Consider the following 72,089-nt stretch of genomic DNA (forward strand, 5'->3'; position numbering starts at 1 on the left):
ACAGTCCCGTCACACACTCCCGGGGTCAGACACTCAGTGAAGCTCCGTGCAGATCATCCCACCACTCACTTGCGGGGTCAGTCAAGCAATTAAGCTCCCTGAATATTTTGCCATCACGCTCCCGGAGTCAGAAATGTGATGTACCCCCTGCACTATTGCAACACACTGTACTGGAGTCAGAACAGTTGCGCAGCTCTCTCCCTCCTCCCATCTCCCCGCTCACCAATTCCCCGCACAACGGCTTTCCAGTTGTCTCGAATTGTGTGTCTCTCGGAGATGGTGTTTGTGTGTGGTGACGGGTGGTGTGCTGCGGGAAGAGGAGGGTAGGGGCGGAGAGAGGAGGCCAGGGAAAGGGTGGTGAGGTTGCAGCCACTATCAACTGGAGTAGAAGCACTCCACCAGCCAGTGCATGCAGCTTTGTGGAGAGACTCAGAACCTGGTGATAGATATCCGGGTGAAGGGCGGCCTACGTCAGAAGTCAAATCTCCCTCACACTCTCCACAATTGTCTGTGATCACAGAAAGGGAGACATGTGCAGTGGCGACTGAGTTGGGGAAGTCTCTAGAGGATGCAGCCGGTCACGGAGACGGGGTGTGCCGTAGGGAAGGTAGGGAATGACGGGGAGTAGTGCAGGAGAGTGAGAGGTTGTCGCAGAAGGGGAGGGGTTTTGAAAAGGGAGGGAGTTATGCATACAGGGAGGAGTATGTCCGTGCTACGGTGAACCGCCTAAATCTGTGTCGGTATCGTTGATATGGTGGATTCCTGTTATGGTGCAGGACGTGTCGGTGTGCCGAAGAGGGGCGTGTTCCTGTCACGGGGAGGGTTGTGTCGGTGTCACCGAAACACTGTAAAGAGACCTTGAGTGTCACGGTGAGTGTTGTTTGTCTCGTTCACAGCGTCTGAGCTCTTTTGTGGCTTTTCCCTGTGTACGTCAATAGATCGTCAAATTCCTTGATTTGCCAAACCTCCTGCTCCTCCCATAGAGGGCAATGGTAACCCCAGGTAATTTCTCAGGTAAGGTCATGTTCGAAACGGCCTTGTGCTCTGAAGGGCCTGTTTTCTACGATGGGTTGAAATCTCTTTCTGCTGTTTCGGCAGACCAAAAAACGTGGATCACAGAAGAGAACAGACCCTTCGGCTCATAAAGTCGTGATATTCCAATTAAACTTAATCCGTTCTGCCGACACAACGCCCGTCTCTCATAATTCCCTGCACACCCACGTGCCTGTTAAGAAGCCTCTTAAACGCCTTTATGACCCTCCCTCCACCACCAGCGCTGGCAGCACGTTTCAATCACAACCCACTCTCTGTGACAACAGAAACTTGCCAAACTCCTCTCCCTTGAAATTACCCGCTCTCACCTCTGTTATTCGACATTTCCATCCTCGGGCTAAAAATACCTGTTATCTGCTCTGTCTGTGTCTCTCGTAATTATATAAACAACTGTAGCTGCTCCCTCAGACTGACCCGCTACAGAGAAAAGAAACGGAAAAATTCCGAGCTCTACTTATAGGTTTTGCTCTCTATGTTGAAATACCATGCTCCTAGGCGTTGGTCCCTGCCATCAGCTCATCTGGCTTTAGGACGCTACTTTCTGTATTGAAATGTACGCAGCTCCGAACATGAGTCCCAACGGGCTCAGCCTTTTGCTTTCTGACTTTGTCCCATTAACCACTCCACTGCATGATATGCCATTCTGGTTTTCATTCCCCTGTAACTCTAGAATAAACCCCACCGCTCCCCATTTTAATAGCGAACTTCCCGTTTGGATAATAGTTCCATTCCAGTTCAGGCGCGCAGACTCCCCGGTGGGTGGTATCTGTCATCTGTCAAGTAGGGGACCGTACACAATTCTGATTTGATGGAGACATACGTGATAGTGCGGAGGAACATCTGGAGAAACTTCTGATATTCCCGCTTCGCTGTCGCTGCTACTGTGTGGTAACCGGAATCTCCGGAGCAGAAGGCCTGATCCACGGCTTTGCGTGTTTCAGCGGCCGGGGCGAGGTCGAAGGCGCTCGGCAGAGGATGGCGCTCGGGAGGTTGTATCGGAGAGGCTAGTCGGAGGCACGAAGTTTTCGGATGGACGGACTCCGTGTCGGCTGTGGTCGGCTGCTTCCAAGGCATCGGCAGTTGACGGTGCCTGGAGGTTTATAGCAGGGAGTTTCTCTATCGGGGAATCGGGAGTCGATCGACTCGTGGTCTTTGAGAATTTTTTTTAACCGTGCCCATGGTCTGTTCTTTATCAATTCATGGTTTTGCTTTGCACTGCAGTAACTATATGTTATAATTATGTGGTTCTGTCAGTGTTAGTGTTTGGTTTGTCCTGTTTTCTGTAATATCACTCTGGAGAAACTTTGTATCATTTCCTCATGTATGCATGCATTTCTAAATGACAATAAAAGAGGACTGAGTGCTCTCATAATCTAAAACTGAAAGAGGAAATGCTAGAGGAAATGAAGGAGCTGACACAATGGAGGCGGTGTTGCGCGGCCTCCAGGCAAGAGTCTGTGACGCCCCCTAGTGTTCGTTCGGCAGAACAAGCTTTATTGCCTTGGATTATAGATTTTGGTGGCATTCAAAGTCCCCTGGGTCTCAAGAAACTGCATAGATGCATATATACGAGTATGTGTGTTGGTATTGTGTTTTGCAGCTTTGTCCTGGCTGTATTCACGGGAGTTCATGTATGATGGAATTACAATTAAACTTAAATTGAAATCAATTGAACTGAAATGCAAACGTCTCGTCTGCAGAGGTCGCACCTTCCTTGAAATAGAGCCCAACGATCCACATATCGGAAGCCTTCGTTCCGACCCTAAGTCCATAATCCCGTGTTAATGTCAATGTTCTTTCTATTTCTAGCCACATTTGCGCATGAATAACTTCTCAGAACAGCCTCTCTGCTCCTACCGATAGTAGTGAGGAACGCTGAGGCTGTTTACAAGAAGGGTCAGAGCCGTTTCTATTTCCTGAGGAGACTGAGGTCCTTTAACATCTGCCGGACGATGCTGAGGATGTTCTGCGAGTCTGTGGTAGCCAGTGTGATCATGTTTGCTGTTTTGTGCTGGGGCAGCAGGCTGAGGGTAGCAGGCACCAACAGAATCAACAAACTCTTTCATAAGGCCAGTGATGTTGTGGGGATGGAACTGGACTTTCTGACCGTGGTGTCCGAAAAGCGGATGCTGTCCAAGTTGCATGCCATCTTGGACAATGTCTCCCATCCACTACATAATGTACTGGGTGTGCACAGGAGTACATTCAGCCAGAGACTCATTCCACCGAGATGCAACACAGAGCGTCATAGGAAGTCATTCCTGCCTGTGGCCATCAAACTTTACAACTCCTCCCTTGCAGGGCCAGACACCCTGAGCCAATAGGCTGGTCCTGGAATTATTTCCTGGCATAATTTACATATTACTATTTAACTATTTATGGTTTTATTACTATTTAATTATTCATAGTGCAACTGTAACGATAACCAAAGATGACTATATGACTACTGTCACCAATAACGGCAACATACCAACGAGGAATCTCGTCCTGGTCCTCAGAACCTCTTTTCGGTTCCGTAACCAAGAAAACCCTATCGCTACAGCTCGTCACATCTCCACCATCCCACAATCTATTCCCTTCTGAGCCACAGAACTACACTCAGTGTCAGAGACATGACCCGTGTGATTTTCCTCTGCTTGCTCCTCTCTCCTCCCATCCAGAAGTATCGAAGCTGTTATACCTGTCAAAGAAAGGGTTGGCCACAAGGAGCCTCTGCACAGGAAATGACAGTGGAGTGGTTATTGGGCCAGATGTTGTTATGACCTTAGACAACGTCAGGAAGCAAAAGGTTGAGCCTGTTGGGTCTCATGTTCTGAGCTGAGTGCGTTTCAATGCAGAAGTATTGTACGAAAGGCAGATGAGCTCAGGGCAGGGTCTGCGACGGGAATTATGATATTGTAGACCTTAGTGAGACGAGGTTGCAGAACCGGCGGAACACTCAACATTCCGTGTTACAGTTGTATTAGTTGTGATGAAGCGGAAACAATACAAGGGTGAGGGCTGTTTTTCTAGTCACATTCGCTTCATTGACAAAAACAGCGAGAGAAGGTTTCAAGTGGCTCTTTTACAGGGACGTGTGTGTACAGGGTATGCAGAGAGCTGGATGTTGTGCAGGCAGAAGTGATTTAGTTGAATTGGTATATCACAACGTTTCGGCCCGATGCGTCTGTTCTGTTCGGCAATTTACGTCCTCTGTTCTGTACGGGAGCAAAGAGTGATTTGAAGTCATTGCGTAGGAAGGGTAAAGGGTGGTGTAGCTCAAGAATTTTTACGATAGATTGTGAAAAAAGCGAACGGCCACTTCACAGGTTGCATAGGCAGTGAACGAGCCACACAGCCTTCACCGTGACGCGGACACAGCCCTCAACGGGATCCTGAGTGACCCATTATGGTTACAGTGACACGCACCTCACAGTGACACCGACATCCCTCGCAGTGAAAACAACGCGCCCCTCATCGTGACACGTTAATATCGACGCCATGCACCGTGATACGGACACACTCCTCCCCGTCTCCATAACCCCCTCCAGATACCTTCCCAGTTTCTGTCAAAATGTCACTCTGCTACTCTCCTCCCCGTCACTGTCACACACACCCTCGTCTCCGTCACCCTCTTCCCTTCCAAGCTGCCCCGTCTCCGTGACCCATTCCTCCCCTGCAGACTTCCAAGTCTCCTTCATCCCTTAACTCACCGTGGACCCTTCCGTCTCCGTGACCAACAACAATCCATGCAGGCCTCCACGTCTCAGTGGCTTTCCCCCACTGTCAAATCTCTCTCTTGATGTTCACAGTTAATTGCGGGGAGAATGGAATCTGCCAGAGGTTATCAAATCTTTCGCTTTTGAGCCCCTGCAGAGATCTAAATGCACAGCCAGGATAGGTCGAAGTCAGCATGGATTTACGAAGGGGAAATCGTGCTTGACTAATCTTCCGGATTTTTTTGAGAATGTAATTATGAAAATGGACAAGGCAGAGCCAGTGGATGCAGTGTACCTGGACTTTCAGAAAGCCTTTGATAAAGTCCCACATAGGAGATTAGTGGGCAAAATTAGGGCACGTGGTTTTGAGGGCAGAGCACTGACATGGAAATTGCCTGGCTGACAGAAACAAAGAGTAGCGATTAACGAGTCCCTTTCGGAATGGCAGGCCGTGACCAGTGGGGTACCGCAGGGTTCAGTGCTGGGACCGCAGCTGTTTACGATATATATTAATGATTTAGATGAGGGAATTAAAAGTAGCATTAGCACATTTGCCAATGACACAAAGCTGGGTGGCAGTGTGAAATGTGAGGAGGATATTATGAGAATGCAGGGTGACTTGGACAGGCTGAGTGAGTGGGCAGATGCATGGCAGATGCAGTTTAATGTGGATAAATGTGAGGTTATCCACTTCGGTGGTATGAACAGGAAGGCAGATTATTATTTAAATGGAGTCAAGTTAGGAAAAGGAGAAGTACAACGAGATCTAGGTGTTCTTGTACATCAGTCACTGAAAGCAAACATGAAAGTACAGCAGCTAATGGCATGCTGGCCTTCATAACAAGGGGAATTGAGTATAAGAGCAAAGAGGTCCTTCTGCAGCTGTACAGGGCCCTGGTGAGACCACACCAGGAGTACTGTGTGCAGTTTTGGTCTCCAAATTTGAGGAAGGACATTCTTGCTATTGAGGGAGTGCAGCGTAGATTCACAAGGTTTATTCCCGGGATGGCGGGACTGTCATATGTCGAAAGATTGGAGCGACTGGGCTTGTATACTCTGGAATTTAGAAGGCTGACAGGGGATCTTATTGAAACATATAAGATTATTAAGGGATTGGACACGCTGGAGATAGGACGCTTGTTCCCGTTAAACGATGAGTCCAGAACCAGAGGCCACAGTTTACGAATAAGGGGTAGGCCATTTAGAACGGAGTTGAGGAAAAACTTTTCACCCAGAGAGCAGTGGATATATGGAATGTTCTGGCCCAGAAGGCTGTGGAGACCAAGTGTCTGGATGCTTTCAAGAAAGAGATGGATAGAGTTCTTAAAGACAGCGGAATCAAAGGTGATGGGGATAAGGCAGGACCTGGATACAGATTGTGGATGATCAGCCATGATCACAGTGAATGGTGGTGCTGGCTCGAAAGGCCGAATGGCCTACTCCTGCATCTATTTTCTTTTGCCTATTGTCTATTGTCTATTGTCAAATTGTTTCTCTCTCTCTGCAGACTCTCAGTATCTTCTACACACTTAGTTTTTCCAATCAATTTAGTATCATCAGCAAACTCAGATTCACGACACTGGATCCCCTCTTCCAGATTATTAATGTATATCTTGAGCAGCCGCAAACCCAGCACCGACGCCTGCGCACAGTGCTCATCACTGATTGCGAAACAGAGTAACGCCCATGTATCCCATTCTCTGTTTTCTATTGGTTAATCAATCCGATACCCATGCGAATCTCTCCTGCAGCCATCATTCAATAATGCATGCAACATCATATTTCCCAATCAGCAACTGCGCTAAATTCATCTTCTTATCCCGTGTACCGTGTGCATTCAAATATAACACCTTCACGCCTGAAATCATCCTCGATTGTGTCCACCTCCTACATTGCAACTCATCCTACTGACTGCAAATTTGCCGTCAATAGCCTCTCCTCACGACACAAAGCCTCTGTTTGTAAACCAGTTGCCTCATCTTCAACACAATTATCCGCCTCTCCTGCGGACTTCATTTATTGAAATGTATGCAGTTCAGCACACTATTGAGAACATGTTTAACCTTCTGATTGCTAACTGTGTCTTAGTTTTGACCAACATGACCCCGTAAGCCTCTCTAATAAAGTCTCTTACATTTCCTGGGTGATAGCATCTCTCAGGATCTATATTGGGCAGCACATTGCTGAGGCGCAAAGGGATTTGTGGATCCTATTGCACAATTCCCTGCTGGTTCACTTACAGGTGGAGTCGGTGTTGAGAAAGGCAAATCAAACGTTCGCGCTCCTTTCCAGAGGGCGAGAATATAAATGCAAACATTTGACTGTAAGCTTTTAAAAGACACTGGTGAGGCCTAATTTGTGTGATCTATGAGTCGATTTGTCCCTCTTAGATAAAAAAGAAAAAGGATATGCGAACTTTCGGCTGGGTTCCATGCAGGTGAACCAAAATGTTTAGAATAACGGAAAACCTACAGCACAATACAGGCCCTTCAGCCCACTAAGTTGTGCCGAGCATGTCCCTACCTTAGAAATTACCAGGCTTACACATAGCACTCTATTTTTCAATGCTCCATGTACCTATCCAAAAGTCTCTTAAAAGATTGTATCGTATCCGACTCCACCACTGTTGCCTACAGCCGATTACACGCACTTACCACTGTCTGAGTAAAAAACTTCCCCCTGACATCTCCTCTTTACCTGCTCCCCAACAACTTAAACCCGTGTCCTCTTGTGGCAACAATTTCAGCCCTGGAAAGAAGCCTCTGACTATCCGGGAGAGCAAACCTCTTATCAACTGATACACCTTTATCAGGTCACCTCTCATCTCCATCGCTCCAAGGAGAAAAGGCCGAGTTCACTCAACCTATTCTCATTAGACATGGTCTCCAATCCAGGCAACATGCTTGTAAGTCTCCTATGCACCCTTTTAGACCATAAGATCATAAGACAAAGAGGCAGAAGACGGCCATTCGGCCCATCGAGTATGCTTCGCCATTTTATCATGAGCAGATCCATTCTTCCATTTAGTCCCACTCCCACGCCTACTCACCATAATCTTTGATGCCCTGGCTACTCAATTACCTATCAATCTCTGCCTTAAATACGCCCAATGACTTGGCCTGCACTGCTGCCCGTGGCAACAAAATTCCATAGATTCACCACCCTCTGACAAAAAAAAAGCAACTTCGCATTTCTGTTCTGAATGGGCGCCCTTTAATCCTTAAGTCATGCCCTCTAGGACTAGACTCCCCCATCATGGGAAACAACTTTGCCACATCCACTCTGCCCATGCCTTTCAATATTCGAAATCTTTCTATGAGGTCTCCGCTCAGTCTTCAAAACTCCAAGGAATACAGTCCAAGAGCGGACAAATTTTCCTCTTATGTTAACCCTCTCATTTCTGGAAGCATTCTAGTGAATCTTCTCTGTACCCTCTCGAACGTCAGCACATCTTTTCTTAAATAAGGAGACCAGAACTGCCCACAGAAATCCAAGTGAGATTTCACCAGCGCCTTATGGAGCCTCAACATTACATCCCTGCTCCTATACTCTATTCCTCTAGAAATGAATGCCAACATTGCATTCGCCTTCTTCACTACAGACTCAACTTGGAGGTTAACTTTAAGGGCATCCTGTACGAGGACTCCCAAGTCCCGTTGCATCTCCGAACTTTGAAGTCTTTCCCCATTTAAATAATAGATGCCCGTTCATTTTTTTTTTCTGCCAAAGTGCACAACCATTCGCTTTCCAACATTGTACTTCATTTGCCGCTTCTCTGCCCATTCATCCAATCTATTCAAGTCTCTCTGCAGACTCTCCGTTTCCTCAGCACTACCGACCCCTCGACCTATCTTCATATCGTCAGCAAAATTGGCCACAAAGCCATCTATTCCATAATCCAAATCGTTGATGTACAATGTAAATAGACGCGGCCCCAACACGGACCCCTGTGGAACACCACTGGTAACCGGCAGCCAACTAGAATAGGATCCCTTTATTCCCAGTCTCTGTTTCCTGCCAATCAGCCAACGCTCAATCCACGTATGTAACTTTCCCGTAATTCCATGGGCTCTTGTTAGGTAGCCTCATGTTTGGCACCTTGTCAAGGGCCTTCTGAAAATCCAAATATACAACACCCACAGCATCTCCCTTGTCTAGCCTACTGGTAATTTCCTCAAAAAATTGTAATGGGTTTGTCAGGCAGGATTTTCGTTTAAGGGTTCCATGCTGAGTTCTGCTTATCTTGGCATATGCCTCCAGGTACTCTGTAACCTCATCTTTGAGAATCGACTCCAAAAACTTCCCAACCACCGATGTCAAGCTAACAGATCTATAATTTCCTTTCTGCTTCCCTGCCCCTTCTTAAATAGCGGAGTGACATTTGCAATCTTCCAATCCTCCAGAACCATGCTAGAAGCTATCGACTTTTGAAAGATCTTCGCTAATGCCTCCGCAATCTCCACAGCTACTTCCTTCAGAACACGCGGGTGCATTCCATCTGGTCTCGGAGATTTACCTACTATTCAGCTTCCTGAGTGCGTTCTCTGTCGTAATTGTGACAGCGCAGACTTCTCCTGCCTGCCACCCTTGAGTGTCCGGTATACTGCTGATGTATTCCTCAGTGAAGACTGATGCAAAATACTCGTTCAGTTCCTTTGCCATCTCCTTATCTCCCATTATAATTTCTCCAGTATCATTTTCTATCAGTCCTATATCTACTCTCACCTGTTGTTTGCTCTTTATATACTTGAAAAAGCATTTAGTATCCTCCTTGATATTATTTGCCAGCTCCCTTTCATAGTTAATCGCTTCCCTCTTAATGACCTTTTTGGTTTCCTTTTGTAAGGTTTTAAAAATTTCCACAATCCTCTGTCTTCACACTATTTTTTGCTTCCTTGTATGCTCTCTCCTTTGCTTTAACTTTGGCTTTTACTTCTCTTGACAGCCGCCGTTGCATCCTTTTTCCACTCGAAAATTTCTTCTTTTTTGGAATATACCTGTCTTGCACCTTCCTCACCTCTCGCATAAACTCCAGCCACTGCTGCTCTGCTGTCTTTCCCACCAGTGTGTCTTTCCAGTCAACTTTGGCCAGTTCCTCTCTCATGCCACTGTAATTTCCTTTACTCCACTGAAATACCGACACATCAGATTTCGGCTGCTCTTTGTCAAATTTCACAGTGAACTCAATCATGTTATGATCACTGCCTCCAAAGGACTCCCTCACCTCAATCTCTCCAATCACCTCCGGTTCATTACACAATACCCAATCCAGTACAGCCGATCCCCTAGTGGGCTCAACAACAAGCTGTTCTGAAAAGCCATCTCGCAGACATTCTACAAATTCTCTCTCGTGAGATCCAGTGCCGACCTGATTTTCCCAATCCACTCGCATGTTAAAATCCCCCACAATTATCATAACACTGCCCTTCTGACAAGACTTTTCTATTTCCAGTTGTAATTTGTAGTCCACATCCCTGCAGCTGGTTTGGAGGCCTATAAATAACTGCCAACATGGTCCTTTCACCCCTGCTATTACTTAGCTCAACCCATAAACTGTCTGACCTCCCGATCCTATAGCACCTCTTTCTAATGATTTAATGTAATTTCTTATCAATAAAGCTACACCTCCCCTTCTGCCTCCCTGCCTATCCTTCCGATACACCGCGTATCCTTGGGCGTTCAGCTCCCAGAGACATGCATCCTTTAGCCAGGTTTCAGTCATGGCCACAGTATCATACCTGCCAATCTGTACCTGTACGACAATTTCATCCACCTTATTGCTTATGCTGCGTGCATTTAAGTATAACACCTTAAGACCAGTATTTGATACTTCTCGCTTTGATTTCACTGCAACTTTTTTGCACTGCAACTCATTCCAATGTCACACTGGTGGGGGCATTGGGAGCAAGAGTGGACCCAAATGCAAGACACATCTTGAGAGGCTACTTAGATTTAGTTTATTGTTCGATACCTGGAGAGCAAGGCAGGAGCGGGAAATACCGAACTGGACAGGGACTCAGGACTACGACTAGGCTGGGATCAAGGGTCTGGGCTAGGACTCGGAATCGGCTCCCAGAACTGGAGGAGACTTGAAGAGACTAGGGTATAGGCTCCGAGCCACAGACTCGGCAAGTGCTCAGTACCTGGGTCTTGCCATGGGCTCGGATCCCAGAACCAGTCAAGGACAGGACATGGGCTAGGGAGAGGAGGAACATAGTAACACAGATCCTCGGTCTCGGGGAGCAGATACAGGGAACCATGGGCACATACACAGAACACAGAGTCGGGACCCCTCCTTGCGTACAGGACATAGGGCCGGGACTCAAACACAGAACAGAGAGTCAGGACCCCTCCTTGGGTACAGGACATAGGGCCGGGATCGCACACAGAACAGAGAGTCGGGACCCCTCCTTGGGTACAGGACATAGGGCAGGGACTCATGACCCTCCGCTGGGTAACGGCAAGACGGCCTGACTTACCCCACGGAGGCAAGGACAAGACAAGACAAGACATGGCTCCCCGCGGGGCAACGGCAAGACGGCCTGATTACCCCACGGAGGCAGGACAAGACAAGACATGACTGCCCGCGGGGCAACGGCAAGTCGGCCTGACTTACCCCACCGAGGCGGGGACAAGACAAGACAAGACCAACACGAATGAACACCAGACAGTACCTATCTCGCTGCAGCGATGGTACTACACCGGAGTGCAGGCGGGGGCTGCAGACAAGGGCTAGAGGCGAGAGGGGCAGAGAAGGGATTCAGACAGGGGGGTTAGGACAGGAATCACAGACCACCAGGGCCAGGACCTGACTTAGAACTGGGAAGCCGCCAGGGTCAGGACTCGACTTGGTGCTTGAACGCCGCCAGGACTAGGACTTGAGTTGGTGCTTGCATGCCGCCAGGAACAGGACTCGACTTGGTGCTTGAATGCCGCCAGGACTAGGACTTGACTGGGTGCTTGCATGCCGCCGGAGACAGGACTTGACTAGGTGCTTGCATGCCGCCGGAGACAGGACATGACTTGGAGCCTCCGGGTAGTGGCGAGCTCTCGACTAGTCCCGGGTACTGGACAGCGTTTCTTGATTCCCTCCGGCAGGTTAACTGACGGACCCACCTCAGCGAGGAAACTTTGTAGGCTCGCTATGGCGAGGTAACTGGACAGGGTTGCTCCGGTGAGGAGAGGCGAATTTCCGGCACTCGCTTCGGCAGAGATTCGGCTTGTTCCTGCCTGGTGACATTGGCCGCCGTGACTTTGCAGACACTCCCGCGCCGAACGGGTGAAAGCAGGAAACTATAAACTACCGGTTCAGCCGTGCGTTAATTGCCTCTAAATATCAAAGTCGACGGACACGGGAAAACAGGGAATCAACCGTCCAGATCGTATCATAAACAAGGTAAATTTAAAGGCACCCCGATCCGGACCATGACACCCAATGGCTACAAATTTGCCCCATCACCTGCCTGTCTTTCCTGAAATCTTTACTGCTCATTATATTAGATTTATTTCTGTTTTCCCTTCCCTCCGCTCTGTCATTCCGGTTTCCACCCCTTTGCCAAATTGGTTTAAACTCTCCCTAACAGCTCTATTAAACTTTCCCGCCAGGATATTTGTCCCCTTCGGGTTTGGGGGTAACCTGGCCATTTTGAGCAGGTCATACTTCCCCCAGAAGAGATCCCAATGTTCCAAGAATCTGAAGCCCTGCCCCCTGCACCAGACTCTCAGCTACGCATTCATCTGCCTGATCCGACTATTCTTGCCTTCGCACAGCCCAGGATCTGCAGCTTGTTGATTCGAACTGAGGTAATAATTGTGCTGAACGCTGAGCTGTTGCCAGGTAACCGCAGCCTGACGTAAGTTCTGCTATTGTCCAGATGGTCCGGGGCCCAGAGGAGAGCAACTGAGATGACAACAGTAGTAGAACTATTGTGGAGACAGACACATTGCAGAGGGTCGATGTCCTTCTGCATGGAGGGCAGTGACCTGCTGTATAACAGAGGGATCTGTTCTGGGACTCCTGCTCGTTGTGAAAGCTGGAAGGTGGCTTAGTCTCTTTGTCAATGTCACAAAAGTTGCGGGTGTTGTGGATAGTGTGGAGGGCTGTCAGAGATCACTGCGCGATATGGATAGGATGCAGAACTGGGCTGACAACTGGCGAGAGGCGTTCAACCATATCAGTGTGAAGTGGTTCATTTCGGCAGGTCAAATATGAAGACAGGACTTAATATTATTGGCGAGACTCTTGGCAGTGTGGAGTATTATAGAGATCGTTGGGTCCGTGTTAAAAAGGCTTACGATGTATTGGCCTTCATCAACCGTGGGAGCTAATGTTAAAACTATAGAAAAACTTGGTCAGACCGCACTTGGAATAGTGTGTTCATTTCTGGTCACCTCACTACAAGAAATATGTGAATACTAGAGAGGGTGCAGAGGATATTTACAAGGCCGTTGCCTGGATTGGGGAACATGGCTTACGAGAATAGGTTCTGTGAACGCGGCCTTTTCTCCTTGGAGCTACGGAGGATGAGCTGTGACCTGATGGAGGTGTATCAGATGATGAGAGGCGTTGATCTTGTGGATAGGCAGAAGCTTTTATCCCCAGGGCTGAAATGGCTAACACGGGAACACACAGTTTTAAGGTGCTTGGAAGTAGGTACACAGGAGATGTCGGGGGTAAGGATTTCACACAGGGAGTGGTGAGTGCGGGGAACGCACTGACAGCGACGGTGGTGAAGGCTGATACAAACGGGTCTTTTAAAGACTCTTGGATAGGTCCATGGAGCTCAGTAAAATAGAGGGCTATGTGATAGGGAAATTCTTGGCAGCTTCTGGAGAAGGTTACTTGGACGGCACCACATTGTGGGCCGAATGGCCTGTAATGTGCTGTAGATTACTATGTTCCAGCCAATAAACACTAACGCGTTATTTTACACTCAATGGTCGCAGAAGCAGCTTAGCCCACCCTCCCTGAATACTGGTATGATCGTCGCCCTTTTGAAGCGGATGGGATGCTTCCAATGCAGAAGTGAGAGATTGAGGAAGAGCCTCGGGCAATCCGGTCTGCTGGTCGGCACAAGTCTGCAGGGCCCACTCCAGGTACATCATCGGGGCCCGACACCTGGTGAGCGTTCACCCACCTCAAGGGCGTTCTGGCCCTATGCCCCGAAACAGAGATCGCAGAAAATCTCTCACCCCTCACCACTGACCAGCTGCATGAGCTCCTGACAGCGCTGGAGTATCCGGCCCCTCCATAATCCCTTACACCGACTCTCTGTCACCGACTACCCCTTTCTACCTCAGAGTAATCCCCCGTCTCCATCACCCCCTCCTTTCCCTAAACCTCTATTAAATCCTTCACCTCCTTACTCGACTGTACCGATCTCCCTCATCCCCAAACTCCCTAAAGCTACTCCCTGTTTACGTAGACCACTCCATCCCCAGCAGACCTCCAGATCTCTGGGTCCAACCCAAGCCCCTCCTCTCCAATTCACCCTCTCTGTGTTCACCGGGATTTCTGAGTACGATAGGGGTTTACTCCCTTTATATCGGATACCGGTCTCTCGGTTCTGAGGCTCTCAACAGTTCTGTGTGGATAAAACTACCATGTGATTCCTCTCCTATGTGCAATCTCACCACCCGGTCCCCGCCCACTCCACGCCTCCGCTTCCTTCCTCTTTCCTCTGCTTCGCAACGGCTCTCAGACACACACACACACACACACGGAATCTTAGAAGCAGACACACAATTCAAGACTTCAGGAACGGCTGGAGGTAGGGAGGTGGTGGGGAAGGGTGGAATGGTGAGAGGGAGAAAAGGAGCGGGTGGGGGTGAGGGTGGGAGTGTGAGAGACAGGTGGGGGAGGGGCACGGAGGGACGAGTAGTGCAGGGGGAAAGAGGAACGGTGTGGGGGAGGGAAAGGGGAAGCGAAGGAGGGTGTGGACAGAAGGGACACAAACAGGAAGTAGCGAGACGGAGTGAACGAGGGGGTGAGGTGGGGAATTGCACTGCAGAATGTGAGAGAGGGATGGCTGTCCCGAGCCAAAAAAAACACCCAACGCCTTCCCCACCTTCGACAAGTCGGAAGCGATAAATATGGTGGGAGATGTGGAAGGAGACAGGGAGGGAATGCAAGAGAAATGAGGAATGGGACATAGGAGAAAGAAGGGGAAGGAGGGAGAAAGAGAAAGAGAGAGAGAGAGAGGGGGAATGAGAGGGAGAGATAGATAGAGAGAGCGAAAGAGAGAGAGAGAGAGAGAGAGAGAGAGAGAGAGAGAGAGAGAGAGACTGCTGTGCGATAAGGAAGGGAAGACAGAAAAGACAGAGGACGAGGAAGAGAGAGAGTGGGTTGGGTTTGTGTCCTGTGTCCAGTCACTCTCCATATCACTCTTCTCCCTCTATTTCACACTATCCTGCCCCCACCACATTCATCCCACACACACTCAATCACTCTCCTATCCCTTTCAGGAGATCAAGAACTCGATACGATGGATGAGAGCGAGACCTACGCGAACATGCGTTTCACAGGAGCGGACTCACAATCTCCTTCGAGAGGTGAGTGGTGCAGAGAGAGGGAGAGAGCTAAACACTGTGTCTGACACCCTGGAAATATGAGATGGGACAGCGTGTACGGAACTACACACTGTGCCTGACACCGGGGAGGAGGGTTGGTCGGTCAGTGCTGAGGGCGCTTTACTCGGTGCCTGACACCAGGAGCTTATGACGAGTCGCTGTGAAGGGAGATTTACTCAGTGACTGACTCGGGAATCGGTGAAGGGACAGTGTGGAGAGAGATTCACTGTGTTTCTCTCCAGGAAATAGGTGATTGGACTGCGTGGAGGAAGTTTTACTCTGTGCCTGCCCCAGGAGGGTGTTATGGGACGGTGTGGAGGGAGCTTCACTCTGTGTCTGAACCCGGGAGTATGTCATGTGAAGTTGTGGAGGGAGTTTTACTCTGTGTCTGAACCCGGGAGTGTATCATACGACGGTGCTGAGGGATCTTCAACCTGATTCTCACCCTTACTGTTGTGTTCCCAGCTGAACCTGATGTATCGTACGTGGAACTTAACGTCACGGCCCTCTCCGCTCCTCGGGTCCGGAGAGATGGAGGTCAGTATCATTTTTGTTGAATTGACTGTGTTTAGGTAACGTGTCCGCTCCTGTCGAGAGATCTCAGCGCATGCGCACAGTTGACCCTAATGATAAGCTGTTGTAGAATGAGAAGGAGGGAACCGGTGGCTTTGGCCATGATGTGGGAGGTCCGTGGGAGTGTCGGTGTGGAGGGTGCGCTCTGTGAGGTACGGTGGGTATTCAGCACCATGGCAGCAGGGAGCAGTGTTTGGTGGGGACGGTGCGGTCTGTGAGGGGATGTGTGGACGAAGCGTTGTGGGATCGGGAATGGGGCAGTGCTGTGGAAGGCGTCAGAAAGGAGGGGTGCTCTGGGAGGCGTGGAGTGGAGGGTGTGCCATGGAATTGGGTGAGGAGGGATTGCCGTGTGAATCATCGGTGAGGATAAAGAGAGATTGAGGACGGGGAGCTGTGTCGGGCACGGAGCAGAAGGAGCGCCGTTGGAGCGGTCGGTGAGGAAAGGAGGGACATCTGTGGGAGGGGTTGGTAGGCTGAGGACGGGGGGGGTGGCATGGAGGAGGCGGAGAGGAGACAGCGTTGTAGAATTTGAACGATCCTCCGCAAATTCTAACCATCTTTCTCTCTCTTCTGATCACCCTGTCTCCCTCTTTCTCTTCTCCTATACCTCCTCTCTTTCCCTACTTCCCCTCCCTTCTCCCCTCTCCTTTGCCCCCTTCTCCTCACACCTCATTCCCTCCACTCTCCCTTCCCTTCTAAACCGCTCCATCTTTTCTACCACTTTCTCCCACTACCCCTCTCTCCATTCCCCTTCTTTTGCCCACTCTCTCTAAACTCGCTTGTCTATCAACACCCCTCTCTCTCTCCCCATCCCTCTCTCCCTTCCCACTAAACTCTCCCCTCCTCTTTCCCGCCCTTCTTCCACCCACTCCCCCTTTTCCCCCAATATCAACCACTCTCCCTTCCCTCACTTGCCCGACTCTCCGTATTGGCCCCTCTATCACACTCCACCATTCTCCCTTCCTCACTCTCGCTCTCTCCTTCGCACTCTTTCCCTCATTCTGTGCTCATTCTCTGACCTTCTGCAATTTGCCCCGTTTCTCCTTCCTTCATTTTCTCCTTGCTCTCTCCCCTTCGCCCCATTTTACGCTTATCTCCCGCTCCACAACATCATCTCTTTGATGATCCCTTCCCCTTTTTCCCTCTCGCTCATGCTTTCCCTCCTCTCCCTTCCCCTCTCTCACATTCTCTCTCTTCTTCTGCCTCTTACCTCCTTGCGCTCCCAATTTTCTCCTTCCATCTGTCTCCTATCTTCCTCCGCTCTCTTTGCTTTCTCTCGCCCCTCTCCCTCTCCCTTCCGTTCTTCCCTCTGCCACTCTCTCCGTATCTCATACCCATACTCTCTCCCCATTCACTCACTCCCAATTCGTCGTCCATTGCCCCTATCGTTCATCATTGTCTCCTCTTTTCCATCCATCTCTCATCCTTTTTCTCCCCCGTCTTCACCCGTTTATTCAACTTCTTTCTCTTTGTCTTTCATCCTTTCTCCGCTTCACTTAACATACTCTCTCTCCCTGCTCTCCCTTCGCCTCTAACTGCTCGCTGTCGCTGTCCTCACTCCTCTTTCTCTTCCCTTCTCTCTCATCCTCCCTCGCTCGACGCCCCAGCTGGTCTGAGCTCCACCTACGCAGAGGTGAACTGTCCGAAAGACGAGCCCGTCATCGATGAGGACGAGGCCCCTCCCATTGCCGCAGGATCCCGCAAGCAGACAACCAATGCCCAAACAGGTCAGAGTTCACCATTATGACGTCATTATGTCATATGCGGAAGTGTGTGTATTTTAAGTGCTTAACATTTCTCTCCTTCAGCCACATTTCTGGCATCTCGTTCCACATACGGACCGCCAATTGGTTACAAACTTTTGTCACAAGGGTACCCAATTATTTTTTTACTCTCTCACTTTCTGCGTGTGCACTCTCTTCCGCGATTCTCCTTGATATGCGCATTCACCCTGTCTGTGCCCCTCGTGGTTTTATACACCTCTGTAAGGTCACCAGTGCACTCCAAGGAAGAATGTCCCTCTGTAAGGTCAGTCCTACGCTCCAAGGATTAAAGTTCAGAACTGCACGACATCTCCTAACTAGGTCCCTCGAGTCCCCGCAACATCCTCGTAAATTTCCCTCTGCACTTTTTCCAACTGAGTGACATTTTTCCTACAGCACGGCCAACAAAGCTAAACACCCAGCTCCGATTCCGGCCTCGCCGGCATCTTGTACAACTGCAAAGTGACCTCCCAACTCCCGAACTCAGTGTCCTGACTGGTGAACGCGAGCGTGCCAAACACCTTCTTCACCGCCCTGTCCACCTGTGACTCCTGTCCTTCTACGGCCTCCTTCCTTCCTCAAAGCTAACTCTCCTCCACCAATCTCCACACAGCGCATTAATTCAATCATCCAAGTCTTTGACATAAAATAAAAAGAATCGGTCACAACTCAGAAACCCTGTGGAACATCACAAGTCAGCGGCAGCCAACCAGGAAAGACACCTTTTATCCCCACACTTTGCCTCCTGTTCATTGCTGGTCGCCCCATTACAGAAAGGAGCCGAGGCTTTGGAGAGGCTGCAGAAGTGGTTCACCAGGATACTGCCTGGATGAGAGGGCACAAGCTGTGCGGAGAGGATGTACAGAATTGAGTTGTCATCACCGGCTCTGAGGATGACGAGAGGAGATCGGATAGAGTTTTGTTAGATTACGAGAGGAAGAGATAGACAGACAAACAGTATTTTTTTTTTCCCTGGGGCTGAAATATCAGATCCCAGAGTGCATGCAACCGAAGTGAATTGGTGAGGTTTGAATAGAGGTGTAAAGAGGCTGTTGTTTGGACACAGAGAGTGGTGCCTGGATTTGCACTTCCTGGGTTGGGGTTAGAGACAGACACAGTAGGGAGTTTCACGAGATATTTAGGTAAGCCAATGAATGTGAAGGAAACAGAGAGATATGGATATTGTGTAGGCAAAAGTGATGAGGATGGTTATCCATTTGATGAGGAATTCATGTATCGGGGGCAACTTTGTGGGCCGAGGGGCTGTGCTGGTCAGTCTGTGTTCTGTGTGTGCAAATACTTTACGGTATCTGCGAGGCAGCATGTCCTAAACGCACAAAGCCGTGTTGAACACGAAGCTTCCGTCCAAGTCTTTCCCACAGGCGGCACCGATCCGTGCGGAACACAACCAGTCACGGGCGGCCAACCTGCGACCGCCGCCCACTCTGTTCGGTGGGCAAGTCAATTTCGAATCCAAATGGCCCATTCACCGTGAATCCCATGCATCGCAATCTTGTGAATGAAACTCCCACCAGAAGATTTATATAAAAGGCCCGTCTGCAGTCAACTCTGTTACACCCCATTGACCTGCGTAATAAAGCCCAAATCTCTTTCGAATGCACAGTTAAGCGCCTTGTCGTTACAGGTGTCCTGTCCCTATACAACTGAATTTCCAGAGCGCAAAACCTCACACTAACCCAGGATAAACTCATTTACCATTATTGACTCAGATCTTTAACAGATCCAAACCCACTGAATGTATTGGCGATCTTCTACACTGTCCACCATACCACGAATTTTATGTCATCTGCAATTTTACCAACCCACTCATATTCAGTTTCTTTGAAGTCAGTCCTAATGCATCATATACAACCTTGAGATTCAGAGCTTTAAAATTGTCCTTGGATTTACATATTTATTAATAAACGGTGTGGAATCGGCTCTTCCGGCACTTCAAGCCGCGCTGCCCGGCAATTCCCCAAATTATTCCTAACCTAATGACGGGACAATTGACATTGATCGATGTATGTCCCAGCTGGAGCGTCTTTGGAATGTGGGAGGAAACCGGGGCACCCGGAAGAATCCTACTGGCTCACGGGATAAGGTGCAAACTCAATGCAAGCGGCAGCGGGAGCTGAACCCGGTTCGCTGGTAATGTAAAGCGTTTGCTGACCACTACGTTACCATACCCCCCACAACATGTTAATCCCTACAAGACTGTCATATATCCCACGTGTAAGAAAAGAACAAAGCTGGGTAACAGCAATTCAACTATGAAAAATAATAAACTCTGAATCCGGACGACCAATTCCCCGTGGATCCCAGGTTTCCTAATCGTCTGTATAAGCCTCCTCTGAGGGTCCCAGTCAAATGTCCAATTGAAGTTCACGAAGACAACGTCCTCGACTCTAACTTCACAGTTCAGCTCAGAAGCAGAAAGAGGAACAGCCAGACATTAGACAGCCTTTGCCCAGAACAGGATTTAGGACTGTCAGCGATGACGGATAAAAATAGATGGGATTGAGAGAGGGAGGGGATGACTTAACATAGAACATAGAATAGTTCTTCACAGTACAGGCCCTTCGGCCCACAATGTCGTGCCGACCCTTAAACCCTGCCTCCCATAAAATAAACATCTTAAACTCCACCATATACCTGTCTAGTAGTCTGTTAAACTTCTCTAGTGTATCTCCTTCCACCGCTGACTCAGGGAGTGCATTCCACGCACCAAACACTCTCTGAGTAAAACAAAACTTCCTCTAATATCCCCCTTGAATTTCGCATCCCTTCCCTTAAAGCCATGTCCTCTTATGTTGAGCAATGGTTTCCTGAGGAAGAGGCGCTGGCTGTTCACTCTATCTATTCCTCTTAATACCTTGAAGATCTATTGTGCCTCCTCTCATCGGCCTTCTCTCCAAAGAGGAAACCCCTAGCTCCCTTAATCTCTGATCATAATGCATACTCTCTAAACCTGGCAGCATCCTGGTAAATCTCCTCTCTATCCTTTCCGAAGCTTCCACATCCTTCCTATAGTGAGGTGGCCATATCCATCTTCTCGTGATCGTGGTGGAAGGAGAAAGCGTGAATGGTGGGTGGAAGGGGGTCGCAGTAGGGGACACGGCTGAACTCAGACAGACACACACTAAATGGGCTCTCTACAGGTGCGCATGAACAGGAGCCGAAACAGAACATCGAAAATAGACGATACATGAAGATCTGCCTACTCTGCCTATTTACGTCCGTCCTCATCGCCATAGTGGCCGGGCTCTCGATCTATGGTAAGTCTGGATGGAGTCAGAGAGTGGACAAACAGTGTGGAATGAAATGTTCGCGTGAAATCTCACAGTGATGACGGCACACCCCTGAACATGACACCAACACAACCCTCAGCGTAACACCGACCATATCTCTGGCCGTAACACTGACACATTTCCCACCATGCCAATGATACTGCCGGGCAGCTGTCGGAGCGGGCAGCGGTGTCAGCGGTAGCAGAGTGTAGGGCTTTGGCTGCAACGGGCTTCGGTGATAAACGGGAAGAGGCGAGAGCGAAGCGCCAACTCTTGTTTTCTCTCCCACCCCCCACCCCTTTCGCGAATCGGCCCGGACAGACAGGAACAGCAGGGCTCTCACAGCTAACGGTTTAAAAAGTTTGTCTGTTTGGCGAGGTAAGTGGGTGAGTAGAATTATTTTTCCTGTTTCATTCGTGTAGAATTAGATAGCATGCCTGCAGGGTTAGTGCTTTGTTCAGGGTGTCAGATGTGGGAATCCTGGGAGATTTCCAGACTCCCTGAAGGCCACATCTGCGCCAGGTGCACCGAGTTGCAGCTCCTCAGAGACCGTGTTAGAGATCTGGAGCTGCAGCTTGATGACCTAGTGCTTATCAGGGAAAGTGAAGAGGTGATAGACAGGAGCAATAGGGAGGTAGTCATCCCTAAGCTACAGGAATCAGTAGTCATCTCTAGGCTACAGGTGTCAGAACAGTGGGTCACTGTCAAGAGAGGGAAAGGAAATGCCCGGATAGTGGAGAACACCCCTGTGGCTGTCCCCCTCAGCAACAAATATCTTGTTCTGGATCCTGTTGAGGGGGATGACCTGACAGGGGACGCTCACGGTGACCGGGTCTCTAGTACTGAGACTGGCGCTGTTATGTAGGAGAGAAGGAGGGTGAAGAGAAATGCGATAGTCGTGGGGGATTCCATAGTCAGGGGAACAGACAGGAGATTCTGTGAGTCTGACAGAGATACCCGCATGGTGTGTTGCCTCCCAGGTGCCAGGGTACGGGATGTATCGGATATTCTAAAGGGGGATGTTGGTACCAATGACATAGATAGGACAAAGGAGGAGGTCCTGAAGAGAGATTTCCAGGAGTTAGGAAGGAAGCTGAGAAGCAGGACCTCCAGGGTAGTAATCTCGGGATTGCTACCTGTGCCACGTGCTAGCGAGGGCAAGAGTAGTCGGATCAGGCAGATGAATGCCTGGCTGAGAGGCTGGTGTAGGGGTCAGGGCTTCAGATTCTTGGATAATTGGAATCTTTTCTGGGGGAAGTATGACCTGTCCAAAAAGGACAGGTTACACATAAACCCGAAGGCGACCAATATCCTGGCGGGAAAGTTTAATAGAGATGTTAGGGAGGGTTTAAACTAATTTGGCAGGGGGATGGGAACCGGAATGATAGAGTGGAGGAAGGGGAAAACAGAAATAAATCTAAGATAGTGAGCAGTAAAGATGTCAGGAAACATAGGCACGTGATAGGGCAAATGTGTAGCCATTGGGATGAGTTGCAGTGCAATAAAGTTACAGTGAAATCAAAGCAAAAAGTATCAAATACTGGTATTAAGGTGTTGTACTTACATGCACGCAGCATAAGAAATAAAGTGGATGATCTTGTTGTACAGCTACAGATTGGCAGGTATGATATTGTGGCCATCACTGAGATCTGGCTAAAGGGTGCATGTCTCTGGGAGCTGAACGTCCAAGGATACACGATGTATCGGAAGGATAGGAAGGTAGGCAGAGGGGGAGGCGTAGCTTTATTGGTAAGAAATGGTATTAAGTCATAGAAAGAGGTAATATAGGATCGGAAGGTGCAGAAACTTTATGGGTTGAGCTAAGAAATCGCAGGAGTAACAGGACCCTGATGGCAGTTATTTATAGGCCTCCGAACAGCTGCAGGGATGTGGACTACAAATTACAACTGGAAATAGAAAAGGCTTGTCAGAAGGGCAGTGTTATGATAATTGTGGGGGATTTTAACATGCGAGTAGATTGGGAAAATCAGGTCAGCACTGGATCTCAAGAGAGAGAATTTGTAGAATGTCTGCGCGATGGCTTTTTAGAACAGCTTGTTGTTGAGCCTACTAGGGGATAGGCTGTACTGGATTGGGTATTGTGTAATGAACCAGAGGTGATTGGAGAGATTGACGTGAAGGAACCCTTAGGAGGCAGTGATCATAACATTATTGAGTTCACTGTGAAATTAGAAAAAGAGAAGCCGAAATCTGATGTGTCGTTATTTCAATGGAGTAAAGGAAATTACAGTGGCATGAGAGAGGAACTGGCCAAAGTTGACTGGAAAGGACAGTGGCGGGAAAGACAGCAGAGCAGCAGTGGCTGGAGTTTATGCGAGGAGTGATGAATGTGCAAGACAGGTATATTCCAAAAAAAGAAGAAATTTTCGAGTGGAAAAAGGATGCAACCGTGGTTGACAAGAGAAGTCAAAGCCAAAGTTAAAGCTAAGGAGAGGGCATACAAGGAAGCAAAAGAAGTGGGAGATAGAGGGTTGGGAAATTTTTAAATGCTTACAAAAGGAAACTAAGAAGGTCATTAAGAGGGAAACGATTAACTATGAGAGGAAACTAGCAAATAATATCAAAGAATATACTAAAAGGTTTTTCATGCATATAAAGAGTCAAATACAGGTGAGAGCAAGACATAGGACCGATAGAAAATGATGCTGGAGAAATTGTAATGGGAGATAAGGAGATGACGGAGGAAATGAAAGAGTATTTTGTATCACTGTTCACTGAGGAAGACATCAGCAGTATACCGGACACTCAAAGGTGGCAGGGAAGAGAAGTGTGCGCAGTCACAAAAACGACAGAAAAATTACTCAGGAAACTGAATAGTCTAAAGGTAGATAAATCTCCCGGAGCAGATGGAATGCACCCTCGTGTTTTGAAGGAAGCAGCTGTGGAGATTGCGGAGGTATTAGCGATGATCTTTCAAAAGTCGATAGATTCTGGCATGGTTCCGGAGGACTGGAAGATTGCAAATGTCACTCCGCTATCTAACAAGGGCACAAGGAAGCAAAAACGAAATTATAGACCTGTTAGCTTGACTTCGGTGGTTGGGAAGTTGTTGGAGTTGATTGTCAAGGCTGAGGTTACAGAGTACCTGGAGGCATCTGACAAGATAGGCAGAACTCAGCATAGATTCCTTGAAGGAAAATCCTGCCTCACAAACCTATTATAATTTTTTTGAGGAAATGACAAGTAAGCTAGACAAGGGAGATACAGTGGATGTTGTATATTTGGATTTTCAGAAGGCCTTTGACAAGGGGCCACACATGAGTCTAATTAACAAGATGAGCGGCCATTGAATTACAGGAAAGTTACATACGTGGATAGGGCGTTGGCTGATTGGCAGGAAACAGAGAGTGGGAATAAAGAGATCCTATTCTGGCTGGCTGCCGGTTACCAGTGGTGTTCCACAGTGGTCCGTGATGGGGCCGCTTCTTTTTACATTGTATATCAACGATTTGGATTATGCAATATATGCCTTTGTGGCTAAGTTTGCTGATGAAACTAAGATAGGTGGAGGGGCCGGTAGTGCTGAGGAAATGGAGTGTCTGCAGAGGGACTTGGATAGATTGGAAGAATGGGCAAAGAAGTGAAGAATGAATTACAATTTTGGAAAGAGTATGATCATGGACTTCGGCAGAAGAAATAAACGGGCAGACTATTATTTAAATAGGGAAAGAATTCAAAGTTCTGAGATGCAACGGGTATTGGGAATCGTCGTACAGGATACCCTTCAGCTTAACCTCCAGGTTGAGTCGGTGGTGCGAAAGGCGAATGCGATGTTGGCATTGATTTCTGGAGGAACAGTGTATAGGGGCAGGGATATGATGTTGAGGCTCTATAAGGCGCTGCTGAGACATCAATCTGAGTACTGTGGGCAGTTTTGGGCTCCTTATTTGGGAAAGGATATGCTGACGTTGGAGCAGGTGCAGAGAAGATTCGCTAGAATAACTCTGGGAATTAGAGGGTTAACATATGAGGAACGCTTGTCCGCCCTTGGACTGTATTCCTTGGAGTTTAGAAGAATGAGGGGAGACCTCATAGAAACGTTTCGAATGTTGAAAGGCATGGACAGAGTGGATGTGGCAAAGTTGTGTCCCATGTTGGGGGAGTCTAGTACGAGAGAGCATGACTTAAGGATTGAAGGGCGCCCATTCAGAACAGAGATGCGAAGATTTTTTTGTTTTTTTTTAGCATGAGGGTGGTGAATCTATGGAATTCGTTGCCACGGACGGCAGTGGAGGCCAAGTCATTGGATGTATTTAAGGCAGAGATTGATAGGTATCTGAGTAGCCAGGGCATCAAAGGTTATGGTGAGAAGGCGGGGGAGAGGGATTAAGTGGGGGAATGGATAAGCTCATCATAACATGGCGGAGCAGACTCGATGGGCCGAATGGCCGACTTCTGCTCCTTTGTCTTCTGGTCATATGGCTTATAACCATGATAAAGACACGGCATTCACCGTAACACAATCAAGACTCATCCTGACACCGGCACGCCATTCACCAGAACATGAACAATTCAGTCACTGTATCACGGCCACGACCTTCAACGAGACACAGATACACTCCTAACCGCAACACGGACACGGACCATGGCCGTTACACACCCGTGGCAGTCACACTGACCGCAACGTACCCCTCACTGTAACATCGACATTCCCACTGACCGTGTTACTGATAAACTCCTCAAGGCAGCAGCGAAACACACCTCAAAATGACCCCGACACGGTTTTCACTGTGACACTGTGGTACCGGACACTGTGACACCTTCACGCTCCTCGTCGTGATCTGCACCGCCTCGTGACAAAGATTCAGAAGTCACTGTAACACCCCTGACCGAGACAGTATCACCGCTCAACATAACGCCGATGCACCGTTTACTGAGGCAATTACCCACACATCATTCTGACACAGGCAAACCTTTTAGCGTGATACCAAAACACCTCAGCCTGACACTGTTACAACCACCGTGGCAATGACATGCCTCTCACCGTGACACAAACACATCCCTCTGTATGATACAAACACACCCCACACCATGACAGAGATACTCCACTCACCTTAACAGCACCAGGCCCCTTACTCTGACATTTCCCTCACCGTGACATCGAGGTACACTTCAATGCGACCCGGCACAACTCTCACCGGGGCACAGAATCACCTATCACGGTGACACCGCCACGTCCTTCACAAGAAATTGATCATGACCCACATGATATTGACGCAGACCCCATTGTGACAACAACATAACCTTCACCGACACATTAATATACCCCTCAGCGTGACACGACAGGCCGACACCTCTCACTGTGACGACCTTCACCGTGACACTGACACAACACTCTCTGTGGCCCGCTCGGTAGCGTGTTGCTGAATCACGTGTCACTGTAAACGTTAATCACTCTTCACTATCTCTCTCAGTGTCACAGATTCGTCAGTCCAAGTTCACCGTGGACCGAAATTACGATGAGTTAAACTCAACCCTTCAATCCAAGATCAACGAGATAGAAGCGAAGTACAAAGCTGTGAACGAAACCAAGGCTCAAATCTGTGAATTGTTGACCAGCAGAAGAGGTGAGGCATTATTCTCATCTTTAACCCGCTCCTCATCACAGGGCAGACACAGAGAGAGGAAGCGTCACTCTGTGTTTGACATCGGGAGTAGTGAAGAGACGGTATGGCGGGAGATTCCCTCTCTGTGTTTGACCTGTGAGTGTGTCATGGTGCTGCGTGCAGGAAGCTGCACTTTATCACTGAACCAACGAGAGTGTGACGGGACGTTGTGGAGGTGGATTCACTCTGCGCCTGCCCAGAGGATTGTGAGACGTATCTTTACAGCTTCACTCTATGTCTGAATCCGGAAATCTCTGATGGGACGGTATGGATCCACCTTCACTCTGTGTCTGACAGGCGGCTTGTGTGATCGGACAGGGCCCAGAGAGCTTCACCCAAGGTCTAAACCCTGAATGGTGTTATGACATGGCGGAGAGAGAGTTTCACTCTGAATCCGGGAGTGTGTGACGGGACGGTGCAGAGGGGGCTTCATCCTGTGTCTGAATCCAGGAGTGTGTGACGGGACGGTGCAGAGGGGGCTTCACTCTGTGACTGAATCCGCGACTGTGTGATGGGACGGTGTGGAGGGAGCATCACACTGTATCTGATTCCTGGAGTGTGTAATGGGAACATAGGGGGAGAGAACGTCTGTGTCTGACTCCGGGAGTGTGTGATGGGACAGTGCAGAAGGCGTTCACTCTATGTGACACCGGATTGTGTTACTGGATGTTGTGAAGGTAGTCTGACCCCGTGAGTGTGCCATGGGAGGGTAAGGGCGGAACTTCGCTTTGTGTGTGAACACAGTGGGTGTGATGGGACGGTTCAGACAGAGCTTCACTCTGTGAGTCGCCAGGGAGTGTATGATGAAACGTAAGGAGGGAGATTTACACTTTGTTAGACTCGGTGGTGTGCCATGTGGCCGTGTGGAGGGAGATGCATTCTGTGTCTGACCACGGGAGTGTGTGATGGGACGTGAGGAGAGAGATTCGCACTGTGTTATTCTCGGGAGTGTGTGATGGGACGGTGAGGAGGCAGGTTCCCTCTGTGTCACACAGTTTGCTCTGTGGTGTGTTGAGAAGACGAAGAGGAGAATCGGTCTCCCTCTGATATTTGTCGTGTGAGCGAAAGGAGTTTCTTTCCGTGTCTAACCGCTGGAGTGTGTGATGGGTTTGTGGAGAGAGAGATTCACAGTGTGTCTGACCAAGGCTCTGTGAGATTGGACTTTGGAGAAGGATCTAAATTCTGATCTCTTTCTCAGGGAGTGTATGAGGGGTGGTGTGGAGGTAGACTCACTCTGTGTCTGACCCCGAGAGTGTGTAATGAAACGGTGTGGAAGGAGTAACATTCAGAATCTAACACGGGAAGAGTGTAATTGGACGGTGTGCAGGAAACATCACTCCACGTCTGATCGCTGGAATGTGTGATGAGCCCATGGAGAGAGAGGTTCACTCTGTTTCTGACCCAGGCAGTACGTGACGAGGCTTTGTGGAGGGAGCTAAACTCGGTGTCTGACTCCGGGAGTGTATGATGGGACAATGTGGAAGGGAGCTTCACTACACGTCTGACGCCTGTAGTGTGTGATGAGACCGCGGAGAGAGAGATTCCATCTGCGTGTGACCATTTTATTGTGTGATCTGACCTTGTGCAGGAAGCTTAGATCTGTGTCTCATCCCGTGTGTGTATGATTGGACTCTGTTTGTGACACAGTGATGAGGGAAGGAATAGCCGAGGTGGGGAGTGGGTGAGTGCGTTTGGGAGGGGAGGCATGTGTCTGTCTGACATCGGGAACAGTGAAGCGTGCCTGGATGGTGTTCCGCTCTGTGTCTGTTACCAGGGATGAGTGATAGAACGGTGCGGTGGGAGCATCTCCAGTTTCCCGACCCTGTGTTGTGTGATGTGACGGGGTAGAAGGAGCATCATACTGTGTCTGACCACAGGAGTATGCGGTGGGATGGTGCCGACAGCGTTTCATTGCCTGTCTAATCACGGGCGGGAGTAATGGGGCAATATGGGCGGAGGTTGACTCTGTGTGTGCCCGCAGGACTGTGTGATGTGACAGTGTGCAGGGAGCTTCAGTCCATGTCTGACCCAAGGAGTGTGTGATAGTGTGGTGGACAGAAAGCTTCAGTCTGAGGCTGAACCCGGGACAGTGTGGAAGGAGCATAACTCTGTGTCTGACACCTGGGGGAGTATGATGGGCCCGTGAGACAAGAGCGTCATTCTTCGTCTGTTCCCGAGAGTGTGTGACGGGTCATTGTGGATGGAACGCAATGTGTGTCCGACCCATCAGGAAGTCTGCGACTGAATGGCGTGCGGAGACCAACGCTGTATAACTGACTCCGGGTGTCTGTGATGGGTCTGTTTCTGATCCTTCTCGTGTGTCACGGGAGAGTGGAAGAGAGCTTCACTCCATGTCTTTCACAAGGTGTCAGTAATCAGACGGTGCTGAAGCAGCTACACTGTGCCTGATCCCTGGAGTGTGCAAATGGAAACTGTGAGAGTCGCTTAATTCTATGCCTGACCGCTCGATTTTATGGTGGGAGGGTATGGAGCAGACGTCTCTCTGTTTTTCACCCGGGAGTATGCGATAGGATGGTGTGGAGGGAGCTTCTTGCGTATCTGACCTCTGTGTTGTGTGATCTGACGAGGAAGAAGAGCAGCAGACTGTGTCTGACCACGGTGAGATAGGGCTGAAAGTGTTTCGTTTTCTGTCTTATCACGGGAGAGTGGAATGGGGTAGAGTAGACGGAAATGTACCATGGACCTGTGGTAGATGTTTAGAGATCTCTTGCAGGATGTTAGGGATAAATTTGTCCCGGTGAGGAAGATAAAGAATGGTAGGGTGGAGGAACCATGGGTGACAAGTGAGGTGGAAAATCTTGTCAGGTGGACGAAGGCAGTATACATGTGGTTGAGGAAGCAAGGATCAGATGGGTCAATTGAGGAATATAGGGGAACAAGAAAGGAGCATAAGAAGGGGCTGAGAAGAGCAAGAAGGGGGCATGAGAAGGCCTTGGTGAGTAGGGTAAAGGAAAACCCCAATGCATTCTTCAATTATGTGAATAAAAAAAGGATGACAGGAGTGAAACATAGAAACATAGAAAATAGGTGCAGGAGAGGCCATTCGGCCCTTCGAGCCTGTACCGCCATTCAGTATGATCATGGCTGATCATCCAACACAGAACCCTGTACCTGCCTTCTCTCCATACCCCCTGATCACTTTAGCCACAAGGGCCATATCTAACTCCCTCTTAAATAGAGCCAATGAACTGGCCTCAACTGTCTCCTGCGGCAGAGAATTCACAGATTCACCACTCTCTGTGTGAAGAAGTTTTTCCTAATCTCGGTCCTAAAAGGCTTCCCCTTTATCCTCAAACTGTGACCCTTCGTTCTGGACTTCCCCAACATCGGGAACAATCTTCCTGCATCTAGCCTGTCCAACCCCTTTAGGATCTTATACGTTTCAATCAGATCCCCCCTCAATCTTCTAAATTCCAACGAGTACAGGCCCAGTTCATCCAGTCTTTCTTCATATGAAAGTCCTGCCATACCAGTAATCAATCTGGTGAACCTTCTTTGTACACCCACTCCGGCAAGAATGTCTTTCCTCAGATTAAGGCAGTGGTCCCCAATCACCGGGCCGCAAAGCATGCGGTACAGGGCCAGGATAAAACGATATAATTTAGCGACAGGACTCATCCGAGCCTGTCCTCATTTACTGTCTCGGTCACTGAGGAGCTTGAAAGCACACGACGTCATTACCCGCGCGTCATGCATGTCAGCGCGGGAAGGAGATCAACTCCTCAAGCTTACAAATGACGGCGGGCTGAAAAGTATGTTTGATATAACATCTCTGCCGGCATTCTGGATCAAAGTCACGGCTAAATATCCTGAGATATCATTAGGGTACCAAAACTGCACACAATACTCCAGGTGTGGTCTCCCTAGGACTTGTACAGCTGCAGTAGTACCTCCCTGCTCCTGTACTCGAATCCTTTTGCTATGAATGCCAGCATACCATTCGCCTTTTTCACCGCCTGCTGTACCTGCATGCCCACTTTCAATGACTGCTGTATAATGACACCCAGGTCTCGTTGCACCTTCCCTTTTCCTAATCGGCCGCCATTCAGATAATAATTTGTTTTCCTGTTTTTGGCACCAAAGTGGATAACCTCACATTTATCTACATTAAGTTGCATCTGCCATGAATTTGCCCACTCACCCAACCTATCCAAGTCACCCTGCATCCTCTTAGCATCCTCCTCACAGCTAATACTGCCGCCCAGCTTCGTGTCATCCGCAAACATGGAGATGCTGCATTGAATTCCCTCATCTAAATCATCAATATATATTGTAAACAACTGGGGTCCCGGCACTGAGCCTTCAGGCACCCCACTAGTCTCTGCCTGCCATTCTGAAAAGATACCGTTTATTCACACATTTTGCTTCCTATCTGCCAACCAATTCTCTATCCATAGCAATACCATACCCCCAATACCGTGTGCTTTAAGGTTGCACACTACTCTCCTGTGTGGGACCTTGTCAAAAGCCTTTTGAAAATCCAAATATACCACATCCACTGGTTCTCCCCTATCCACTCTACTAGTTACATCCTCAAAAAATTCTATGAGATTCGTCAGACATGATTTTCCTTTCACAAATCAATGCTGACTTTGTCCGATGATTTCACCGCTTTCCAAATGAGCTGTTATCACATCTTTGACTCTAGCATTTTCCCTACCACCGAAGTCAGGCGAACCGGTCTATAATTCCCCCGTTCTCTCTCTCTCTCTCTCTCTCTCTCTCTCTCTCTCTCTCTCTCTCTCTCTCTCTCTCTCTCTCTCTCTCTCTCTCTCTCTCTCTCTCTCTCTCTCTCTCTCTCTCTCTCTCTCTCTCTCTCTCTCTCTCTCTCTCTCTCTCTCTCGCTCTCTCTCTCTCTCTCTCTCTCTCTCTCGTTTAAAGCGAGGTTGCATTACCCTCCCTCCAATCCTCAGGAACTAGTCCAGAATCTAAAGAATTTTGAAAAATTATCACTAATGCATTCACTATTTCTTGGGCTACTTCCTTAAGCACTCTGGGATGCAGACCATCTGGCCCTGGGGATTTATCTGCCTTTAATCTCTTCAATTTACCTAACACCACTTCCCTACTAACATGTATTTCCCTCAGTTCTTCCATCTCACTAGTCCCTCCGTCTCCTACTATTTAGGGAAGATTATTTATGTCCTCCTTAGTGAAGACAGAACCAAAGTAGGTATTCAATTGGTCTGCCATTTCCTTGCTCCACGTAATCAATTTATCTGTGTTTCGTCTGCAAGCTTGCCAACCCAGCCTTCCACCCCCACATCCAGGTCGTTAATAAAAATCACGAAACGCAGAGATCCCAGAACGGATCCTTGTGCGACACCTCGAGTCACAACCCTCCAATCCGAATGTATTCCCTCCACCACGACCTTATGCCTTCTGCATGCAAGCCCTTTCTGAATCCACCTGGCCAAACCTCCCTGGATCTCATGCCTTCTGACCTTCTCAATAAGCCTGCCGTGTGGAACCTTGTCAAATGTCTTACTAAAATCGATAGAGATCACATCCACATCGATACCCTCATCTATATGCCCGGTCACCTTCTCAAAAAACTCTATCAGGCTTGTTAGATACGATCTGCTCTTCAAGAAGGCTTAAGGAATTCTTGTCTTTATTAGTCGAGGCATTGAATACAAATGTCAGGGAGTTATGTTGCAACTTTATAAACATCACCAGTTAGTATGAATCAGGCGTTTCGTATGCAGCTCTGGTCACCAGATTATTGGAAGTATGTCAAGGCGCTGGGTACCCACCAGAGAGGTGTAACAGGATGCTGCCTGGATTCGATGGCATGTGTTACAACGAGAGGTCGGACACATGGGTTGCTTCCTATAGAGCGGAGGAGGCTCCGGGGAGATCCGACTGATCTCTGGAATCCGTCAGACTCCTGTCAGCCAAACACAAGCCAAGGAATTTGGACTCTCAGCGACGACGGCTGACAATAGCAGAGATTGAGAGAGGGAGAGGGTGATCGTGATGGAAGGAGACAGCGTGGATCGTGGGTGGAAGCGAGTCCCAGTGGGAGTCACGGCTGAATTCACGCACAAACTGAAAGTTCTCTCTACAGGTCCGCATAAACAAGAGTCGAAAGAAAACATCGGAAATAGAGCGTACCATAAGATCTGCCTACTCTGCCTCGTTACATCCATCCTCGTCGCGATAGTGGCCGGCCTCTCGATCCATGGTGAGTCGAACGAGCTCCGGCAGGAGTCAGACCATAAACAAACAGAGTGGGATGAAATGTTAGCGCATAACCTCACCGTGACACCGACACGCCCCCCACAGTGACACCGACACACCCCACATCATAAGACTGAGTCTCCCCTCACAAGGATACAGTAACACCCTTCACCGTGACACCGGCCGTCCCCACACCGTGAAATTCTCACGGCCCACACCGTGATACTGACACTCCCCCTCACTGTGACACCGCCTCTCTCTTCACCGTGACACTTATGCACTGCACATAGAAACACTGACACGCCCTCCACCGTAACACCGACACTTCACTCACTGTGACACCGACACAACCCTTTCCGTAACACTGATAAACCGCTCATTGTCACACCGACACACCGTTCACTGTAACAGTGACAGAGCAATCTGCGTGATAGCGACACTCACATCACTGTGACACCGGCAATCCCCTCTCTGTGACACCACCACACCACTCACTGTGACATTGGCACTTCCAACACCGTGATCCCGAAGCTCTCCGCACCATGACATTGACTGTTCCCTCACTGTGACACCGATACTCCCCACAACTTGACACTGAGACTGCGAGCACAGTGACACCGATACATTACTCACCGTGAAACCGACACATATCCCTCACCGTGACACGACACATACCCCGCACCGTGACACTGTCAAGCTCACACTATTACACCGGCACTTCCCTTACCGTGACACTTACACACCCCACACTGTCACTGACACTGCTCTCAGAGTGACAGCGTCACGCCCCTCACTGTGACTCATGCACGCTCCACACTGTGACATCATCACGCCCCTGACTGTAACACCGACAGTCCCGTCACCGTGACACCGACACTCTCCTCACTGTGACTCTTACACACTCCAGACCGTAATATTTGCAGTCCCTTCACCGTGACACGGACACTTCACTCACTGTGACACTGACACAACTCTCTCTGTGACACTGATTCTCCCACTGCGTCACGCCGACATTCCTCACACCGTGTCAGAGTGAGCCCCATCACTGTGACCGACACACCCCTCACTCTGACACAGACACACCTCACACCGTGTCACTGACACACCCCTTACTATCACCCTCAGTATCACGGACTCGTCAGTCTCTGATCACCTCCGACCGAAACTACCGGAGACTTTGGGAACAACATCAGGAGATGAACAGGACCCAACGCCAATATCAGCAGCGAGTCCGTGAGTTTAACTCAACCCTTAAATCCAGAACATCTGAGAATTCCCGCCTGGATCTCTCCCAGAGAAACTGTCTGAATAATATTTCCGCCCTCAACAACAACCTATCCACTCTCGAAAACAGCATTACCGTCCTCAACTCTGAACTCTCAGAGCTGAATCAAACACACACCGATCTCTGCCATGAATGCAATCGGCTGGAAACGAAGTACAGAACCATCACCGAAACCAAAGCTCAGATTTGCCAGTACCTCAACAGGAGAAGAGGTGAGACGACATCCCTCATTTCCCCTCCTCCTCATCACAGGGGGGGGGGGTAAGGGAAGGGGAGAGGGGAGGTGGAGAGCTTCACTCCATTTCTTGCTCCGCGAGAGTGTGATCGGACAGTATGGAGTGAGTTTCATTGTGTGTCTGATCCTGGGATGGTGTGATGGGACGGTGTGGAGGGAGATTCACTGCGTGTCTGACCGTAGAAAGTGTGATGGGGCAGTCTGGAGGGAGCGACATCTGGTGTCTGACACGGGAGTGTGTGCTGGGACGGTGTGGACACAGCGGCATCTATTGTCTGACACCGGGAGTGCGTGATGCGCACGTCGGATATAACCTCACTCTGCGTCGGATCCTGACTGTGTGAAGAGATCATGCATAAGGAGCTTCACTCTGCGTTTGATATCAGATCTCTGTGATAGCTCGGACGAAGCGGGTTTCGCTTTCTGTCTGATCACAAAAGTGTGTAATGAGCTCAGATTTGCCAATACCTCAACAGGAGAAGAGGTGAGATAATATCCCCCGCTTCCCCTTGCTCCTCATCCGCGGCGGTGAGAGACGGGGAGGGAGGAGGCGGAGAGCTCCAATCCGTCTCTCACCCCGGGAGTGTGTGATGGGACGGTGTGCGGGCTGATTCTCTCTGTGTCTGACCCCGGGAGTGTGTGATGCGACGGTCTGCGGGGTGATTCTCTCTGTGTCTGACCCGGAAATCAGTGATGTTACCGTTTCTAAGGATCTACACGGTGTTTTACCATGGGATTGTGCAATGGGACGGCGTGGATTAAGCACGTCTCTGTGTCTGACCCTGGACGTTTGTGATGGGACGGCGTGGAGGGAGATTCACTCTATGTCAGACCCTGGGAGTGCGGGATCGGACGGTGTGGAGGGAGATTCACACCGTGTCCGATGCCCGGAGTGTGTGATGGAACAGTGTGGAGGGAGATTCACTCTGTGTCTGATACCAGGAGTGTGTGTTGGGACAGTGTGGAGGGAGTTTCACTCTGTGTCTGACCCCGGGAGTGTGTGATGGGACGATGTGGAGGGAGCCTCACTCTGTGTCTGATGCCGGGAGTGTGTGATGGGACCGTATGACAGCAGCGCCACCTGCTGTCTCCATCCGGGAGTGCTTACTGCGAGATTTGGAGGAAGATTCTTTAGGTGCCTGACCCGGAAATCTGTGATGTTACGGATTCTAGGAATCTACACTTTTTTTTTTTTAACCATGGGATTGTACAATGGGACAGTATGGAGTAAGCGTGCCGCTGTAATTGACCACGGGAGTGTGTGATGGGACGGTGTGGAGGCAGCTTCAATCTGTTACTGACACCGGGACTGTGTGAAAAGACGTTGCGGAAGGAACTTCACTGTGTGTCTGATTCCGGGATCTGTGATGTGACGGAGTAGAGGGAGGTTGCCTTTCTCCGAACCCTGCTGGTGAAATGAGCGTTCTGACAAATGATTCACTATTTCCTGATTTGCAGGGCAAACGTGTCCACAGTTCTGGCAGAGAAATGAAGACCGGTGTTATTTCATATCCTCGTTGGAGAAATCTTATGATGAAGCGAGGGAATATTGCTCAGACCTTGATGCAAGGCTCCTCGAAATAAATTCAAAGGAGGAAAAGGTATGTGTCACATCGTGAGAAGAGATATCAATAACAATCACATACTCCCGGGGTCTAACATACAGTAAATTAGTCCATAGCGTACCATCACACACTCTCGTGGAAGACACAGTGAATCTCCCTTCACACTGTCCCATCACACACACTCGATGTCAGCCAGCGAGTGAAGCTCTCTCCACATCGTCCAATCACACCCTCCCGGGGTCCGACACAGAGTGAAGCTCCCTCCACACCGTCCCATCACACACTCCAGAGGTCAGACACAGAGTGAAGCTCCCGCTACTATTTCCCATCACACACTCCAGGAGTCAGACACACAGTGAATTTTCCTCCACGCCGTCCCATCACACACTCCCGGGATGAGACACTCGGCGAATTTCCCTCCACATCGTCCCATCACACACTCCCGAGGTCAGACGTAGAGTGCAACGCCTTCAACACCGTCGCTTCACACACTCCCGGGAACAGACACAGAGTGAGGCTCCGCCCACAATTTCCCATCACACAGTCCTGGGGTCCGACAGAGAGTGAAGCTCCTTCCACACCGTCCCATCACACACTCCCGGGGTCAGACACAGAGTGAATCTCCCTCCACACCGTCCCATCACACACTCCCGGGGTCAGACACAGAGTGAACCTCCCTCCACAACCGTCCCATCACACATTCCCGGTGTCAGAGACTGGGCAATTCCCTCTCTGTCCCAACGATTCACATACTCCCCTGTTCAGGCATGAAGAGAGGCCAAATGTAACCATCAGGTTCGACCATCACGCGTTTGTCCGGGCGGGTCAGGGCGAGACTGTAAAATATCATTTATGTGAATGCTGCGTGATGAGTTCCCCGGTTACATATCACTCGCACGAAATAACGAGAAGTACACCATATGCAACTTAACGATTGAACTTTAAGTGTCTTCATTTGACTGTAGATTTAGTTTAGAAAACAAAGAGAGAAAAAGGCCCATTTTAACTAATCTGTCTAAAGCGCTCGTTGTATCTCCCCTGCTTTCCCGTCCGTTCGTTCTCTATCAAATTCCACCGGAGCGTCGTCGACTGCTGACCCCATTCAAAGTCCGCTCAGTCCTGCAGACTACGATTTCCCCGTTCTGGCATCTTGTCTTTGCATCTTTTCTCGAACAAAAGCCCGCGAATCCCACGCTCTCGGACGCACAATAAAGAAAACCCCTCCCATCATGGGACGCCACACATTCCAAAGTCCCCGTTATCTCTGGACATAACCCAAACACTCTGCTACTGCAGAGAAACCATCACATCAGCTGTGAAACTTTTCCCAGGGCGTTACATGCACATTAATCGAAGGGATTTAATTTCACAGGATTTTGTTTCCAGTTCTATCGGCTATGGACACAGAATTTACTGGATTGGAAAATGCAGAGACGGGTGAGGTTTGGACTGTTACAGGTCGGTGGTGTGGGAGTGACACGAGGCTGTGGGGAGAGAGTCGGACAATGGGTTTAGTTTTCAGTCAGACACGAGACGGGGGAGTGAGTGGGTCAGTGGGATTAGTTTGAATACTGACACAGTTCTGTGGGGAGACAGTGGGTCAGTGGGATTAGTCTGTTGACTGATGCCGGGTTGTCGGGAAAGGGTGGTCCAGTGAGATTAATTTGGGAACGGTCTCGGGACTGTAGGAGCGAGCGGCGTAGCAGGATTCGTCCGGCCAAGAAGCGTCGGCTGTGGGATTCGTACGGCGATGTAGAGCGGGGTATCATGAGATTTACTTAGAAGCTGACAAGTGGCTGTGGAAGGAGCGCAGATTAGCGGGATTAGTTTGGCAACGGTCTCCAGTTGTCTGCTGGATCTGTTTTGTCTCTGTTGAAATGTCTAACCCTGTTTGATAGGAATGTGGCCTCTAATCTTCTGTACAAAATGTACTATGGATCGCGCACCTGCAGTAAGTGCAATTCGAATTCAAGGAGACACAATTGCGAAAGTAAATACGGATTCATCTGCGAGAAGTCTGCATATTTATACCCGGATATTCCTGAAGAGATCCAGGGTCTTTGTCAACACCCCGTGGGGCCGGATTTAATCAAATGACTACAGCCCACTTCTCCTCATTCAACCTACCCCACTCTCACTCCTCCATCTTTTCATCCCCTCCCACCCTCTCTGCACTAACACCTACCCCAATCTCTTCCTCTACTCGCATCCCCATCGTCCCCCACGACTCTCCCTCTTCCCATCTGGACTGCTCTTCTCCCCTCCCGGCTCCGCTCTCCCCCCCCCCCCCATATTTACTCCACATTTCCACCCCTCTTCTTGCTCTGCCCTTTTTATCCCCAACTCATCCCGCTTCTCCTCCCTCCTCTCCCCATCGAACCCATTCTCTGCCTCTCCTCTCTCGGTTCCCTCCACCCACTCTCGCCTCAATTCTGTGCGCACTGGCCCTCAGCTCACCAACCCGGAGGAAAAAGACTGTGCACATTCACCCTGTCTGTGCCTCTCCTGGCTTCATACCTGCGCTCCAAGGAACAAAGCCCCACCCTTCTTGCCTTCTCTCCATAACTCAGACCCTCGAGTCCCAGCAACATCCGCGTAAATCTCCCTCTGCGCTCTTTCCAGCTCAATGGCATCTTTCACACAGCAGGGCCACCAAAACTGAGTACCGTACTCCAAAGTGCGGCCGCACCGACACCTCGTACAACTGCAACGTGACCTCCCGACGCCCGTACTCAGTGTCCTGACTGATGAAGGCCAGCGAGTTAATCTGCGATCCATCCGTAAGGCACGTTTTCTACCGGATCACCAACCGATTTGTTACCTTTGATTGATTTTCAGCATCAGTTTGGCGCAAAGATGTAAAATTAAGGTACTTTACAGAAAATAGTAAATACTACAGAAATGCGTTCAAAGATGTGACAGCCCAGGATTTGGAGTTGGTGATTGGAACTGAGAGCATGTGTGTGCTGAGTAACCCACATCCTGTCCACGCACACAAAATATCGAGATAAAATTCGAGACTACAGCAACGGCGCAGTGCTGGGGATGTGTGAGAGCTGAGAGTCGGAAGGGAGAGGGTTTCGCTCTAATTTTGACTAGGGTAGTGTGTGATACGATTGTGCACCGGGGTGAGGAAAACACAGATAATATCTGAACCAGGATTGCGTAATTGGACGGACAAGAGGGAATTCACTCTCTGTCCGTCCTCGAGAGTGTTTCATGCGACGGTGTGGAGGGAGCTTCACTCTGTATCTAACCCCGGGAGTGTGTGATGGGGCAGTGGTAAGGGAGCTTCACTCAGTGTCGCACCCTGTGACTATGTTATGGGACGGTGTGCAGAGATCTTCACACTGTATCTGACACATTGGGGTGTGTGATGGGACGGTGTGGAATGAGCTTCACTCTGTATCTGACCCTGGGAGTGTGTGCTGGGACGGTGTGGAGGGAGTTTCATTCTGTGTCTGTCTGCGGATTTTGTAATGGGAGGGTCTGTTGTGAGTTTCAGTCTCTATCTGACCCGGATAGCCATGATGCGACTGTGTGGAAGGGGTTTCAGTATGTGTCTGACTCCGGAAATGCTTTCTTCACTCCTTCCACGAAACTTGCTGTGTGGGATGGGAGCGCGGAGGGAGATTCACTCCTTTTTTGACCCCGACATTATGTGATGTATCGTTGTTGAGGCAGCGCCCCTCGGTGTCTCATGCCAGGAGTGTGCGATGGGATGGTTTGGGTGTAGTCTCACTGTGTGGCTGACTGACGGAGCCAAAGATTCATATATTAATGGCGTTAGGACAGCCTCCAATCGGAGATCTGGAGCGAGAAAGAAGTGTGCATTAGAAAGCAGCGTCACGTGTTTGTTTGAACAACAGCCAATCAGCGAGGCAGGTTCAATAGCAAGGGAAAATTAAGATAACACAGGGGTTACTGTTGGTGGATTTGTTTTCAGTTTATTCATTGTTTCCTTCTTTACAATTGCACAGTTAGAACAGAAGCCATGTCTGGCAGTATAGTTGAATGCTCCCCTTGGAGGACGTGGGACGACAGGGAAACCTCCAGAGTCTCTGACAACTTCGCATATAAGAAGGTCATCCGGCTGCAGCTTCTAACACCGGGCGTTAGGGAGTTGAAGTTGGAACTGGATCATTCGGGAAGCTGAGGGGTGATAGGGTGGACATATTGGGAGGAAGTTAGACCCAACGTGCACTTTATAGTAAACTGGATGACAGTCAGGGGGATTAAAGAGGTTAAACAACCAGACCCAGTGCAGAGCGCCCCCTGTGGCCAACCCCTTCAATAACAGGTACACCACTTTGCGTACGTCTAGCTGGGGGAGGGGAGGTTTCAAATGACCAAGTGGTGGAAAGTCTCTCAGGTCAGATCTCTGGCACTGATTTCGGCTCAGTTGTTCAGAAGGGGAGTGGAGGGCCAGCTGAGGTGAGCTGTGGTGATAGAGGATTATTTATTCGGGGAACAGAAAAGAGTTTCTGTGAGTGAGAGATTCCAGGATGTATTTTGCCTCCCGGGTGTCAGGGACGCTACCACTCGGATCGGGGCCTCAGCAATCTTAAGTGGGAGGGTGAGCAGGCAAAGTGCGGGACGTGCAGGTGTGACCAGAAATAGGAAGACAACACCGATTAACACGTGGTTAAGTGTTGCAGGTAGGAATGAGGGCTTCTGATAGTTGGATCACACGCTTCTCTTCCAAGGACGGTGCGAGCAGTGAATAAGGCCTATTTCAATACATACCTCTGCCTGCAGGCCGCGCCACACCGACCCACATTGCGCCGCACTTTCATTTACTCCGTCACCGAGCAAATCTCACACTTTCCACCTGAACTGGACTGGAACTAACATCCCAGTGGGAGGTTTTGGCACTCAAAAGGAGGAGGGGTTGGGTTTGAACTAGAGATGTAGGGGGATGAAAAACAGAATGCCAAACAGATAGTGGAGCGGTTGCTGGGACAGATGTTGGGAAGACCAGAGACAAAGTCAGGAGGCAAAAGTTTGAGCCTGCTGGGACTTGTGTTCTGAGATGCCTACATTTCAACGCAGGAAGTATTGTACGAAAGACAGATGAGCTCAGAGCAGGGATCAAGGCTGGAATTATGATATTGTAGATATCAGTGAGACGTCGGCGCAGGGCGAGCATGACCGTCAGCTCAACATTCCCGGTTTTGGGTTTATTCGTCGTGATGCAGCGGGAAGAATTCAAAGTTGAGAAGCGACTTTACTACTCACTTTCGATTCATTGACAAACTCAGGGAGAGGGGTTCAGGTGGCTGTTTGCCAGGGACATTAATGTGCAGGGAATACAAGGAGATGGTTGCTGTGCAGTCAGAAGTGATTTAGCTCAATTGGTATATCACAATATTGTTGGCCGAAGGGTCTGTTCTGTTCGGTGATTTATGTTCAGTACTCTGCAGGCGGGGTAAAAACAGAGAGTGAACACATCAGGTGGGAAGAGCAGGGTTTGGGGTAGATCAAGGAATTTAACAACGTATTGCGAAACACAGAGAACGACACTTCACAGACAGCAGAGGCAGTGAGCGATCCACACAGCCCTCACAGTGACACCGACACAACCCTCACGGTGACATCGTCACAACCTTCACCATGACACCTAGACAACCCTCGAACGGATACTGAGCGACCCCGTTCCGTGAAAAGGACACGCATCACACCGTGACACCGGTACATCGCTCGCCGTAGCAAGTCTGCCCCCTCATCGTGACGTCCAGACAACGACAGTCCCTGTACCGTATCACTGATACATGCCTCAACGATAGCGACATACCGACACGCCTTGCACCTTAATACGGACACACTCCTCCCCGTCTCCATAACCCACTCCCGCTCCATGCATCTGCCCATTCACCCAGCATGTCCAAGTCACCCTGCATTCTCATAACATCCTCCTCACATTTCACACTGCCACCCAGCTTTGTGTCATCGGCAAATTTGCTAATGTTACTTTTAATTCCCTCATCTAAGAGGGTGAGCCCGTGAAATACATTTCGGGATCGCCATAAGCCTTTGGGGCGATGGCGGGGCTGTGGAATTTGTTTGGGGACTGAAACAATCTCAGGAGAGAAAGTGGGCCTGTTTGATTCGTATGGGGACTGACATAGTACTGTGGAGGGAATGTGGGTCAGTGGGATTCGTTTGGCGACACACCAGAGACTGTCGGGGTAGCGTGGTGTAGTTGGGATAGTTTGACGACTGACACAGGGGTCTGGGGAGACAGTGGGTCAATAGGAATTGCTTGAGGTCTGACTCAGGGCTGTGAGAAAAGAGTGGTTTCGTGGGATTAGTTTGCGGGCCGACACAGGACTGTGAGGAGAGGGCTGTTTAATAGCATTAGTTTGGCGACGGTGTCGGATTGGCTGTTCTGTCTCTGTAGAACATGTTTAACGCTCTTTGACAGCAATGTGGCCTCTGCTTTCCTGCACAAGATGAACTCTGGAATGTGCGCCCGTAGTCAGAGGGACTCGGCCGTATGGGGCTTCCCTTGCAATCGGGCTCAACGTTTCGTCTGCGAGAAGTTTGTACCTTTGTGCTGGGGTAATACAGCAAAGATCCAGGGTTTCTGTCAACAGACACTGGGAAAAACTTTAATCAAAAGGACTTGAATCAAGGGTCTTTTTTTCCGACTTCTCTCTCCTCCACACACTCTTCGATCTTCCCAAATCCCGACCTTACCTTCTCTGCCTTTTCCTCCTGCTGCATTGTCGTAACCACATACTGACAAGACATTCTCCCCATCTGTCGCCTTTGTTTTTCTCATCATACCCGCTATGTCCCGTTCTTCACCACACCTTCGACCTCTCTGTCCGAGCTCTCTCCTCCACTATGTCCTAGCACTTTCTACACCCGCTGTCTTACTCCGCACCAGCTGCCCAACTCATTCCCCTCCATTCCCCTTTCTCTCCGTTTCACTATCATACTCTCGCTTTCCCCTCTCAGGTCTCTCTAACCACTCCACCACCCTGATCTCTCTCTCCTTTCTCACCTCTCTGCTCAATATCATACCCACTGGCTCTCGATTATCTCACCCGGCTAAATATTCTCTGCGCATTCACTCTATCTATGTCTCTCTTGTCTTCCTACAACTCGAAATGTTCACCCACAAGACTGCAAGGAATGAAGTCCCAACATTCCGGGTCTTTTTCCAAATGAGTTCTCCAAGTACAGCCTCACCGACGTGTTGTGCAACCGGAACGTGCCCTCCCGGCTCCAGCACCCAGTGCCCAGAGTGGTGAAGGCCGGCGTGTTAAATGTCCTGTCCACCCGTCTCGCATGTTTTATATCTGATTTATTACCTGTCATTTATGCGGTCTGATTTGTTTTTTTTTTTTCCTTTTTGCTGCAACCATATGCTCTAAACTGTAAAATTAATGCAAATGACATAAAATAGAATAAATAATGAAAAAAATGTCGAGTTAATGGTCATGTGTTCAAAGGTGTGATGGCGCGGGGGTGGGAAGCTGTTCCTAAATGGCTGTGTGTGGGTGTTCAGGCTCCCGTAACTCCTCCATGATAATAGTAACGAGCAGGGAGCTTCTCCCGGTTGTTGAGAGTCCTCAGTGATGGGTGCCGCACTTTCAAGGCATCGCCTCTTGTAAACGTCCTGGATGGTGAGGAGGGGTATGACCGTCATGGCGTCGCCTGAGTCTAGAACCTTCTGTAGCCTCTTGCGATTCTGTGCCTAGTACACTCCACACCAGGCGGCGATGCGACAAGACAGAATACTCTCCACCGGACATTCGTAAAATGTTCCTTGTCTTCACTGAGAGATCACATCTCATCAAACCCCTAAAGTTATAATCCCTTCTGTAACGAGACAGCTGAGGGTGGTGTGGAAAACAAATGCAAATGCAGAGGAAGGTGTGGAATTAACTCAGGCTCAGACTGGAAATAAACAAGAGGACACCAACCTAATCGAAAGACAACATCACAAGCAGTAGTCCGAGAAATGGTACGGTCGAAGAATGAGTGCTCAGCAAAATGCCTTTAGGTAGAAGACCTACAACAATACAGACGCATCGACCCACAAAGTTGTGCCGAACATGTCCTTACCTTGGAAATTACCCATAGCCTCCTATTTTCCTGAACTCCAAGTACCTGTCCAGGAATCTCTAAAGGGAATGTGGCCGGGAATAATTGCAAGTCTGAGTCTTAAAGGGAAAGTGACATAACCGTACTCCAGGGAGTGGAGTTGCGGGAAATCCGGATTCCTGTCCTCTTCAGTCGGGCACATGACACCTTCTTCGTGTTTGCATGAAAGTGTTGAGCTCTCTGTATATCCTCTGAGTTGTTCACAAGTATGAACCCTGGAACTTCAAATAATACCAAACGACAGAGCAGAAGAATTAGACCTCGGAGTCTGCTTGCGATTTCACCATGCCTGATCCATTATTTTGTCAGCTCCAGTCTCCCGCCTTCTCCCGGTTTTCCTTCAGGCTATGAATAATGAAAAAGTTTTCAAACTCTGCCTTAAGATGCCGCACGGCCTGGTATACCCGGCTGCCTGCGGCATTGGATTCCAGAGATTCACCGCTCTGTGGCGAAGACAATCCACCTAAGCGCCTTCCTATACCTTTATTTTAAGGCTGTGTTTCCTGGTGCGAGACCTCCCGACAACAGAGTAAAGTCCATCCACATCTACTCTGTCATGGCCTTTCACTATCCGACAGCTTTTCTTAAGATCACGCCTCATTCTTGTGAATTCCAGGCACTTCAGGCCCCAGAGCCATCAAACTGCCTTCACATGACAAGCTAATCAATGCTGGAATCAATTCCGTGAACCTCCTTTGAAACCATTCCAATAGGAGCACAAACTCTGTTCGATAAGCTGGAATCAAAGCCTCCTCACAATGCTGCAAATGTGGCCTCACAGCTTCCTACTAAGTCTTAAAATTATATCCTTGCTTTCACATTCTATTCCTCTCCAAATGGATGGGTGGAAGGGAACTACATATCATGTATAAACCGCAAGTATGTGACGGGGTGCGGAAGAAGAGGTTTTACTTTGTGTCTGTACCAGGGAGAATGTGATGATAAAGAGTGGAGGGATTCACCCAGGGGCTGACCACGGGAGATGTGTTGTATCTTTGCTAGTTGAGCGGAACTCAGTGTCCGACTGTTGGTGTGTGTGATGGGACGGTGCGGAGGGAACTTCACTCTGTGTCTGACCCCGGGAGTGTGTGATGGGACGGTGTGGAGGGAGATTCACTGTGTCTGACTCCTGGAGTGTGTGATGGGACGGTGTGGAGGCAGCTTCACTCTGTGTCTAAACGTGGGAGTCTGTGATTGGGCGGTGTGGAGGGAGATTCACTGTGTATGTGTGACCCCGGGAGTTTGTGATGGCATGGTGTGGAGGGAACCTCGCTCTCTGTCTGACTGACGGAGTCACAGAATCATATAATTTTGCCGTTGGGACATCCTCCAATAAGAGATGGAATTGAGGATCATTCGGGAAGCTGAAGGCGTGATAGGAAGGACATATTGGGTGGACGTTAGACCGAATGTGCAGTTCACAGGAGACTGGGGGACAGTCAGATGGATGAAAGGGGTTTAACAGCCAGGCCCAGTGTAGAGTGCTCCCTGTGGCCAACGGGCTGAATTACAGGTACACAGTCAGTGCACTTCTGGGTTTCGGAGAGGGGCGCAAATGACCCCGTACAGATATGTCTCACAGGTCAGGACTCTGGCACTGAGTTCGGTTCTGTGGTTCAGTAGGGAAGGGAGTAGAGCGGAAAGAGCTGGGGTGCTGGCGGGGTCTTTGTTCGGGGAACAGATCTGTGGGCGAGAGAGAGATCCCTGGATGGCATTTTGCCTCCTACGTGCCCGGGTTGCAACCTCTCGGGTCGTGTCCGCAGCAATCTCAAGTGGGAGGCTGAGCAGGCAAATCTCTGTACGGGCTGGTGTGATCAGAAATAGTAAGATTATACAGATTAACAGGTGGCCAAGGTGTCGGGGCAGGAATGAAGGCTTCAGATAGCTGGATTATTGGGTTCTCTTCCAAGGAAGGAGAGACCTGTTTATAATATACCGTTTAAATCCAATCCAAGTTTAACTACCATTCAACCATGCATGAATATCCATGAATACAGCCAAACGGGCCAGTGTTACTCCAGCAAAAAAATAATAAATCAAATACCAACAGTCACACGTGGCTCAATGCACACATAATACTTCCGCGATGGAAAAAAAATAGCAAGCATACGGTGGATATCAGTAGTTTATACGATCACGGTATATATACTGCTTTACATACATTAACGTACATACACATACATGTAAATCTGCAGACGACCACAGCAGAGCTTGTCTTCTGCCGGGCGAGCACCAGGGGGCAGCACATACACTTGCTTGGATGCCGCGCCACGCCACACCACTTTGCACAACTCCTTCAGTTTATAGAATGTATAGAATAGTACAGCACAGTACAGGTCCTTCGGCCCACAGTGTTGTGCCGACCCTTAAACCCTGTCTCCCATATAACCCTCACCTTAAATTCCTCCATATACCTGTCTAGTAGTCTCTTAAACTTCACTAGTGTATCTGCCTCCACCACTGACTCAGGCAGTGCATTCCACGCACTAACCACTCTCTGAGTAAAAAACCTTCCTCAAATATCCCCCTTGAACTTCCCACCTTAAAGCCATATCCTCTTGTATTGAGCAGTGGTGCCCTGGGGAAGAGGCGCTGGCTATCCTCTCTATCTAATCCTCTTATTAACTTGTACACCTCTATCATGCCTCCTCTCACCCTCCTTCTCTCCAAAGAGTAAAGACCTAGCCCCCTTAATCTCTGATCATAATGCATACTTTCTAAACCAGGCGGCATTCTGGTAAATCTCCTCTGTACCCTATCCAATGCTTCCACATCCTTCCTATAGTGAGGCGACCAGAACTGGACACATTACTCCAAGTGTGTCCTAACCAGAGTTTTATGGAGCTGCATCATTACATCGCGACTCTTAAACTCTATCCCTCGACTTACGAAAGCTAACACCACATAAGCTTTCTTAACTACCGTATCCAACTCTGAGGCAACTTTCAGGGATCTGTGGACATGTACCCGCAGATCCCTCTGCTCCTCCACACTACCAAGTATCCTGCCATTTACTTTGTACTCTGCCTTGGAGTTTGTCCTTCCAAAGTGTCCCACCTCACACTTCTCCGGGTTGAATTCCATCTGCCACATCTCAGCCCACTTCTGCATCCTATCAATGTCTCTCTACAATATTTGACAATCCTCTACACTATCTACAACACCACCAACCTTTGTGTCGTCTGCAAACTTGCCAGCCCACCCTTCTACCCCCACATCCAGGTCGTTAATAAAAATCACGAAAAATAGAGGTCCCAGTTTCAAGTAGTCTCTTAAATTTCACAAGTGTATCTTCCTCCACCACTGACTCAGGCAGTGCATTCCACGCACCAACCGCTCTCTGAGTAAATAACCTTCCTCTAATATCTCCCTTTATCTTCCCACCCCTTACTTTAAAGCCAAGGAGTAAAATAAGTATGAACTCGTTCATGGGGCTACATTGTCGACCACCTAACAGTCCTGGGTGTTCAGAGGAACGAATTTGCATGAGGTCGCAGACTGTCCAAAGAAACAAAAGGTTGTGATCTTGGGTGATTTTAACAGGTATTAACTGCGAGACCCATACTGTGAAATGACCCGTGTGATAGTTTGTCAAGTGTTTCAAGGCAAGTTGCCTTAATCAGTACGTGTAAAGTCTCCTACGGAATAGGACAAGGGTTGTGACATAATTTTGTTCAGGGGACAATTTGAATAGCAGCAACAGGATCGGTCCGAATCAGCATGGATTTACGAATCTTCTGGAAGTTTTTTTTGAGGATGTAACTGTGGAAATTGTCTAGGGACAGCCAGTGAATGTAGTGTACCTGAACTTTCAGAAAGCCTTGGATAAGGTCCCACATAGGAAATTGGTGCGCAAGATTAGCGCACATGGTTTTGGGGAGGGGGTACTGACGTGGATAGAAAATTGGTTGGCAGACAGCAAACAAAGATTACGGATAAACGGGTGCCTTTCAGAATGGCAGGCAGTGACTCGTGGGGTGCCGCAAGACCCGGTGCTGGGACCGGAGCTATTTACAAAATATATTAATGAATCAGGTGAATGGATTTAAAGTAACACTAGAAAATTTGCAGATGACACAAAGCTGAATGGTTGTATAAAATAGGAGGAGGATGTTTTTAAAATGCAGGTTGGGTGAGTGGGCAGATGCATGGCAGATGCAGTTTAATGTGGATAAATGTGAGGTTACCCACTTTGGTGGCAAGAACAGGAAGGCAGGATAACATCTGATTAGAGTCAAGTTAGGAAAAGGGGAAGTACAACGAGACCTAGCTGTCCTTGTTCATCGGTCATTGAAAGTAAACATGCAGGTACAACAGACAGTGAAGAAATTTAATGGCATGTTGGCCTTCATAACAAGGGGAGTTGAGTACAGGAGCAAATAAGTCCTTCTGCTGTTGTACAGGGCCCTGGTGAGACCACACCTGGAGTTTTGGGTGCACCCTAACCCTAACCCAATGCAAGCATCGCACGTGGCACAAAGCACAAATAATATAGCAAAAAAGAAACAGGAAAATGCCTACGTACTTTGAATGCCTCCGAAATCTACAACCGACACAAAAGAGCTTGTCTTCTGCCGAGCGAACACTGGGGGGCAGCAGAGACTCGGGTCAGGAGGCCGCGACACACCACGCCCACGTTTTGCAGCTCTATCATTTCCTGGGTCAGCGAGCACTCTCTTAGTTTATACCTGAACTGCAGTGAAAAATCCCAGTGGGAAGATTTGTCATTAAAAATGGTGTCGGTGTGGAGTTGTAGGTGATGAAAACCAGAATGGCATAACAGATAGTGGACTCAGATGGGACAGATGTTGGTCAGAGCTCAACAAAGTCAGGAAGCAAAAAGTTGAGCCTACTGGGACTCGAGTTCTGAGCGGCGTACATTTCAAAGCAGGAAGTATAACACGAAAGGCAGATGAGCTCAGGGCAGGGCTCAACGTCTGGAAGCACGATCTTCCAGCCATTAGTAAGATTTGGGTGAAGGAGGGGCAGGTCTGTTATCTCGGTCTCCAAAGTGTTTTCCATTTCTGCTGGTTCTTTAACCCGTCACGGCGTACGTGAAAAAATAGAGGCCTACGTCCGAGAGATGAACAAATTGGTTGGGGGGGGGGGGGTACTTGTTTAAATTAATTGGGGAAAATCCCGTTTGATTTCGTCGTGTGGAAAAAGAGCAGAACTGGATGTTAGGAAATTTCTGGCATCGCCAAACCCGGTGGTTTTGAAGAGAACTAAAAAGGATGAGCTGCGGAAAATTGTTGAGGAATTGAAACTTAAGACAGTAAAGAAGGATTGACAAAGGTAGAAATTCAAAGAAAAATAGATTAATATTATACTTTGACTGAGCAAATTGCGGAGGATGTGTTGAAGATGTTTGCTGAAGGTAAAGTACTTACCGAGCTGAGCTTCAGTTTCAGCTGGAAAAATTAAATTGGAGCAAGAGTTGCTCCTGAAACAGCTCGAGACAGAAGAGGCAGAAAGACAGAGACAGTTCGAGAGGGAGATGTGGCAGCTGAGAGGTTCAGTGTCGGACCCTGCTGACTTTTACAGCTCGAGAGATCTTGTGTTGTTTGATGAATTTAAAAGTTGAGTTCCTGATGATGTAAGGGCACACCTCGGTGAAGAGGATGCCGCCACCCTGCGGGGGTCTGCTAAGACAGCAGAGGAGTTTGTTTTCACCCACGGGGTTGAGTTTACTCCAGGTGAGAGTTACCCAGAGAGTAGCTGGGAGGCTCGGGGTGGCCTTGAATTTGAAACTGCGGCAAGTGATGAAAGACCGGCAGAGGCCACTGTCCCGATTGCCTGTATTCAGGCTGCTGAAGTACCTGTGGATTCATGGGGTACTGAACCTTGTGTTGAAGCTCAGTTAACATCTGAGGTGTCTGACTTGGTTGGAAAGGAATACAGTTCATTTGTGTCAGATGATCCTGGTTCAGTGAAGGAGGGGTTAACCTTGGTACCAGTGGAAATTGAGAATCCTCAGTCCCTTGTATTAGACAGTGTTCTAAAATCCAGCAATGAGATAAAAATTAGAGAGTTTATTGTTAGCTAAACAATTGGTAAAAGTGTTGTTCCTGGATTTTGAATAAAGTACTTGTGAATGGTAGATTGGTTTTGCGAACTTTGACTCTGCTTGCAGGACCAAGGCCTGCTGAGGAAGTATGTGCCACTCTGTTGAATTTTGTTTTGACCTTTGGAGGTAAACACCTTCAAGGTTATGATGTTGTTCAAGCTTGGGGCATGGAACGACAAAACTTGAAGTGTTGTTGTGACGAGGAGTGACAATCGGTTGATGTTGCTATGGAGAGAGATCCGAGGAAAGGTCGTAGGAATAAGATAGATGGATTTTTTGGCCTCTTCCATAACATAAACATGGTAGTTATAAGTCTGGTGATCGTGCTAAGTTTAGTAAAGAGTGGGGGGAAGTTGACAGCTCTCAAAGGTAAGGTTGATTTAGCAGTTTAACTAATGAGGAAGCTGCTGCTAATGATCCAGACAGAGGGACTGATGTTTACCCTGCCCGTGTGGTAACTCAAAGCATGTTTAGAAAGTCTGCTGAGGCCCATGATAGCAACACCAGGGGTGTAAAGTACGATGATGTGTCACAGACGTTTCTACCTTCCATATTCCAGCAGGACTTAAAGGGTAGTAAAATTGATGAGAGTAAGGCTGACGAGAAAGGCTTGTCCTTATCGAGGAAGGAATTTATGGAGGAACAGAATAAAGATTCTGAAATAGTAGCTTTAAAGGAGACAGCTCTCACAGAACAGGAGGTTCAGAGAGAGTCAGTGGGATATTACCTCAGAGATGGGGTTTAACGAGGGAGAGGAGACCAGCCACTGGGCCTGCAATTGAATATTAGGCTATTGTGCATCAGGTAGTATTTCCCAAGGACTACAGGGCTGAGATTTTACACCCAGCGCATTCTATGCCTATAGGTGGACATTTTGGAGTGAGATGGACAGTGAACAGGATTTTGAAGGGATTCTACTGGCCTCATTTCAGAAAGCATGTTGGGAATTTTTGCAGGACTTGTCATAACTGCCAGGTTGAGGGGAAGCTTACTCTGGTTATTCAAGTAACACCACTACACAGATACCTGCTTTTCCTAAACCTTTTTCTTGGATCATAGCGGATTGTGTTGGCCCATTGCTAAAGACAGCATCTGATCATCAGCATGTGCTAACTGTTATGTGTGCTGTGTCTGGGTTCCCTGAGGCCGTGCCTCTCGGAAACATCAAGGCCTAGACTGTGATAAAGCATTCCGTAAGAGTTACACACTGGCAAGTCTGCCCAAAGAAATTAAATTTGAGCAGCGTAGTAACTTTACTTCGAGAACATTCCTGGGGATGTTTGGAAAACTGGGAGCTAAGCACACTGGGTCATCTGCATATCACACAGAGTCCGAGGAGCCTTGGAACGGTGCAACTCCACGCTTAAGGCCATGATTAAAACATATTGTGTGAAAAATGGGGGAAAAAACTGTGAGGATGGGGCTCCCGTACTGTTCAATATTAATTCAAGAATCCCTGAGGTTCAGTCCATTTGAATTCATTGTCGGCCATAGGCCCAAAAGGAAGGCAATTCTAACGCCCTCCTCGGTGACGGTGAATCTCGATGCCACCAGGTCCGGTTCATCCGGAGGGAGCTGGGCTCTGCTCTTCTGTTTGAATCTTGCGTAGAAAACGTTAAGTTCTTCAGGAAGAGAAGCGCCACAGTTATTGATATTCCCAGACTTTTCGTTGCGCCCAGTGATCTCATTTAGACCCTGCCATAGTCTACTGGCATCCATTTGCTTAACCTGGGCTTCCAACTTGGCTCGATATTGCGTAGTTACTATTAAATACAATCAGTTAATAGCAATATGGACTCCAAAGTGTTTTCCATTTCTGCTGGTTCTGTAACCCGTCAGGGGGTACGAGACAAAATTGGGGCCTGCGTCCGAGACATGAACATATTGTCTGGGGGGCTTGTTTGAAATGATTGGGGAAAATCCCTTTTGATTTGGTCGTCTTGAAAAACAGCAGAAATGGATGTTACGAAATTCCTGGCATCGCAAACCCTGTGGTTTTGAAGAGAACTAAAAAGGACGAGCTGTGGACAATTGTTGAGGAATTGGAACTTAACACGGTAAAGAAGGTCTGACTAAGGTAGAAATTCAAAGAAAAATAGTTAAATATTATATTTCGACGAAACAATTTACCGAGGATGTGTTGAAAATGTTTGCTGACGGTAAAGTACTTACTGAGGCTGAGCTTCAGTTTCAGCTGGAAAAATTAAAATGGAGCAGGAGTTGCTCCTGAAACAGCTCGAGAGAGAAGAGGCAGAAAGACAGAGACCGTTCGAGAGGGAGATGTGGCAGCTGAGAGGTTTAGTGTTAGACCCTGCTGATTTTTACAGCTCAGGAGAGAGCTTGTGTTCTTTGATGAATTTAAAAATTGAGTTCCTGATGATGTAAGGGCATATCTCGATGAAGGAGATGCCGACACCCTGTGGGGGTCTGCTAAGACAGCAGAGGAGTTTGTTTTAACCCACGGGGGTTGAGTTTGCTCCAGGTGAGAGTTGGGAGGCTCGGGGTGACCATGAATTCGAAACTGGGGGAAGGGATGAAAGTCCGGAAGAGGCAGCTGTCCCGATTGCCTGTATTCAGGTTGTTGAAGTAACTGTGGTTTCATGGGGTACTGAACCTTGTGTTGCAGCTCAGTTAGAATCTGAGGTGTCTGACTTGGTTGGAAAGGAATGCAGTTCATTTGTGTCAGATGACCTTGGTTCAGTGAATAAGGGTACCAGTGGAAATAGAGAATTCTCAGCTACTTGTATTAGACAGTGTTCTAAAATTTAGTAATAAGATAAAAATTGCTGAAGTCAACGTTACTGAAAATATTGGAAAAAAGTGTTGTCCCTGGCTTTTCAATAAAGTACTTGTGAAGGTTGAATTGGTTTTGCGACCTTTGACCCTGCTTGCAGGACAAAAGTCTGCTGAGGAAGCGTGTGCCACTCTGTTAAATTTTGTTTGGACATGTGGAGGTAAACACCTTCAAGGTTGTGATGTTGTTCAAGTTTGGGGCGTGGAAAGACAAAATTTGAAGTGCTGTTGTGACCAGGAGGGACTATCGGTAGATGTTGCTATTGAGACAGGTCTGAAGAAAAGTCGCAGGAATAAGGTAGAAGGATTGTTTGGCCTCTTCCATAGTATAAACATGGTAGTTATAAGTCTGGTGATCGTGCTAAGTTTAGTAAACAATAGGGGAGGTTGACAACTGTTCACGGTAAGGTTCATTTAACAGTTCAACTAATGATCAAGCTGCTGCTAATGATCCAGACAGAGGGACTGATGTTTACCCTGCCCGTGTGGTAACTCAAAGCATGTTTAGAAAGTCTGCTGAGGCCCATGATAGCAACACCAGGGGTGTAAAGTACGATGATGTGTCACAGACTTTTCTACCTTCCATATTCCAGCAGGACTTAGAGAGTAGTAAAGCTGGTGAGAGTAAGGTGTTTGAGAAAAGTTTGTCCTTATCGAGGAAGGAATTTATAGAGGAACAGAATAAAGATTCTGAAATGGTAGCTTTAAGGAGACAGTTCTCACCAAACAACTGGTTCAGAGAGAGTCAGTGGGATATTATCTCAAAGCTGGGGTGTTAATGAGGAAATGGAGACCAGACACCGGGCCTGCAAGTGAGGACTGGGCTACTGTGCATCAGGTAGTAGTTCCAATGGTTTACAGGGCTGAAATTTAAAAGCTGGCCCATCGTATGCCTTCAGGTGGACATTTTGCAGAATGTTCAAATTAAAATAGAACACTTGTTTGATAGGATGGCACCAGTGAGTACAATTGTGAAGAGAAATGGAGTCATGAAGGCTGGAAATGAGGTGGAAATTCATTTATTAAGCTCCTTTCTTGCTACCCGATATTCCTCAATAGAGCGATCTGATCCTTGCTTCCTGAACCTCATTATGCTACCTTCTTCCACCCGACTAGATTCTCCATCTCACTTGACACCCATCGTTTCTTCACCCTACCGTTCTTTATCTTCCTTACCGGGACAAATTTATCCCTAACATCTTGCACGATATCCCTAAACATCGACCATATGTCCACACTGCATTTCCCTGCAAAAGCATCATCCCAATTCACACCCGCAAGTGCTAGCCTTATAGCCTCATAATTTTCCCTTTCCCAATTAAAAATCTTTCTGTCCTCTCTGATTTCCCATGATAATGTTAAAGGCCAGGGCGCGGTGGTCACTGTTCCCCAGATGCTCACCCACTGAGATATTTGTGACCTGAGCCCGTTCGTTACATATTACAAGATCTAGTATGGCATTCCCCCAAGTCCGTTTGTCGACATACTCTAACGGGATCCGTCCTGGACACACTTATCAAACTCTACCCTGTCTATGCCATTGGAACTAACCAGGTGCCCATCAATATTAGGGAAGTTAAAGTCATTAAATTTAATAACGTTATTTTTGCACCTTTCTAAAATGTGCCTCCCAATCTGCTCTTTGGTATCTCTGCTGCTACCAGGGGGCCAATAGCACCCTTTCAATAGAGTAACTGTTCCCTTCCTGTTCCTGACTTCCACCCATACTGACTCAAAAGAGGATCCTGCTACATTACCCACTCTTTTTGTCCGTCTAATAGTACCCCTGGCCAGTAATGCTATCCCTCCTCCACATTCCCCCCACCCCTCTCTATCTCTTTGAAAGCACTGAAATCCAGGAATATTGAGAATCCATTCCTGCCCTGCTGCCAGCCAAGCCTCTGTAATGGCCACTAATTCATATTTCCATGTATGTGGCCAAGCTCACAGTTCATTACCTTTGCTCCTGATGCTTTTTGCATTGAAGTACACGCAGTTTAGCCCTTCTGCCTTACTAACTTTACACCCTTTATTCTGTTTCTCTATCGTTAAAGCCCCTGTATACGTTAGATCAGGATTTACTCCATGCACTATACTTGCAGTTCTCGGATGACCTTTATCCTCCTCCCTCTCACTATCTTCTCTAACACTTTGGTTCCCCTCCCGCTGTAAATCCAGTAGAACGTGCCCGGATCAGCACATGCAAAGCTTCCCACAAGGATGTTAGTCCCCCTCCAGTTCAGGTGCAAACCATCCCGTCGGAGAAGGTCCCACTTTCCCTGGAACAAGTCTCAATTGTACAGAAACTTGGGGCCCCTCCTCCTGCACCACCTCCTTAGCCATCGAAAATTTAAAAAAAAAAGGAGAAAAGTAATACTGGAGTGAAGTGAAGCGAAGAAAATTACAGTGTAAAGAGAGAAAGTTGACATGACTTTAAAAGCCCATTGAGTGTAAAAGCACTTTATCTGAATGTCCCTAGTTTTCCAAATAAAGTCAGTGAACTTGTGGCACAAGTCAGTACAAAGGCTGTGATTAAGTCGCCATTATAGAAAAGTGGTTGCAGGGTGGAGAGGATTGCAAATTAAATAACCAAGTATATCAGCCAATACAGAAGAATAGGCAGAAAGGTTAAGGATGTCGGGTCGCACGCTTCATTAATAATGAGATCAGGGTGATTGTGAGAGACGATATAAGAGCTAAGGGGCAGAATATTGAATCCATCTGGGTGGAGATAACGAATAGTAACGGGAAAAATCACTGGTGTGAGTCGTCACTTGGCCACGGAATAACATCATTACAGTGTCACAGGCAAGAAACAGGGGGACATCTGAGGCATGTAAGAATGGAACAGCAGATGTCTTGGGGGACTTTAACTCGCACAATCAATTTGTTCGAGGCAGTCCTGAGGAGGACTTCGTAGGCTGCAGCCGTGATGGCTTTTCTGGAAGAGCATGTTATTTAACTGACAAGGGCACGTTCATCCAGGTTCGGCACACAAATTGCCTGGAGTATGGAGAGGTGTTACTTTCCATTTGAGACTCAGACTGACAATTATTGCCTCCCACATTCCTTCGTGGAATATCTGTAGTTAAAAGACTCGTGTGAACACTCAGTGCTCAACCGCAGGAGACCCATTTCCTCCTGGGTTTCCTTACTGTCCTCTTGGTTATTTCTAGTCTGACTCTGACTCTGCAGGTACCTTTACCGGCGTCCATATCTCTGTTGTTACAGAAGGGATTACAACGTTAGGAGTTTGAGGAGATGTTGTCTGTCATTGAAAACTCGCGAATGTCTCAGGTTGTACGGCGGTGAGCATTCTGGGCAGTCACATGGCCGCCTGGTGTGGAGGCTGCAACGCAGAGGGTCGCCAGAGGCTGAAGACATTTCTAGATCAATCAGCTCCATCACGGGCACAACCCTCCCCTCCATCGGGAACATGTTCAAGAGGAACCGCATCCATTACTGAGGACCCTCACCACCCGGGAAATGCCCTGTCATCATTAGTACTATCGGGGAGGTAGTACACGAGCCTGACGGCCCGCACTCAACGATTTAAAACAAGTTACTTCCCTTCCACCATCAGATTACCAAACGCTTCCTGAATCCATGAGCACCATCGATATTCAGCTGTTTGCTGTCTTTTAAATTTTTGGAACTTACATTAAATTTACATCTTTCCGCAGTACTAATTGTGCAGATGATCAACTCTGAGGGGTTATCAGTCACAGACAACAGATCAGACCGTGATTGCGGTTACAAATATGCGCTGCAGACAGACAGGACATGTGGCACGCTGCTCGTCACTGAGTATAGGATTCGGGAGGTCACATTGCAGTTGTACAAGACATTGGTGAGGCCACACTTGGAGTACTGCATTTGGTTCTGGTCGCCCTGGTGTAGGATAGATGAACCGGAAAGAGTGCAGAGGGAAACTTACGAGGACGTTGCCAGGATTCGAGTGGCTGCATTGTGCAGACTGGGCTGGCGTGAGGAGATTATTCTTTGGAGAACACGGGTGACATTATAGAGGTGTATAAAATGCCGAGGGGAATAGATAGAGTGAACGCGCACAGTCCTTTACCCCAGGGTCGGGAATCTGTAAAACAGAGGGCAGAGGAGTGAGGTGAGAGTGGGTGGAGAGGAGGGGGAGAGATAACAGAGAAGGAGGGGTGGAGAACGGTGCAGGGAGGGGAGAAGAGTGGGAGAGATGACGAGAAAGAAGGAGATTGATGGGGAAAGAGGAATGTAGGAGAGTGTTGGGTGAATGGGATGCGAGTAGTAGAAGAGAATGGTTGGGGTTGAACAGATAGGGTGAAGAGAGAAATTGAGCAGGAGGTGGATAAGAGAGGGAAGAGAGACGGGGGAGAAAAACGGATTATAGTGGGATTCAAGTTGGCCCTACGGACTGTTGACAGAGATCCTGGATTTTTTCAGGAATATCTGTGCACGAATGTGCACATTTCTCGCAGATAAAACGGTGTTGATGATTGCGATAGCTCCTCCATCTGTTCGAGTCGCCGTACACGCAGACGAGCTTTCCAGTATTATCCTTGTACATAATACTAGAAGCCTTTGCCCTATCAAAGAAGGTAAACAATTTTAACAGAGTCAATGCAGCTCCGGGAGGTCACCCGACACCGAAACCAAACTAATCTCAGCGCATAGCAGTTTCCACACCGCCCCGCGTCGGTCCACAGACTAATCCCACTGACTTACTTTCCACAGAGCCCCGGGATGGTTCTCAAACTCACTCCCCTGACCCACTTTCTCCCCACAGACGCGTGTCAACACCCCGCCCCCCCCCAACAAACTGATGCCACAGCCCTACATTGACCTGCACATCCCTGCGTCAGAATATAATCTGCGCCAATGCCCTGCTCAATTCCCACAGTCCCCGGCCACAGGCCATTAACAATCCGAATCTCACCCGCCTTCGCATTTTCCAGTCCGGTATGTTCGGTATTGAAGCCCGAGAGCGTTGAAAACAACATTCTGCGAAATTAAAATAATTTAATTAATGTTAAGAAGGAGCCTCTCTCAACGTCTGACCCCGGGAGTGTGTGATGGGACGGTGTGGAGGGAGATTCACTCTCTGTCTGACCCCGAGGGCTTGTGATGGGACGGTGTGGAGGGAGATTCACTCTGTGTCTGACACAGGGACTGTGTGATAGGACGGTGTGCAGGGAGCTTCAATGTATGTCTGACCCCGGGAGCGTGTGATCGGACGGTGTGGAGGGAGATTCACTTTGCGTCTGACCCCGGGACTGTGTGATGGGACGGTGTGGAGGGAGATTCACTCTGTGTCTGCCCCGGGACTGTGTGATGGGACGGTGTGGAGGGAGATTCACTCTGTGTCTGACCCAGCGAGTGTGCGATGGGACGGTGTGGAGGGTGCTTCACTCTGTTTCTGACCCCGGGAGTGTGTGATGGGACGGTGTGGAGGGAGATTCACTCTGTATGTCTGACCCTGGGAGTGTGTGATGGGACGGTGTGGATGGAGATTCACTCTGTGTCTGACCCTGGGAGTGTGTGATGTGACGGAGTGGATGGAGATTCACTCTGTGTCTGACCCCGGGAGTGTGTGATGGGACGGTGTGGAGGGAGATTCACTCTGTATGTATGACCCTGGGAGAGTGTGATGAGACGGTGTGGAGGGAGATTCACTCTGTGTCTGACCCTGAGGGCTTGTGATGGGACGGTGTGGAGGGAGATGCACTCTGTGTTTGACCCCGGGAGTGCGTGATGGGACGTTGTGGAGGGAGAAAAACTAGGTTCTGTCCCCGGATTTGTGTGGTGGGATTGTTTGAACGGACCTTCACTCTGTGTCTGACTCCAGGAGCGTGTGGTGTGACGATGTGAACGCAGCTTCACTCTGCTTCTGACGCCCGGAGTCGGAGATTAGACAGCGTGGAGGGCGTTTCACGATTTGTCTGACCCTGGGACGGTCTGGTTGAAATGTATGAAGGGAGCTTCGCTCTGTGTCTGAACGATGGAGTGTGTAATGGGACGGTATGGAGGGAGTTTCACTCTGTGTATCACCCTTGGATTTCTGATTGTTGTAAATATCTCCTCTCTCAGTGTGACACATACCTGTTCTTGTGTCGAAGTTATTTCCAGTAGCCTTGCATCAAAGTTTGAACAATATTCCTTCGCTACACCGTAAGATGTTTCAAACTTGGATATAAAATAACAGCGGTCTTCATTTCTGATCCAGTCCTGGGAACACGTTTGCTCTGCAAATTAGGAACAAGTAAAAGAGAATCACCTACCACACCGACCCATCACACACTCCCGGGGTCAGACACAGAGTGAAACTCCCTCCCAACCGTCCCATCACACACTCCCGGGGTCAGACGCAGAGTGACTCTCCCTCCATACCGCCCCATCACACACTCTCCCTGACAGACATAGACTTAAACTGTCCAGCTCCATCCTCTACCCATCTCTCTCTCCCCTGTGATGAGGAGCAACAGAGGCAGGGTACATTGTCTCACCTCTTCTCCTGGTGAGGTATTGACAAATCTGAGTCTGGCTTTCGGTGATGGTCCTGTATTTCATGTCGACGCGATTGAATTGATGACGGAGATCGGTGTGCGCTCGATTCAGAACAGAGAGGTCCGAGTTGAGGACGGTTAAGTTATTTTCGAGTATGGAGATGCGGGAATACTCTGAGATTCTGGACTCAAGGGTTGAGTTCAACTCATGGACTTTTAGTTGATATTGGACCTGGGTCCTGTTCATCTCCTGATATTGTTCCCAAAGTTTCCGGTAGTTTCGGTCGCCAGTGATCAGAGACTGACGAAGCTGTAACACTGAGAATGTTGTTGTCAGGTGACGCCGCTGTCAGTGTCACGGTGTGAGATGTGTCGGTGTCACGGTGAAGGGAATATCAGTATCACGGTGTAGGCTGTATCGGTGTCACGGTGCGGGCAGCGTAGTTTTCACGTGTGGGCTGGACAGTTTGACGGTGCGTGACGTAACGGTGTCACTGTGAGGGAAGTGGGAGCGTTACTGTCACGTTGTCATGGTGAGGGGCGTGCAGGTAGCTCCTGGAGAGCTGTGTTGGTGTCAAGGTGTTTGCTGCTTCGGTATCACGGTGTTGGGAGCGCCGATGTCGCAGTGTGAGGGAGTGTGGGTGTCACGGAGAGGTGTGTATCGGAGTTACGGTGAGAGGTGTGTTGGTGACACAGTGAGAGCGTTTCGATGTCACGTTGATCGTCGTGTCAGTGTCACGAGGTTTTACGACAACTTTTCATTACAATCTCTTTACGGTCCGACTCCACCCGGAGCTCCTTCGACTCACCATAAATCGAGAGCCCGACCACTATCGCGACGAGGACGAACATAGTAAGGCAAAGTGGACAGATCTTACAGTGCCATCTATTTCCGATGTTCTCGCTCGGCTCCTGTTTATGCGCATCTGTGGAGAATCCATTCAACGTGTGCGTGAATTCAACCATGACCCGCAGGGTAGCTTATTTCCACCCACCATGCCTCATGTCTGACTGATTCCATTGATCTGGTAAGAGTGAAGACGAGCTTTACGAGGATGTTTAGTGGCTGCTTGCAAGAGCCGTACGGTAAGGGAGTGGCTCGCACGACGCCTTACAGTACCAGGGACCCAGGTTCAATTCCCGCAGCTGCCGCAAGGAGATTGCACTTCCTCCCCGTGACCGGCAGGTGCACCAGGTTGCTCCCATAGTCAGTAGACAGACCAGTTGTAAGATAATTGGTCACTGTAAAATGTACAGTGTCTAGGCCGGGATTGGGGAATTGCTGGGCATCGCGGTCTGAAAGCCTGGAAGGGCCTGTCCGCACAGTTTTTCAATAAATAAATAAATCTAAATATTTGTTTTGGGGAAAAAATGAAATTCAAGGTCGAATATGTTTTACATATACAACCGGGATTGTTTTAGTGGGTAGCGGATCAGCTGTAGATCGGTGGAGAATTTGCTGATGGGATTAAATCCGGGTAGGTTCTGGGAAATCAATTGCGAAGGAACTGGACACATTAACGGCGATATACTTAATTGTCGACGTAGAAAGGGATCGAGTGTTAAACGCGCAGGTCAATGGGATGTTGAAAAGTTGAGATTAGACAAGCCTTTGTCAATATCCCTCTCATGGGAGTTTCATTCGCAAGATTGCGATGACCGGAATTCGCGGTTATTTGGGAATTTGCGTCAAGAATTAGCTCGTGCTAATTTAGACATGTGCCGGTTGCCAGTTCGCAGTCCGTGACTGATGGTGTTATGTATCGATCCGCACTGGGATCTCTGCTGTCTGCGGCAAAGACTTGGATGAAAACCTGTGTGTTCAGGACATCCAGCATCCTAGATTCAGTAAAGTGTTTTGTTTTTGTCACATAAAGACCAACAGTACAGCATGAGATAATTCGGCGCACAATGCTGTCCCAAATGCATTCCCGCTACTCTTTGATATTATATCTCTGGAAATAAAAGGTAACTGTCTGTCTACTCTGTCTATAATCTTATAACCCATTATCAGATCTCCCCTCAGCTTCCTCTCCTTGTAACACACGTCATCGAAACCTGGCGCACACTTTTAAACACTCTCCAGAGACATTCCAAGCACTTGACATCTTTCCTATCGTTGGGTGAGCAGAACCTTTTCAATACGCCTGATGCAACCCGACCAGTGATTTTCATAAAGTTGCAACGTAACTCCCTGACTTTTGAACTCATTATCCGGACGAACAATGGCAATCATGATAGACGCCTTCTTCACCCTATCAGAAAGCCTGACCATGAGCAATAGCATTCGACCGCAAGATCCCTCTGCTAATCAACACTGTTTACAGCCTTGGCTTTAATAGTGTGCTATCTCTTAGCATTTGAAATTGTCACCAACTGGAGAGGTCCTCGTTACAACCAGAGATACAGAAAGTAGTAGAACAAGGTAAGTCAATAACACGATGCAAACTAAGGTGTCAAAGTTTCAGAGAAGGTGCACTGCAGGAAGGCAATAAGGTACAAGGGTGACACGTACCCAGACCAAGATGTGAAGAGAACCTGATATCGTAACAGGTGATCGTCTGATACCAGAGCGACAGAAGCTGTGCTTCAGAGGAGTTACAGCTATTTAAGACCCTGATCAGACTCCATTTGGAGTACTGTGTTCAGCTGTGCTCACCTCACTACAGGAAAGATGTGGATACTATAGAGAGAGTGCAGAGGAGATTTACAAAGATGCTGCCTGGATTGGAGGGCCTACCTTATGAAAATAGGATGACTGAACTTCGTCTTTTCTCCTTAGAGCGACAGAGGATGAGAGTGACGGGTAGAGGTGTACAAGATAATGAGAGGTATTGATGGAATGGATAGCCAAAGGCGTCCCGCCCCCAACCCCCACCCCCCGACCCCCAGGGCTGAAGTGTCTAACACGAGGAGGTAGAGTTCAGTATAGTCTAGATACCGAGGAGGATGTCAGGGGTAAGATTTACTCACAGAGTGGTGTGTGTGTGGAATGCACTGCCGGCGGCAGCGGTGGAAGCGGATACAATAGGGTATTTTAAGAGACCCTTACAGCTTAGAAATAATAGAGGGCTATGAGCCAGGAAAATTCGAGGTCGTTTCTCGAGGAGGTCTCATGGCCGGCACAACATTGCGCTCTATGGTCAATGAGATTTCCATGTTTCCATGAGGCAGTCACAGATGAGAGCTACAGGGAGGTAGTCGCATCTAGGCTGTCGGAAACAGGTCGTTGGGTGACAGTCAGAGGGGGGGGGAAGCGAAAGTGAGCAGACAGGTAGTGCAGAGCACTCCTGTAGCCATTCCCCTGAATAATAAGTTTACTGTCATGGATACTGTTGGGGGGGGGTGGGGGGACACCGTCCAGGTGTGAGCCACAGTGGCAGGGCTTCCGGCATTGAGTCTGACCCTGTGGTGCAGAAGGGTGGGACGGAGAAGAGTAGAGCTGTCGTCATTGGAGACTCTATAGTCAGGGATATTGCAACTGTGATAAAGAAGAAGAGGGAGTTGTATGAAATGTATAGGAAACAGGGGCTAAATCAGGTGATTGAGGAGTATCAGAAGTGCAAGAAAATACTTAAGAAAGAAATCAGGAGAGCTAAAAGAAGACATGAGGTTGCCTTGGCAGTCAAAGTGAAGGATAATCCAAAGAGCTTTTACAAGTATATTAAGAGCAAAAGGATTGTAAGGGATAAAATTGGTCTTCTTGAAGATCAGAGTGGTCGGCTTTGTGCGGAACCAAAGGAAATGGGGGAGATCTTAAATAGTTTTTTTGCGTCTGTATTTACTAAGGAAGCTGGCATGAAATCTATGGAATTGAGGGAATCAAGTAGGGAGACCATGGAAACTGTACAGATTGAAAAAGAGGAGGTGCTTGCTGTCTTGAGGAAAATTAAAGTGGATAAATCCCCGGGACCTGACAGGGTATTCCCTCGGACCTTGAAGGAGACTAGTGTTGAAATTGCGGGGGCCCTGGCAGAAATATTTAAAATGTCGCTGTCTACGGGTGAAGTGACGGAGGATTGGAGAGTGGCTCATGTTGTTCCGTTGTTTAAAAAAGATCGAAAAGTAATCCGGAAAATTATACACCGGTGAGTTTAACGTCAGTAGTAGGTAAGTTATTGGAGGGAGTACTAAGAGACAGAATCTACAAGCATTTGGATAGACAGGGGCTTATTAGGGAGAGTCAACATGGCTTTGTGCGTGGTAGGTCATGTTTGACCAATCTGTTGGAGATTTTCGAGGAGGTTACCAGGAAAGTGGATGAAGGTAAGGCAGTGGATATTGTCTACATGGATTTCAGTAAGGCCTTTGACAAGGTCCCACATGGGAAGTTAGTTAGGAAAATTCAGTCGCTAGGTATACATGGAGAGGTGGTAAATTGGATTAGACATTGGCTCGATGGAAGAAGCCAGAGAGTGGTGGTAAAGAATTGCTTCTCTGAGTGGAGGCCTGTGACTAGTGGTGTGCCACAGGGATCAGTGCTGGGTCCATTGTTATTTGTCATCTATATCAATGATCTGGATGATAATGTGGTAAATTGGATCAGCAAGTTTGCTGATGATACAAAGATTGGAGGTGTAGTAGACAGTGAGGAAGGTTTTCAGAGCCTGCAGAGGGACTTGGACCGGCTGGAAAAATGGGCTGAAAAATGGCAGATGGAGTTTAATACTGACAAGTGTGAGGTATTGCATGTTGGAAGGACAAACCAAGGTAGAACATACAGGGTTAATGGTAAGGCACTGAGGAATGCAGTGGAACAGAGGGATCTGGGAATACAGATACCAAATTCCCTAAAAGTGTCGTCACAGGTAGATAGGGTCGTAAAGAGAGCTTTTGGTACATTGGCCTTCATTAATCGAAGTATTGAGTATTAGAGCTGGAATGTTATGATGAGGTTGTATAAGGCATTGGTGAGGCCGAATCTGGAGTATTGTGTTCAGTTTTGGTCACCAAATTACAGGAAGGATATAAATAAGGTTGAAAGAGTGCAGAGAAGGCTTACAAGGATGTTGCCGGGACTTGAGAAACTCAGTTACAGAGAAAGGTTGAATAGGTTTGGACTTTATTCCCTGGAGTGTAGAAGAATGAGGGGAGATTTGATAGAGGTATATAAAATTATGATGGGTATAGATAGAGTGAATGCAAGCAGGCTTTTTCCACCGAGGCAAGGGGAGAAAAACACCAGAGGACATGGGTTAAGGGTGAGGGGGGGAAAGTTTAAAGGGAACATTAGGGGGGACTTCTTCACACAGGGAGTGGTGGGAGTATGGAATGAGCTGCCAGACGAGGTGGTAAATGCGGGTTCTTTTTTTAACATTTAAGAATAAATTTGACAGATACATGGATGGGAGGTGTATGGAGGGATATGGTCCGTGTGCATGTCAGTGGGTCTAGGCAGAAAATGGTTCGGCACAGCCAAGAAGGGCCAAAGGGCCTGTTTCTGTGCTGTAGTTTCTATGGTTTCTATGGTTTCATTTCTTTGACTTGACCTACCAACGTGCAACAGTTAGGTTTGTCCGGGTTAAACTCCTTCTGACATTTCTCCAACCCATATCTGTAACTGACTCATATCGCACTGAATTATTTGCCAGTCTTCCCCGCTCTCTGCAACACCACCTCTCGCCGTAACATCCGCAAACCTACTGACCCACCCATCTGCATTATCATCCAGATCATTTGTAAACATCACAGACAGGAGAGGTCCCAGTTACAACCATAGATACGGATCACTTTATTGCATTAGAGCAAGGTAAATCAGTAACAGAACGCAGAGTAAAGTGTCACAGTTACAGAGAGAGTGCAGTGCAGGCAGTCATCAGGGTGCAAGGGGCCACGACGAGGTGGATCGTGAGGTCAGGAGTCCATCTGATCATCCAGGATCCGGGATGATTCTGATCGCGTCCACGATACCTTGAAGTGGGAGGGAGAACAGACAGAGGTCCTGGTACACACTGGTACCAACGACATGGATAGGAAAAGGGAGGAGATTCTGACAAAGACTACAAGCGGTTAGGAAAGAAGATCACAGGACAAAGGAGCTGAAATAAGACAATCGGCCATCGAGTCTGCTCCGCCACTCCAACATGAGCCAAATTATTCTCCCATCTAGTTCCAATTTCAGGCATTTCCCCCAATATCCCTTGATACATAGAAACATAGAAAACATAGAAAATAGGTGCAGGAGTAGTCCATTCGGCCCTTCGAGCCTGTACGCCATTTATTATGATCATGGCTGATCATCCAACTCAGAACCCCGCCCCAGCCTTCCCTCCATACCCACTGACCCCCGTAGCCACAAGGGCCATATCTAACTCCCTCTTAAATATAGCCAATGAACTGGACTGGCCTCAACTGTTTCCTGTGGCAGAGAATTCCACAGATTCACCACTCTCTGTGTGAAGAAGTTTTTCCTAATCTCGGTCCTAAAAGGCTTCCCCTCTATCCTCAAACTGTGGCCCCTCGTTCTGGACTTCCCCAACATCGGGAACAATCTTCCTGCATCTAGCCTGTCCAATCCCTTTAGGATCTTATACGTTTCAATCAGATCCCCCCTCAATCTTCTAAATTCCAATGAGTACAAGCCCAGTTCATCCAGTCTTTCTTCATATGAAAGTCCTACCATCCCAGGAATCAATCTGGTGAACCTTCTTTGTACTCCCTCTATGGCAAGGATGTCTTTCCTCAGATTAGGGGACCAAAACTGCACACAATACTCCAGGTGTGGTCTCACCAAGGCCTTTACAACTGCAGTAGTACCTCCCTGCTCCTGTACTCAAATCCTCTCGCTATAAATGCCAGCATACCATTCGCCTTTTTCACCGCCTGCTGTACCTGCATGCCCACTTTCAATGACTGGTGTATAATGACACCCAGTTCTCGTTGCACCTCCCCTTTTCCTAATCGGCCACCATTCAGATAATAATCTGATTTCCTATTTTTGCCACCAAAGTGGATAACTTCACATTTATCCACATTAAATTGCATCTGCCATGAATTTGCCCACTCATCCAACCTATCCAAGTCACCCTGCATCCTCTTAGCATCCTCCTCACAGCTAACACTGCCGCCCAGCTTCGTGTCATCCGCAAACTTGGAGATGCTGCATTTAATTCCCTCATCCAAGTCATTAATATATATTGTAAACAACTGGGGTCCCAGCACTGAGCCTTGCGGTACCCCACTAGTCACTGCCTGCCATTCTGAAAAGGTCCAGTTTATTCCCACTCTTTGCTTCCTGTCTGCTAACCAACTCTCCACCCACACCAATACCTTACCCCCAATACCGTGTGCTTTAAGTTTGCACACTAATCTCCTGTGTGGGACCTTGTCAAAAACCTTTTGAAAATCCAAATATACCACATCCACTGGTTCTCCCCTATCCACTCTACTAGTTACATCCTCAAAAAATTCTATGAGATTCGTCAGACATGATTTTCCTTTCACAAATCCATGCTGACTTTGTCCGATCATTTCACCGCTTTCCAAATGTGCTGTTATCACATCCTTGATAACTGACTCCAGCAGTTTCCCCACCACCGACGTTAGGCTAACCGGTCTATAATTCCCCAGTTTCTCTCTCCCTCCTTTTTTAAACAGTGGAGTTACATTAGCCACCCATCCAATCCTCAGGAACTAGTCCAGAATCTAACGAGTTTTGAAAAATTATCGCTAATGCAGCCACTATTTCTTGGGCTTCTTCTTTAAGCACCCTGGGATGCTGACCATCTGGCACTGGGGATTTATCTGTCTTCAATCCCTTCAATTTACCTAACACCACTTCCCTACTAACATGTATTTCGCTCAGTTCCTCCATCTCACTGGACCCTCTGTCCCCTACTATTTCTGGAAGATTATTTATGTCCTCCTTAGTGAAGACAGAACCAAAGTAATTATTCAATTGGTCTGCCATGTCCTCGCTTCTCGTAATCAATTCACCTGTTTCTGTCTGCAGGGGACCTACTTTTGTCTTTACCAGTCTTTTCCTTTTTACATACCTATAAAAGCTTTTACAGTCCGTTTTTATGTTTCCTGCCAGTTTTCCCTCATAATCTTTTTTTCCCCTTCCTAATTAAGCCCTTTATCCTCCTCTGCTGAAATCTGAATTTCTCCCAGTCCTCAGGTGAGCCACTTTCTCTGGCTAATTTGTATGCTTCTTCTTTGGAATTGATACTATCCCTAATTTCTCTTGTCAGCCACGGGTGCACTACCTTCCTTCATTTATTCTTTTGCCAAACTGGGATGAACATTTGTTGCAGTTCATCCATGCAACCTTTAAATGCTTGCCATTGCATATCCACCGTCAATCCTTTAAGTGTCATTTGCCAGTCTATCTTAGCTAATTCACGTCTCATACCTTCAAAGTTACCCCTCTTTAAGTTCAGAACCTTTGTTTCTGAATTAACTATGTCACTCTCCATCTTAATAAAGAATTCCACCATATTATGGTCACTCTTACCCAAGGGGCCTCTCACGACAAGATTGTTAATTAACCCTTCCTCATTGCTCAAAACCCAGTCCAGAATAGCCTGCTCTCCAGTTGGTTCCTGGACATGTTGGTTCAAAAAACCATCCCGCATACATTCCAAGAAATCCTCTTCCTCAGCACCTTTACCAATTTGGTTCACCCAATCTACATGTAGATTGAAGTCACCCATTATAACTGCTGTTCCTTTATTGCACACATTTCTAATTTCCTGTTTAATACCATCTCCGACCTCACTACTACTGTTAGGTGGCCTGTACACAACTCCCACCAGCGTCTTCTGCCCGTTAGTGTTACGCAGCTCTACCCATATCGATTCCACATCTTCCCAGCTTATGTCCTTCCTTTCTATTGCGTTAATCTCTTCTTTAACCAGCAACGCCACCCCACCTCCCCTTCCTTCATGTCTATCCCTCCTGAATATTGAATATCCCTGTACGTTGAGCGCCCATCCCTGGTCACCCTGGAGCCATATCTCTGTGATCCCAACTATATCATAATCATTAATAACAATCTGCACTTTCAATTCATCCACCTTATTACGAATGCTCCTTGCATTAACACACAAAGCCTTCAGGCGCTCTTTTACAACTCTCTTAGCCCTTATACAATTATGCTGAAAAGTGGCCCTTTTTAATGCTTGCCCTGGGTTTGTCGGCCTGTCACCTTTACTTTTCTCCGTAGTACTTTTTGTTTCTACCCTCACTTTACACCCCTCTGTCTCTCTGCACTGGTTCCCATCCCCCTGTAGTGAACTAACCTCCTCACGCCTAGCCTCTTTAATTTGATTCCCACGCTGACAAATACCCTGACAAATCAGATACCTATCAATCTCCTCCTGAAACACCCTCCATGATCGGACCTCCACAGCTGTTTGTGGCAACGGATTCCATAGGTCCAGGACCCTGTGGCTAAAACATTTCTCCTCATCGCTGTTTTAAATGGATATGCTCTTATCCTAAGACTGCGGCCTCTTGTCCTGGACTCACCCACCAAGGGAAACAGCCTTTCCACATCTACTCTGTCCAACCCTTTCAACATTCGAAATGTTTCTATGATAACCCCACTCATTCTTCTGTACGCTAATGAATACAGTACAAGAGCCGACAGAAGTTCCTCCTATCTTAGCCCCTGCATTCCAGGAAGAATCCTGGTGAATCTTTCCTGAACTCTCTCCAACATCAGTACATCCCTTGGGGCGCAAGACTGCACACAGTTTTCCAAATGAGGTCACACCAGTGCCCCATAGAGACTCAGCAACACCTCCTTTCTCTTACGCATTATGTCTTTTGAAATGAATGCTAACATAGCATTCGCTTTCCACACAGCCGATTCAACCTGGTGATTAACCTTTAGGGTGTATTGCACGAGGACCCCCCCAAGTCCCTTTGCACTTTTTGAATTTTCTCCCCATCTAAACAATAATCTGCCCGATTATTTCTTCTTCCAAACTGTACAGCCGTACATTTCTGTGGAAGAAAATATCAAGGCCTTACATTGTAATGGGCATTGAGGGAGCTAATGATTTGTTTTAAAATGTGAATTCGAAGCTTACAATCATTTATCTGTAACTAATGTACTCTGTGTGACTGAACTGTGCCTCGCAACCGAGATATAAAAATAATTGCATCTGTACTTCCTTGTTCTGAGAATTTTTATGTGTCTGCGGTTGAACTAGCTGGCCTGAGAACTAACACTTCAGTAAAATGTGTAGCTGCTCAGGCACATATTTTTGCTACTTCGCTATTCGGTAGCATTCTCTGAAAATGCTAGACAAAAGTTCAAATAAGGAATTATCTGACCATACAATGTCCTGAAGCACGTGACCTTTACTTCTTTAAAATAAAAATTCCACACAAGTGTCTCTTGTCACGTACCGTTGATGTATAAATATCACTGAGTTTTCTTGTCTGAGGGGGCTCCAGGATCCCGATTTTAGGGGCTGTGCTCCCCATGATATCATGTGACAAATAAAGAATTTTCTACGGCTCTCTCACTCCGGGTCCGAGCATCGTTTGTCGGCGACAATTTCCTAACATAGTATCTCATCTGCCAGTATTTTTTTTGCCCACTCTCCAAAACTGACCATGTCCCTGTGCAACTTTTCCGTTTGTTCAACACTTCCTGCTCCTCCACATATCATGGTGTCATCCGTAAAATAGACACACCTCCGAATATTATTACCACCACACACATATAACCATATAACCATATATCAGTTACAGCACGGAAAGAGGCCATCTCGGCCCTTCTAGACCATGCCGAACGCTTACTCTCACCTAGTCTCACCAACCCGCAATCAGCTCATATCCCTCCATTCCTTTTCTGTCCATATACCTATCCAATTTTTCTTTAAATGACAATATCGACCCAGCCTCAACCACTTCTACTGGAAGCTCGTTCCACACAGCCACCACTCTCTGTGTAAAAACGTTCCTCCTCGTGTTACCCCTGAACTTTTGCCCCCTAACTCTCAAGTCATGTCTGCTTGTTTGAATCTCCCCTACTCTCCTACACAACGCTTCTATTTGCGACTTTGTATGAACTTTAACATTATTTATTTTCACCCCCGCTCCACTATCTGCTCTGACACTCTGGTTCCCATTCCCTGGCGAATCTAATTTAAACCCTCCCCAATAGCACTATCAAACCTCCCTGCAAGGATATTGGTCCCTTTGTAGTTTAGGTGTAACCCGTCTCTCTTGTACAGATCCCACCTGCCCCAGAAGAGGTCCCAATGATACTGAACTCTGAAACTCTGCCCCCTACACTACTACCTCAGCCACTTGTTAATCTGCAATAGCATCCTATTCTTTCCCCCACTGTCACGTAGCACAGGTAGCAATACCGAGATTACCACCCTTGAGGTCCTGCATTTTAAATTCCTACCAAGCTCTCTATACTCACTCTTCAGGACCTCCTCTCTCTTTCTTCCTACGTCATTGGTACCGATGTGTACCATGACACCTGGCAGTTCACTCTCCCACTTTAGAATGCTGTGCAAGCGATCAGAGACATCCCTGACCCTGGCACCCGGGAGGCAGCAAACTATCCGGGAGTCTCTGTCACGACCACAGAACCTCCCTTCTGTACCTCTATCTATCGTGTGCTCTATCACTACCGCTCTCATCTTCTTCAACCCTCCCTTCTGCACTGCAGAACCAGACTCAGTGCCAGAGATCCGGCTGCCTCAGCTTGTCCCAGGTAAGTCTTCCCCCGCAACAGTATCCAACTCGGTATACTTGTTGTAGGAATTTCATCCAATTCTGCTCTACCGTCCTTCCATCTAGCTTACTTTTCCATTCGACTTGGGCCACTTCATCACTCATACCACTGTAATTTCCTTTGTTCCACTGAAATATTGTTACACCTGGCACCAACTTCTCCTTTTCAAATTTGAAACTGAACTTAATCGCCTCAGGTTCATTACACAGCACCCAATCCAAAACAGCCGATCCCCTGGTGGGCGTATGGACATGTTGCTCCAAAACGCCATCCCGTGGGCATTCTATAATCTCCCTTTCCTGAGATCGAGTACCTTCCTGACTCTCCCAATCCACTTTCATATTAAAATTCCACATAATTATCTTGACAATTTCCTTCTGTCACGCTTTTTGTATTTCCAGCTCTAACTGGTAGTCCACATCCCGGCTGTTGTTTCGAGGCATGCATATAACTGTTGCTGTTAGTGTCTTTTTATCCTTGCCATTTCTTAACTTCACAAAGAAGTTGAAAAGCAGGACCTCAAAGGTAGGAATCTCGGGAATATTCCCTGTGCCACGTGACAGTGAGTATAGGAATTGAATGAGGTGGAGGATAAATGAGTGGCTGAGAGATTGGAGGAGGGGGGCAGGGATTTAGACTTCTGGATCACTAGGACTTCTTCTGGGGCACATGTGACCTGTACAAAAATGAGGAGTTGCACTTGAATCCGAGGTGGATCAATATCCTGGCGGAAAGATTTGCTAAGCTACTGGGGAGATTTTACACTAGAATTGCTAGGGGTTGGGAACCAAACTGAAGAGATGGAGGAAAGGGATTTTGACTCACAAACAGAGAAAGCTTGGAGACAGTGCGAAAGGGGAGGATAGGCAGATGATGGAGAAGGTACGCGCCCTGACTGATGGCTTGAGATGTGTTGAAATTAATACGAGGAACATTATGAATAAAGCGGATGAGCTCAGAGCATGGATCAGCACTTGGAGCTACGATGTTGTGGCCATTACATAAATTTGCGGAGTGCAGAGCCAGGAATAGCTACTTCAAGTGCGAGCTT

The 72,089-nt window shown here is 48.2% G+C and overlaps 2 protein-coding genes across 3 annotated transcripts in view; one reads left to right on the forward strand and one right to left on the reverse strand.

Annotated features, from left to right (window-relative positions):
* Positions 1-14,443: 14,443 nt before the first annotated feature.
* LOC140193389 (uncharacterized) lies at positions 14,444-43,284 on the forward strand. Of its 2 annotated transcripts, none has more exons than XM_072250735.1 (11): positions 14,444-14,521; positions 15,216-15,302; positions 15,786-15,857; positions 17,501-17,620; positions 20,818-20,934; positions 26,382-26,534; positions 32,665-32,781; positions 33,903-34,274; positions 35,756-35,898; positions 37,235-37,299; positions 42,287-43,284. In XM_072250735.1, the coding sequence occupies exons 2-11, from the start codon at positions 15,236-15,238 to the stop codon at positions 42,489-42,491; spliced, it is 1,431 nt and encodes a 476-aa protein (XP_072106836.1). In that variant the 5' UTR covers positions 14,444-14,521; positions 15,216-15,235; the 3' UTR covers positions 42,492-43,284. The 2 variants fall into 2 exon arrangements, with proteins under 2 accessions (XP_072106836.1, XP_072106837.1); XM_072250736.1 differs by having other exon boundaries at positions 37,761-42,377.
* Positions 43,285-55,814: 12,530 nt separating this feature from the next.
* Positions 55,815-72,089, reverse strand: part of LOC140193390 (uncharacterized) — a 21,910-nt gene continuing 5,635 nt past the window's right edge. The window contains exons 4-8 of the mRNA XM_072250737.1: positions 60,141-60,257; positions 59,332-59,649; positions 58,928-59,070; positions 57,765-57,829; positions 55,815-57,414 (exon numbers count right to left, since the gene is read on the reverse strand). Of these exons, the coding sequence (XP_072106838.1) occupies positions 57,225-57,414; positions 57,765-57,829; positions 58,928-59,070; positions 59,332-59,649; positions 60,141-60,257 (833 nt within the window). The 3' untranslated portion in view covers positions 55,815-57,224. The remainder of the gene's footprint in view (positions 57,415-57,764; positions 57,830-58,927; positions 59,071-59,331; positions 59,650-60,140; positions 60,258-72,089) is intronic.

Source organism: Mobula birostris, unplaced genomic scaffold (assembly GCF_030028105.1).
Source record: "Mobula birostris isolate sMobBir1 unplaced genomic scaffold, sMobBir1.hap1 scaffold_589, whole genome shotgun sequence".
In the NCBI taxonomy this organism is placed as follows: domain Eukaryota; kingdom Metazoa; phylum Chordata; class Chondrichthyes; order Myliobatiformes; family Myliobatidae; genus Mobula; species Mobula birostris.

Bases quoted from the DNA above. Each gene is read 5' to 3' on its own strand.
- LOC140193389 (XM_072250735.1), top strand. From the start codon at position 15,236: ATGGATGAGAGCGAGACCTACGCGAACATGCGTTTCACAGGAGCGGAC. The intron at 15,303-15,785 runs GTGAGTGGTGCA...TTGTGTTCCCAG, and splicing joins CTCACAATCTCCTTCGAGAG to CTGAACCTGATGTATCGTAC. The intron at 34,275-35,755 runs GTGAGACGACAT...CCTGATTTGCAG, and splicing joins GTACCTCAACAGGAGAAGAG to GGCAAACGTGTCCACAGTTC.